This window comes from Choloepus didactylus, chromosome 8 (genome assembly GCF_015220235.1).
Source record: "Choloepus didactylus isolate mChoDid1 chromosome 8, mChoDid1.pri, whole genome shotgun sequence".
Classification (NCBI taxonomy): Eukaryota; Metazoa; Chordata; class Mammalia; order Pilosa; family Megalonychidae; genus Choloepus; species Choloepus didactylus.
Window position 1 is genome coordinate 59,944,899 of NC_051314.1, and position 72,089 is coordinate 60,016,987.

General features: G+C 36.6%; 1 protein-coding gene and 1 pseudogene across 2 annotated transcripts; both read left to right on the top strand.

The window, feature by feature from the left end:
• Window positions 1–3,626: 3,626 nt before the first annotated feature.
• Window positions 3,627–31,313, top strand: TSPAN8 (tetraspanin 8). Of its 2 annotated transcripts, XM_037848212.1 has the most exons (9): window positions 3,627–3,702; window positions 4,216–4,384; window positions 15,742–15,804; window positions 21,402–21,530; window positions 22,273–22,347; window positions 22,449–22,556; window positions 25,461–25,595; window positions 28,297–28,380; window positions 31,018–31,313. In XM_037848212.1, the coding sequence occupies exons 2-9, from the start codon at window positions 4,325–4,327 to the stop codon at window positions 31,069–31,071; spliced, it is 708 nt and encodes a 235-aa protein (XP_037704140.1). In that variant the 5' UTR covers window positions 3,627–3,702; window positions 4,216–4,324; the 3' UTR covers window positions 31,072–31,313. The 2 variants fall into 2 exon arrangements, with proteins under 2 accessions (XP_037704140.1, XP_037704139.1); XM_037848211.1 differs by lacking the exon at window positions 3,627–3,702 and having other exon boundaries at window positions 4,086–4,384.
• A 13,155-nt stretch (window positions 31,314–44,468) lies between these two features.
• On the top strand, window positions 44,469–45,099 carry LOC119541952 (annotated as a pseudogene).
• Window positions 45,100–72,089: the final 26,990 nt, after the last annotated feature.

Sequence of the window (72,089 nt, forward strand, 5' to 3'; positions counted from 1 at the left end):
ACCAGAAATGGGTCGGCTTTTACAATGGGGATTTATTAGCTTACAAATTTACAGTTCTTAGGCTGTGAAAATGTCCAACTTAAGGCATCAACAGGTTGATACGTGGTCTCTGAAAACAGGCTGTCAGCATCTGGGGCTCCTCTGTCACATGGCAAGGCACATGGTGATGTCTGCTGGTCCTTTTCGCCCAGGTTTCATTGCTTTCAGCTTCTGGCTTCAGTGGTTCCCTCTCTCACCTTCTCTGGTGCTTTTCTCTGTGAGTTTCTCTGAATTTCATCTCTTTTAACTTCAATCTCTGCTTCTCTGAGCTGTCTGGGCTTTTCCTGTGTGTCCTTTATCCTCCTATAAGGGACTCTAGAGTAAGCGGATTAAGACCCATCTTGAATGGGGTGGGTCACATCTCAATTAAAATAACCTAATCAAAAGGTCCTACCCACAGTAGGTCTGCACCCACAAGAATGGATTAAAAGGACATGGCCTTTTCTGGGGTACATAACAGCTTCAAACCAGCACAGATACCTATTCTCCATGAATACCATATTGCTGCTTCACAGTGACAATTCTAAGCCGCACTTTTTTTTGAACTGGAATTAATACTTCAAGTAGATATTGTTTCAAAATATCCTGCAAATGAAGGGGAAGGATCATTCTCATACCAGATGCTTCTCGTCCCTGTGTGAATATGCAGAAGGTTTTTATGAGCCTGGCTCTGTAAGCACGCAGGATAGGAAACACTGAGAAGTGTGTTCACATGAAAGCACAAGAAGAATGTTGATCTCAGGAATGCTGAAGTTGGACTGGAGGAAAACGAGGGCCAAAGCTTTCCTCCTGTGAAAGGAGTCATAAAACGCAACAGTGAGCAAGTCTCCAAAAATAAGAAAATAAAACTTTTTAAAAATGAGAAATCCTAAAGAACCCTAGAACTCTTTTCGCTGTATTTTATTACATGACTTCATGCAATTTAACACACCCAACCCTAAGTACAGTAATAAGGAAGAGAAAGTTCTACATCATTTTTCATGCTACTGCTTCCAGCCTTTGAGAAAAATGAATTGAATTTTCACAATGCCTTTAAAAAAGCCAATGCCTTATACTATAGAGAAATAGCAATAATGTGAAGCAGATTAGGCATCGTCTAAAAAGAATATAGTCTCTTCTTTAAAACACATGATTTGCTTTTTCCTATCTACTCCATTGACAAATATATTGGGCTACTAGATTTTGGAAACAAAATTACATAGCAAAGGTTGTCTTCTTACTACTATGTAAACTCCTTGAAGGTGGGAAATTTTATCTCATTTTACTGTTACAGTACCTGAAATACAGTAGACATTCAATAAAATTTGTTGAAAGAATTATTGAGTATATCTTTTAGAGAATTATTGAGTATATCTTATAGAGAAAAATATGATGCCATGATGAAAATATGAACCATGTATCTATGGCTGCCTTCTCATTCCAGTCTCAAATGTAGGCCTGCATTGCTTGATGACCTAGGGGAAAATATCCTGTTTTATATAGGATATGCCATATATATGTATGTATCACCTTCTTGCATAGTAGCATGTTAAGGGCTCTGACCAGTCCTGTAAGAAAGAAGCTAATTTTCTTTATTTGATAATTGCCTTTTGTAGGAGGTAACATGTTGCCGTTTCCTCATACTTTATGAGAGAATCACTAGTTGAAATTTCTCAGGAGCTTGACTGCAGTTGTGCATACTTTTATCTCTAATGCTAGATGCTGAGAGTATATTTTTGTTCAAATTATAATGGACATGAGGACTGAGCGGCAAGTAACTCTGCTCAGAATGGGGACAGTGATGAGGAAGGGAAGGCTCCCTGAGGGATGTTTCTGATGATTCACCAAGCAGGGAAGGAGAGAAAGGAAATTCCAGGCAGAGGGAACAGTATGTGCACAGACACAGTCTTCAAATCCCAAGGCAGGTTCCAGGCTTGTGATATGATTCTGTGGGTGAGGAACCTGGGCGTGGAGGCCGCCTAGGGAGAGAGGAGGAGCAGGAGAAAGTTCTGTGAGGTGGGGGAAGGCCTAAGGTCATGTGCTTTAAGCGCTGTTTTAAGTAGTCTGAAATTTACCCTGTGGGATAGGAAACCATACTCAAAGAAGTTTTCAATCGGGAATTTCATGACCAATAAGATTTTAGAAAGAGAATTCTGGAATGGCAAGGTAAATAGGATGGGGAAGAGGCTGGCAGGGAAGGTAATTACGATTCAATTGAAATGGTTTAAGTAAGAGGTGATAAAAGGCTGAAGAGTGACAGTGACAAAAGGATGAGAAGGAGGGGATGGATTTGAGGGAAATTCAGGTGCTTGACAGACCTAGGGGACTGACTGGGTAGGAAGTGCAAAAGAAAGGAATAGAAAATGACTATACACTATTTAGCTTGGGCAAGTGTTGTGTGATTATAACATGTAATGAGACGGGAATTTACAGGAATGAACTTCTTTCAAATAGGTTTTGAATTAGATTGGAGACTCTGTTACATTAAAAGTCACTTTCTGGTAAAAACGCAACCATTAATTTTTATGTTTCAGAGTTCAAGAATGACTATATACTTTCTAAGGGGATTCAACATCTACCAAAATATATATTCTAAATTGAAATTTGGTAATTACTCAGCACATTCTTGTCAATAAAATTTCAGATCCAAGAGTAATTTCAGAGCACTTAAATCTATTTCGTTTGATTTGATCTCTAAATGATAATCATTTCTGGGATTGTAAACTGATTTTGTTTGCATTCAATCAAAAACTCTTTCTTCTACAACCATGGACTATCTTTTGTATACTGATCTCTGAGTAGAAGTTTATGGAATGATGCCCATTTTTCTAGGAAGAAACAGCCCAGAACACCAACAATTTAGTGACTATTTAAATATTAGGCCATTACTTTTTGAACTCATCCTAAATTTGATGTTTAGTACTAAGTATTATTGCTACTAATGCATTAAAAGTAAATACATTGTGTTTATTGTCAGGGAGTGGGATTGTTTCAAAAACATCTTTGAATGTAAGTGAAAAATTAGAAAAATAGTTTTTTCACTGAAAAAATTTTGGTAGAAGTCCATGCTTGCTTATTGTATAGTACTTGACAAAGATTTTAAAGAATTATTTTCCCAACAATCTTTTGAAGTATAGTATGCTTTTATTTGGGGATGGGGTCACAGAAACTCCCTTGAAGAGGTAGGATGTGAAACTAGCCTGGCCAAGGCCATTTTCACAAAGCAAGCCACGCTTCCCTTTGAGGGAGAATTTTACCGGTACCCGGCCCACCTGTCTTCTATTAGCTGTAGAAACAACTTGTACCAATTATGGTCACTGACCCATGAACTAACTCCCTATCATGAATTTTTGGTGGAAGAGGACCAGGAATCCAGAAAATGGCTGAGTTGATGGTGAGAACCTATTGCTAGACATCATTTTTCAGGGGAAGGGAAGTCCAGTGACTGCCTTAAAAACAAACTGAGCTATCAGAATGACTATATGTTATAAAATGATAACAATAGAGGCAGAGAGTGACTTCTGAGATTTTTTTTTTTTTTAACATTGTAAAGGCATAAAGATAAAAACTGAATGATCTTTTCCAGTCAGGTGTGGCTGGCTCTCCCTTCACCTTCCCCCAACTGTGGTACATTTAAGTCAGCTCCATGGAATGGTTTGGAAATAAACTTAGAACGTTTGGAAGGTGGGTACTTGTAACAGTTATTTCACCATTCTAGGGGTAAGGATAAAATGTTGCTATGTCTAAGCCTTCAGGATTTTCAGATTTCTAAATGCATATTAATGCATTTGGAAGAAATTTTGTATGCTTGAGAAAATGCAGTGCAAAAATGAGTTGGGGCACAATGTCTCTATAACTCAGGGCAAAACAACCTTATTTCCTTATAGTCAAAATAGAAGGCAGGAGAGTCAGGCTGTGCTTTCTGAAACCCAACAACCCAATATCGCTGTGCCAGTCTCTCCCCGGATCCAAAGCCACTCCCTTAACTTGATATCTGTTTACTTTAAAGGAGGCAGTTTTTGAGAAAGGGCCATAAATTTTTTGGCTCTGTGCCCCAAGAGCCATGACAAGCAAAAGAACATACCCTCCCAGAGATAGCCCTTGTGATATTTAAATGTGTGGGTTAATTTTTTATCCACTTTAATAACTGGAATTTTTTTTCTCTCTACCTCTTTGCTTTCTGTTTCTGCTCGGAAGCTGTGGACACAGAAATATCTGCAGGCAAATTACTCCAGAGCATATTGCAGGACAATCTTATAGCAAATAGTTCAATTCACGGCATCTGGATTCCTGATCCTTTTCAGAAATGGCAGGTGTGAGTGGATGTTTAAAATATTCTATGTTTATCTTCAACTTCTTGTTCTGGGTAAGTGTTTTTCTTTTAATTATCAATTTTATGCAAGAAAGGGGATCTTGATATAAATATCATAAATAAGAACAGACTCGGCTCTAGAGAAATAGGAGGAGGAGGAAAATGTATTTTCCATTTACTTGTTTGGGTTTGTTTGTTCTTTCTTTGGTTGTTTCAGTAATTGAAAATGAGCCAATGACTCAAAAAAGTATGCTTCAGGATCTGTGAGGATAAACATTTCATAAATGTGTTGATATTGTTGCAAAACAATCACAGAGGAAAAGTACTCCTTAATTAAAGGACAATTATTCTCAGTTGTGTATTATGCTGGTTTCCCCAAGTTTAAGGACCCTGTGGGAAAAACATGATCTGAGCCCAGTCCTCAGACCAGCTCCTGATTCCCACCCTTTCCATGTGGATTTGAAACAGGTGAATGGTGCGGTGTGGGAATGATAAATACATGACAGGAGGATCATTTTCAGGGCCCCACAGAAGAAAAATGGGTCATAAAAAAGCTTGAGAGGGAGAACAATAAAATTATTTAGTCATAAAATGATTAAAAGCTTGCTAATCTAAGACTGTGGGTGTGCATTGACATTTTAAAGTCATATTTTGATGTGTCATCACTCCACCCTTCAATCAACAGGGTTGCCTTTTAACAAGTTATATTTCTCTTAAAGGCCATTGGCATAAGACATATAAAATTGGTAAGAATCAATTCAGTTTAGGCATATAAAATAAGTTGGTAAGAACCACCTAACATTGGAAAATGGACAAATGAGATGTAAAAAAGGACAAGTTGGGATGTTGGGAAACTGATGTTATCGTTTTTGGTATATACGGTGCAATTAAAGACTGTTCAAAAGTAAACCAATGGAAATAGTCCAAAGCACCTAAATGAAAAAAGCACTTTGTATACAGATTCCAAAATGGCTTATGCAGTATAAGCAGGAAAGAATTCTGATTTTGTTTTCATACCCGTTTTCCTCTTAGTTAACAAGCAGCTGGTCTCTATATGTTGGTAAGTTTTCTGTCCTCTTAAAATAGTAATAGACCTGGTTAAACTTAACTACTTGAATATACTTTCATTGTATAGAATGACTTTCCAGTCAACAGCTAGTAGCTCTAATGAATACAGATGATATATAGGTAAATCAAATAAGGAAGCTAAGTATGTAAATCAATAAAATTAAACAAAGTAGGTTAGTCCTTTGTACTTTCTCTTTACCCTGGAAAAATAGGCTGTTTTTGCATATTTTAAGTGAAGTTCATGCCCGTATGCCAGTTTTTAAAACAGCCCTGATAAATTTCTTTCCTTGAAGTATTTAAAATTGGTTAAGCATTGGGAGTAGAATATAAACAAAGAAATGCCTATGTCTTTTGGTTTTATTTTGTTTTTAGATTTTTATTGTGGCGAACTTTGAACATTCACAAAAGAAGAGAGAATAGGGTAATCAACCCCATCATCTGGCCCCAACAGCCATGAAACCAGGGCCAAACTTCCTTTGTCTATAATCTTATACACTTCCCCTACACCATAGTATTTTGAAGCAAATCCCACATGTATCACTTCATCTGTAAATATTTTAGTACATATCTTCAAAAGAAAATAATTCTTTAAAAATCACCACAATATCACTATGACACTTTAAAATTAATAAGAATTTCTGAATCATATATCAACCAACCATCCAGGGTTCAAATTTCCAGCTGTCTTACAAACATTCCAGTTTGAATCAGGATCCTAATAAGGTCCACATATTGAGATTGCTTGATACATTTTTCTATCTGTTTTAATCTTTAGGTTCCCCCTCTATCTCCATCTCTTCCTTTTTTCCCTTGCAATTTTATTGTACAATTTTATGTTGTGTGTTGTCTTGTCATATTTCTCATGGTCTGGATTTTGCTATTTACATAACCATGGTATGTCTAACATGTTTCTCTGTCTTCTGTATTATCTGTAAGTTAGTAGTTGCATCTGGAGGCTTGATAAGATTCAGGTTAAAAGATTTTTTTGGAGGGGGAGAGACTATTTTATAAGTGGTGTGTTTTTTTTCATCAGGAAGCACATAATGTCTAGTTGAGTTTCTTTTTGTGCTATTAACCATTGATGCTCATATCCATTAATTATCTGAGAGTTACAAATTGTTGATATTCTCTATTCTCATTCTAACAATTTTTCTTCATTTATTAATCAGATTACTTTCTGTAAAGAGAAATTTTTCATCTACCTTTTGATTATATTATCAAAAAGAAAAAAAAAGCAACATAAATGCTTCTTTCTTACTCTTACCAGGTTTCAAAATGACAAGTTAATTTTATAGTATCCTCCAAAGGTGATAAGCTAATATTTCTTTAAAACTAGTTTTAAAGTTTAAAATCCTTAAAAACTCATGGATTTAAATCCCTTTACAGAACTTATTCTCATTGATATGCAATTTATTCCATCTTTGGCCAAATCTTCAAGTTGGCTACTGAGTCATTTTGATAAGATCCTAATAATTTTGACATCTTCACTATCTGTTATGGCAAATTTTTACAGACTTACTTGCCTATTTCCTGGAATTAGCTATTTCTCCAAGAAGTCCTGAGATTTGTGTTTTTAAAGAACTGCAGCCTGTCTTCTTCATTCATAGGTAATTAGCAATATATACATGGTCCATCAAAACAAACCAATATATGGATTTGCTAAGAAATACATGGCTCCTATTTTAAAAAGATTTCCCAAATTATGAAACAGTTAAAATATATCTCTGTTGTGTAATAATCGTATGCAAAACATGGGTATTGTGAATACCTCAGAGTTCCTTGTTTCATGAAGTAGCTAATCAGGAACTTGGAATAGATGTGAATTTTAAACTTAAATGATATAGGTTATAGGTTCAGGATCACATATTTTAAATCAGTGTTCCAGATGAGCTGTAGTGATCTGCACCTTGCTGTAAAAGACAACATAATTGCTCTCACTGGGAGCTCTGATTTATTTTGTTTTGTTATCTCCTTTTTCTCTGATAATGAAGACAAAGTCTTCCTGATATTATAGATCTCAGTGCACTATGTCTAGGGGCCCTCAGGCTAAAAGCCCTTGCTCCTCCCATCAGCATGTGATAGGCCCTACAGTTTCTCTAGGAGATCTTGCAGTAGAGTTCTTGAGTGAGAGCGACATTGGCAAGACCAGTGATAACTTCTCAGCAAACAGGTGACATCCATATTTCAATGCATAATCGAGGCAGCAGGAGGAGTCTCTGAGGTTAGGGACTGTTCCCATTTCTGCTCTCCCTCAAACCCTCAACCTAGAGCTCTCAGTTGGAATTTTATAATCCTTCATAGGTAATTAGCAATTTGTCACATTCCTAATGTTTACTTAAGCAAAAATTTTAATGATCCCACTGATGTGGTTTTCTTCTAGATGTCCATGGCCTGATGTTTTCAAATATATGCTTTCTGGTGCAACTAAACCTTTGCAAAATAGGTCCAGATATTTAAATATCTCTACGACATGCACATGGTCATTTAAACTAAACGTATCAGTGTCTTTTGGGGAAGAACTTTAGATATGCTACATAAACATGTAGTGATTTCCATTTGTTAGAATTTCTAATTGAAGAAAAACATGCAAAAGTGAAAATCATTCCTAATCACTCATGCTAAAGTTTGATTCAAGTCAGAGTGAGTTACATTAAACTCACTTAGAAGTAAAAAACCTATTTCCCCAAGTTTTGTGTCAAAACCAGATGATATGCCCAGGTTTTCTTATGCTCTTTTCATGCAGGTCAGACTTGGGAATATTGGAGAGATGCTAGGGGTATCTTAGGGATCTGGGTAAGCATAGAACATGGGGCCTCGGGTCATAGACGCAGTGGGTAATTATCAGAGACAGTGAGCCATAGGGGGACGCCCATTCTGCATGACGGAAAGCAGTGACATAACCCTAAATGAGGCAAGGTCAGAAGAAGGAGCCAAGTTGTGAAGCCAGGTGTATCAGCAACTGAAGGAAGCCAATGCATGAGGTTTGGAAAGAGAAGAAGGAAGCCAGAAGTTGGAGAGAGTTCAGGAACCAGCATTTTGATGTCCATCATTGTACTTTATTTAGTGTCTTAGCTTCTGAAATGAATGTGCTGAGAACAGTTGAAAACTGGAAACAAAGCAGACATTATGAGATAAGGGTACATTATATTTTAGTCTGTCAGTTGGTGAAATCCCCCAAGATAAAGACTTGACTACAGCTGAAATGTGTGAACTTTTGAAATACACTGGTTGCCTTTCACTATGCAATCAGTGTGGAATTACTCCAATGCCAAAGGCATCAGAACCCAGGGATTGAGAGCTCAGGCTCTGCTTTTGAACCTCAACTCCTTCATCACTAACTTTGTGACCTTTGTGACCTTTATTAACCTCTCTGTGCTTCGGTGTTCCTCATCTGTAAAAATGGGGATAACAGTAGTATCTACCTTATGCAGTTGTTGTGAGGATTAAATGAGCTAATATGTTTAAAGAACTTGGTGTAAATGCTAAACAAATGTTTAAGAAAGAAATTTCAGCCAACATTGTGTAGTCATTTTTGTGAGACAGAAATATAAAAACACTGCATTATGTTGAATACACTTCAATGTCAAATTTTGAAACGGTGGAGGAAATAAGACAGCAAATGTTGTGATAAGGCAGGAATTCTTTTGTCATAAATTAGAGTCAGGGAAAGAAAATGGATTTGTAAATGCAGGAAAGATAACCTGTAGTGTGCTTACTCAGGCCCCTATTTGTGTTGGGAAGAAATGTGGTTGATTTCTTTCCCCCAAATTTAGAATTATTCAAAATGTGAATTTGTGTCCGTTGTACTGGGTGCTTGGTTTACTAATAGATTTAGAAGATGCAGATGAATAGAACTGTAGAGACACACACACTGTGTATTTAACATTCATCAATATAGAAAACATCCTTCGGTTGGGGATAAAGACAGAAAAATCATGATAGACAGTCTGCTAAGAAGAGAAGTTTTAAATTTACTTCGCTGGTGTAGAGTATCAGAAAACTAGGTATAAAGTGCAAGGTAAGAGGCTACCTGAGTAAATCAGAGCTGCATTAGCACATGCCTGTATAGGGAAAGCACAGTGACCTCCAACAGGAGATCTGAGAATGCGGCCATAACCCGTGTCATTAGAGAGTGAGGCAAAGTACTTACCCTAACTCCTGATCGATAATAAATCAGGTCTCATATTGTTCAAAGGTGAATAAAAAGGGAAATTTGGCATAAAGTCTAACAAAAAATGCTGTTGAACAAGTGAGAGAGAATGTTACCCTGAATCCTTAGAGGACTAGCACATATCCCTGAAAGAAACACTCCAGAAAATCCCGAAAAAAGTATCAGGAAATCAGTATCCACAATGGGATGCCAAAAAATAATCCTCATGAAACAGTGGCTGGAAGCCATAAGAGAGGATAGAGTTAATTGAAAAACCATAGGATAAGCTGAAATGGAAAATGCATAAAGAAAGAAGGATTTCAAGTAAACTAGAAACACAATAACGGAATTCAAATCTACTCTGCATATCACATTAAATATAAAGAGTGATACAGAAACTTAAATTGCGAAACTCAACCAGAAGAAAATTAAAAAGAGATGAAAATGAGGTGAAAGAAGATAATAGATTCAGAGAAAAGAGAATATAAATCCAAAAAAATGTGTACTTCTGAAGAAAAGGCCAGAATAAATGGAACTAAAACAATAATCAGATTAACATATGAAAATTTCATGGAGCTGAAAGTATGTATGCAGATGGAAAGTGCCTATTCTGCCCCAAGTGAAAGTCAATTAAAGATGACATCCATGCCTAGATAAATATTAGGAAAATTATGGAGTGAAAAGATAAAGTACAATCTTACCAATGTCTGGATATAAGCACACAACTAAAAAGAAAACAAACAAACAATGTGTGAACAAAAATACAACTTGGCAACAGACTTCTCTTATTGCAACACTAACTGTCAGAAGACAGTGGAACAACATCTGCCAAGGATTCAAAGTGAAAGATGTGACCCAAGAGTTTTACATCCAGATACATTCTTTAACAAGTGAACAAGAGAGGAAAATGTGTGCAAATATTCACATTGTAAAATTTACTTAAACATGCCCTAAATAATTAAAGCATGAACCATGGGAAAATCATGGAAATAAAGGTCTGGAAATAAAAAAGTTACTTATGTCTCAATAATTGTATTTTTCATCATAAACCTGAGTGAAAATCTAAAAGAAAATTGAAAAATATTTGAAAAAAAGAGACATATTAAAAAATAATAATAACATTTACTCTGAACTAAAATCCAAGACTCAATGCACTAAACAGCATTCACTGGCTTAAATGAAGCAAACATTGTTAGAAATGCTGAAGAGTGGAAGCAAACACCACTATCTGAATTTAACACATCTCTCAGTTTTTGACAGTTCAGGAAGGAAAAGAAAAACAAGGATATAGAAGTCCTAAATAATCAAATTTATAAGCCATATTTAATAGATTTCTAATACATTTTTTACCTACTTAAGACTTTAGTGTGTTTTTCAGGATCTCTGAATTTTTACAAATTGATGAAGAAAATATAAAAAAATTCTCACAATAAAGTTAAACACAGAACTATCATATGACCCAGCAATTCCATTCCTTAGTATATACCCCAAAGAATTGAAAACAGATATTCAAACAAAAATGTGTACACAAATGTTCATAGCAACACTATTTATTACAATAGCTGAAAGGTGGAAACAATCCAAAAGTCCATGAACTGGTCCATGATTAAAAAAAAAAAAATGTAGTGCATCCACTGTGCCGGTTTGAATGTATTATGTCCCCCAGAAAAAGCCATATTCTTTGATGCACTCTTGTGGGGCAGACATAATAGTGGCGATTAAGTTGGAATGTTTGGATTAGGTTGTTTGCATGGAGATGCACCCCACCCAACTGTAGAGGATAACTGATGGGATATTTCCATGGAGGCGTGGCCCCACCCATTCAGGGTGGGCCTTGATCAGTGGAGCCATATAAACATGCTAACTCAAAGAGAAGGAATTCAGTGCAGCTGTGAGTGACGTTTTGAAGAGGAGCAAGCTTGCTAGAGAGGAACGTCCTGGGAGAAAGCCATTTTGAAACCAGAACTTTGGAGCAGACACCAGCCACGTGCCTTCCCAGCTAACAGAGGTTTTCCAGACGCCATTGGCCATCCTTCAGTGAAGGTACCCGATTACTGATGTGTTAACTTGGACTCTTTATGGCCTTAAGACTGTAACTGTGTAACAAAATAAACCCCCTTTTTATAAAAGCCAATCCATCTCTGGTGTTTTGCATTCCGCAGCATTAGCAAACTAGAACATCCACCCAGTGGAATGGTGCTCAGTCGTAAAATGGAATGAAGTTCTGGTGTATACTACAGCAAAAATAAACCTTGAAAACATTATGCTAAAAGTAAGAAGCCAGACCCAAAAGGCCACATATTGCATGCTTCCATTTATATGAAGTATCTCAAACAGTAAAATCCACAGAGATAGAGATTAGTGGTTGCAGGGGCTGGAGTAAAAGGAGAACAGGGAGTGAGTGCTTAATGGGTGCCGGGTTTCCTTTGAGGAGGATGAAAATGTTCTGGAACTAGGTAGTGACAATGATTGCACAACATCGTGAACTTACTAAATGCCACTGAATTGTACACTTTAAAACGGTTGAAATGGTAAATTTTAGGTTACATGTACTTTACCATGATAAAAAAATCAAGGCATAAAGAGGAAAATAGTCTCACAGGCAACAACTGTGCAGTCTGCATTCTCCTACCACAGAGCACTTAAACTGGACTTTCAAATAAACATTTAAATAAATGAAGAAACTTGAAAATTAACAACAGCAGCAGCCATACTTTCCTAAACATGTTAGGACTGCCAGAATCCTTGCCCCCTACAGTTGAGGCCCCTGGTGTTTGTGGTTATCACAAAACAAATCTTGTAGATGCTCACTTGGATATTTCTTAATCTCTCAGGAGTAACACAGGAAAAGATCCCTAAAGCTTATCTAAAGAGTGTCCATTTTGGACTAATAATGGTATAGCTCACGAATCACCTCTTCTCTTAGCATAGCATTGTGCGTTTTCTTCCATTTTCAGCACTCTTTGAACATACTTCTATAAATACACAAATCAAAAGACAGAATTGGGTGGTGGGCTAGGCAGGGGTGACTGGAAGAAATATTACCAGAGAAGAAGACAAATCAGCTTGTCCTGCACCAGTTGTTTTTTTTTTTTTGTTTTGTTTTGTTTTTGTCTTGGATGGTACCTTCCCTTTTTCTTCCTGACTGTATCAGTCAGGGTTCTCCAGGGAAACAGACTCAACAAGAGATATCTATAAATATAAGATTTTATACAAGTGTCTCACACAACTGTGGGTATGCATGAGTCCAAATTCCATAGGGCAGGCAGCAAACTGGCAACTCCAATGAAGATGTTCGATGAGCTCCTCAGGCAGCAAACTGGCAACTTCTATGAACTCCTCAAGAAAAACGCTTCACTGGTTAGCCGAAGAAGTGAAGGTCCTCTATCTGTCTTGCTTAAAAGTCTTCAACTGGTTGGATTAAATCCAACGGATTGAATTCTCTCATTGTGGAAGACACACCCTTCGTTGATGTAATCAGTCACAGCTGCAGCCAATTGACTGATGATTGGCCTTCTGGTTTATTAACCAGCCACAAATGTCCTTGCAGTAATGGTTAGACACCATCACCTGGCCAAGTTGACACACGAACCTAACCATCACACTGACATTTTATATTTTTCAGCTTCTGCTCATAAGCAATCACTTCTTAGAAAGCTCAGACTAATTAATTCCACAAGGAGAATGTGAAGTGTTCTGAGATAAAAGGAAGATGTCCTTGGAGGCTGAGTGACCACCAGGATGGTACTCTCCAAAGAGAAACCAGTAGGGCAGGAAGTGGGCCAAGTCAGTTCTCTATATCCACTGATGTCCAGGGTGGCCAATGTATCAATCCAATTTCTTTTACAACCTCATCAACACAAAATAGGATGGAACAAGACTCATATCTGAAGTTATATTCCTAATTGTTTAAACAAGTATAAAAAGATTGAGGGACAAACACTTAAAACAAACTTGCAAAGGGGCTCAAAGAAAGAACCTTAATGGCCAATTTTGGTAGCAATTGGAATGAAATAGTTTAGTATTAATCATGACTGTCGAATGATTTTTCTTGGTAGAAAATAAGTTTACTTTTAAAAGTACTCAACAAATTTATTAGTAATTTCATGATATTAAGACTCGATCTTTACATGTGAATTTCTTCAATAACCTATTATAACGATGAGAATCATATATTTTAAGTTCTTTTTCCTTCTGCTTTTTAAATGAAGATTGAAGAAAAGATAGTGGTAGGATTGGAAATGATAGTTTGGCCAACTTTGAAATCCCTAAGAAAATTTGTCTAATTCTGAAGATTGTAGTTGAGCAAAATATTCTTGGCTTCTAAAATACTTAGATACCTTTTATTTTAAATGTTTGTATTACAGGTAACTTTTAAGTGGTGGAGAAGACTAAAAGTCAACATGTCAGGGGCAAATATGGTTAATTATGTAAGATTTCTGAATATTTTGATGCCTTACTAGATTGAAAAAGTGAGCTAAATATTTGCAAATTAAAGTGTTTAAAAATATCACAATCTGGGTTTCTAAGAGTTCTTAAAGTTTTATCATTCATAGTTTCATAAATATTAGATAGGTATTAGGATATTTAAAATTGTTTTCAGTTAAAGGTAAAAGTCACAGTGACAGGACAATAAATAGAGATCTACTTGTGAAAGGAGAAGAAAAAGATAGAAAATATCAGCAAAAAAAAAAAAAATGAATAACACATAAAAAATCCAATTGATATAAAGTTACAGAAAATCCCAGAGGGAGAATCATTTCACATAATTCTCACTCATAGAGTTACAGCAAAGAATTGCTGAAAAGAGCACTTACCTCTGTTTGCAAACAATATCAGAATTTAGTAGGAAGGGAAGAGGGAGTAAGAAGAATTTTCAAGGCCTAAAACTGTTTTTTCAGTGGTTTGTATTTTATATTGTATATATGTGTGTAAATTATAGAGGTTATTTGGTGATTTGATAGAGAGCTTCGGTATTTAATTGCATTAATCACTTTGTAGGAGTTGAAGCATAAAGAAGGGGCAGGGTTGGATTAGGAGTTGCATTTGACTTTCACAAAGTCAGCATTATTTCCCAAGGTTCCAATTTCTTTATCCAAAGTGAAGAATTTGGACATAGATGAGTTTTGAGTCTCTTAGGGAGCACAGATTCTATGGTTATCAGCAACTCATTGTACCCACTGTTCCTTAAGGAAGCCCTTGACTCTGTTTTACTGGCAAATTTAATGAGAAACCATTAAGAGTGAAACTGCTGTTTTGGGGTTCCAGTCATGTGGCAATGATGCGCCAAGGTCATAAGTTTTGGGAAGACTCAGTATCTCTCTGTCAGAACACCGATCAGAATATTCTAGCAAGTTCTCCAAAGTCTACTCTGTCTGGTATGTTACCAGACCTGCTCTCAACATCTCTGTCTTATAATAGATGTTTGTTTTTTTTTTTTTGAGGTCACAATATATACCTTTAAAGAAAGAAAGAAAGAAAGAAAAAGCCCTGAAAGACAGGGGTTTTCCTTACACTAAAGTAAAATGTGTTTCGCATTTTATGTGTTGGCCTTGCTCCAAATTAAATAATCTGGTAAAGTCATTAAAGGAATTTAAGACTTTGAGTACTGTTTCTTATTGTTCCTCCTCTCTGGGTAAGCTCTACCACTAACGAAGCTTATTTTTAAAAGAATTTATTTGGGTGCAAAAAGTGACGGTGAATTTGTACCTTTGTTGCTTAACTGCACGTTTTGTCGAATGTCCTGCTGTTCCCTATCTATCCCGGCTTCTCCCTGTCTCTTGAATATTGAATGAATGGTGACTAGTCAGTTATTCCCTTCCTTCTTGTTCTGAAAATGCTTGTCAGAGACAAACCCAGGGGCATAATAAGGATATTTTGTCTTTAAACCATCGCAATCTACTGAAAACACAGGGCTGGAATCAAAACATGGAAAATGATCTTTCCCTGACTAGTGGAGGTAACTTCTTGACCACAGACCCACCAATAGACTGGATGGGAAACAATTATTCTTATCATACTTCAGAATTACAATGTAATATTTTAGCAATTATCTACATATGAATATGACTCATTTATGTCTTTCAAGTTGTAATGGTTTAAGCCATTTTAACCAGAATTGGTGGGTTGTGTGTGGAGTTAGAGTTTCATTTTATCTCAATTGCATTCTAACATTTTTTTCTTTTTTTTACAGTTATGTGGTATCTTGATCCTGGCAGTTGCAATATGGATACGAGTAAGCAAAGACGGTCAAGAGGTAAAGAAATAAATAAGCAAAAGCTGCCCTGTTCCCAAAGTATTTTATCCCTTTTATAATAATGAAAGTAGTTGCAATCATCATCATCATCATCATTTGTGCTATGTGATTTTATAACTCAATTCTATTTGTCAAAATTACTTACTCTATGCCTGGCTCTGTACTAGGCATAGAACAGTCTTTCTGGAGAGGGAGAAGACACTTTTCCAAAAACAGGACATTGCATTTAAAGTGGAGGTGGAAAGGGGCAAAGTGGCCATATGCCTTCTTCACTGTTTGCTTAAGGCCAGCCTGATGTACAGTCTGAGGTTGTAGACCACTTCTCCTCCCTCCCAAGAAGGTCCATTTTTATGGGACAACAAGGTGTTGATAATTTGGCTGATCCCAAGATGGTGCAGTGTACAAGGAAAGAAGGAGAGAAGTTTGAATCTGTGTCTTAAAGACAGCAAAGTTTAAGGATAGTTGTTAATTACCTGTGTCAGCTGGTGTGAACACAATCATCATGACACAAGAGGCTGGTCTTGCTAGTAAAACTCAGTGGTCAACTGAGAATATCCAGACCCTTGCTATCTAGAAAGGATGAGCAGGCCCCGTCTCCCTCCATCATACACCCACTACATGCCTTGTGGCAAAGCTGTTACAAAGACTTCTACAGGTTTGAAGCAAGTTTAGTTTGTATGGCTAATTCTGACTCCAGACCTTGGATTCCACGTGTGCTGTTTCTGTGCCATACCAGTGTCACAGTGGTGTATGGGGAGAGAGTATAAGGGGAAAAGGAAGAGAGTGTGGAAGGTTGTTCTGTCAGTTTTACCCAATATAATGCCATCCTGCACCATTTCCTGGCCCCTGCTTCCAGTCTTTCCTCTCCCATCTTCTTCTCAGAAGGGACCCTTCCCTCCAAATTATTATTCTTTGCTCATGTAGAGTGATGTGCTCATTCTTTGGTATCTGGGCTCTTGGCCACTATTCAGGATCACATCTTCTACCGCTAGAGCCTTTTCAAGGTATTTGCCGAAAAGAAGATAGTCCCTGCCCCTTCCCCCCAAAGAACTTTTAATGCCTGTTATTAAGATAATACATTTTCTACTAAAACTCATTCTACCATGATGCAAATAATTGCCTTTGGATAGAGCATAGTTGAAAGACAGATTAAAAGCAAATCCACATCTATTCTGATTCCTTTGCTAAAGGAATTTTCTTCCTCCTCCCTTCTGTCTTCTTTTCCTCCCCTTTTCCTTCTCCTCCCTCACAGCAGCAATTAGTTGCTTCCTCCTTCCGTGCCCCATCATGGAAAGGAAACTGGGTGACAGAAGGGTGGGAATTAGTTGGTACCATCCTTCTCCATCAGGATTTCATTTACTGTTGTATGCTGATAAATGCAACCATGACATCCCGATGGCCTCAGCCTCTGCTGTTTGATCCAAGGTGAGGATGTGGAGGTGTGTGGAATCTCTGTGGTCTAGAACCTGATGTCTGACTTTTTGACTCGCAGTCACACAGAGATTGACAGCCACCTACTAAGAGGCCCTTTGGCATTTTAAAGACTTGTGTGCAGCCTGAATTTTATTTTACTTTACTTTATTTCTGGTTGATATGGAACATTTTCTTTCCCTCAGTGCTTATGGTAAACAAACATGGTGTTTAGTCTGTTAAGAAATCACACATATTGAATGTACTAAAGGAAAACTCTAGTTCTTGAGAGGGTGTTACTCGACATCAAGGGATAAGAAGGAATTAATACAGCTAGACAGCATCTTTAGTTACATTTTGACTTGTGTTCTCTGTCAACCCCCAACCCTGAACCAAAGTCAATGTCTGCCAAGATAACATTAACCAGTGTGACTTAGGTGAAATGGACCTGATTTATATTTATATGAAGTCAGTGACAAAAACTCAAGACTGTGCAAAGAGCTGAATTTTACTAGTCGAAAAACAGAGCAGTGGTTTTAGATGAGGCAACGTGGGCATAAATACAGAAAAGAAGGACACCAGGGAGATGACGTCTCTCCCTGCTAAAGTGTCTTGTAGAGACACTTTGTTCTCCCTCAGGATAAACTCAGCACCATGCAGCAAAGCATACAGGCAGCCATCCTTGTCCCAGGAGATCACTTATAATCCAAAAAGGATCCCTGAACCCCTCTTCCTTCAGACCCAGCTGTTTCTCTTCCTTAGAAATTCTTCCCCTATCCTAAGACACCCATAGACATAGCGTTCATCCAAGATAGCTTTTAAAATGCTCCTTTCCTGGAGCAAACTCGGAACTCAGATTTCCATTTCATTCCTGAGTAAGAAGACCCACTTGTTGGGCTGATCTTAGAACACTGACCCCCAGGCAGTGAACCCACAGCTTTCTGGCCTGTCTCTGGCCGTGGGTCACCCTGCCCAGGTTGATCTCAGAAGTGCCTCACCTCCTGTTGCCCACGTGCTGCTCACACTCTCCAGGCCTCAACTGCAGACATTTGACTATTATTTCCATATCTGGGCCCTCAAACCTCAATTTTGATAATTCAGCCCCTGAAGCCTTGATCTCCACCCCACCCCCCACCCCAACCTCCCAGAAACTTTAGGGTTCACCTGCACTAACCAGCAATACTCTACTGAAGCTGTATTTGGTGGTGAGGCTGTCAAACTATTTTTTTATACTGCTTTTTTGTAAACATCTATGTTGACCCAGGGATCATGCCTATTTATTAACAAAATTGATTTGATTTCCTAGCTCCAATCTTAACAAACAAACAAATAAAAAACAAATAAACAAAAACTCTGGAAGAACACATCAAAATATCTTTAAGACATAGCCAAGCTTTCTAAATAGGTAAAAAAAATTGTAAAATCTGTAAGCATTGAAGTTTAGAGTAAAAGGAGGCCTTAGATACCACAGAGGCTGGTACAATTCTCTTTTATAAATGGGAAAATGGAACTGAGAGGGGTTAGCTGACTTGGCCAGGGTTACAAACTTAGTTAAATGTCCAGACACTGAGTGGGATGTGGATTTTCATTTTAAGGGTTTTAAAACTTCAGCACAAGTCCCAGTGAGGGGCACAATCATGGTAAAAATGTCTTCATCCTTGAGCAAGGGTTTTTCATAGGGTCCTAGGGAGGACTTGTCTAGTATGCCCAAGGCTTAGTGCCTTTATATTCTATACCATAGGCACAGTTTTGTTAGCCTGGGCACAAGGGCTTTCCTATACACTGTGAGAAGTTTAAGAGCATCTCTAGACCCTACCCACTGGATGTGAGTAGCATCTCCAGATATTACCAAATAGCCTCTGGGAAGGAAAATTGTCCTCAATTGATAGTTGCTCTCCTAAAATCTGGACTTTCACATTCCTTATTATGGACCCCCAAGCATCTTGTAATCAGCCACACCTACCCAAAATTCCAAGTCATCCCCACCAGAGCTCAAGTTCCATCACACGGTAGTTACTGAGACATCCAGCAGAAAGCGCTGTTCTTCAATTGGTGTGTTTTGGACTGTTAAAACCAATCACTGTGTAGATAAATGGGTCCTGGTACATTGAGCCCTCTCACCCTATTATTCTTCCATTTTAAAGAAACAACAGAAGTGCCCAGTCAGCAGCCAACATCTAAGTAAGCTTTCTTCTCACGAAGTGCTGCCAAAGCCCTATGGGTCATTTTATTCAGGCTCTTTCCAAACAACCTGAGAACATAGAGAGGAATATTATAGTTCAGCTTTGTCATTTAATTTATCCATTCATCAGGCATTAAGCACTTGTCCCTGTTAAAATGCATTATCCAATACATTTGAGATCCAAAACTGTAGGGAAATGATAAACATGTTGACTTATGCAAGGATAAATGTAAATATAAAAAATTCTCCTAGTTGCAAAAAGGGGAAAAGTACCACCTGCCTTAGAGAATATTTTTGTACAGAACTTAATCCTTCCCCCTTTGAGATGCATGTACATCTATAACTTTTTGCCACATTTATAATCCAGGAGACCAAGAATCTGCGAGATATTTCTGAAATATAAACATCAAGGAAGGTAGTACCCTTCTCTCATTTTCTTGGGAGTTTATCTTAGGGGTCTGGCTCCAAATTTTAATTATCCTATAGCTTTATTGATCCTTTGGATAGAAGCAATTAACAAAGGCCCCCTCCCACCACAGTACTAGATGAATTTATTATGTGACAAGTGGTACTCGGTCCTCTTACATGCATGTAAGGGGCTGTATCTGGTTGACTATATAAATGGATTTGTCAGATTGCCTGTGATTTATCACATCCTGGTTTCATGCTTATTCAGTAATGAAATTGTTTTGCTTCACCTTAAAAAACAAAAAACAAAAACCTTCAGCACATTGTTTCCTACTGATGGCTGAATAAAATTTTCCTCTAGGCTGTGAGTTGGTTTCCAAAGTCTTTAAGAACAAAAAGACCATCAGTAGCAGTGGCGGTCATTTTTGTACTGACTGCTAAGGGAGCTGACCTACACACTGCAGAGCAGATTCTAGGAGGAAGAGTCTCCGAGTTAGTTTAGGGACTAGTGTTCCATCTAGAAATAGCCCACTAGATGACAGAGGTAATATGAGTCAGTTGGATTATATATAGCATTCACATATAACACAGGTACAAGATTTCATTTTTAATTGTGATTTACTTCTGGACATACATGGAGGACAAATGGTAGATTGAGGCAGGGTGCTGTCAGGGTGATGAGGAAGAAGGTAGAGAGGGGGAAGAACTGAATTATGCAGGACGGCCAATCTACCACAGAGGACTCAAGGATATTTTCCCTTCAATCCGTTCCTTAACAGTCCAACCAAATAGAGTTTCTGGAAGCCTCTGTGGACTACTCCTTCTGGGAATAAGGAGATAGAATTGTTATAGAATATCAGAAACAGGACTTATCTTTTCTTAAATATTTTCTGTTTGTTTTGACAAATGTGTAGGTCCCTGTTAGCCCCATCACAATCAAGATATAAAGCATTTTTATCAACCCATAAAATTCCATTATGTCCCTATTTGGTCAGTTCCTGCTTTCTTATCTACCCTGCTCAAAGTCAAGCAGTGCTCTCATTTCTGTCACCAGAGATTTGTTTGCCTATTCTTGAACTTCATCTAAATGGAATCATATAGTATTTACTACTTTGTGTCTTGTTTCTTTAGCTCAGAATAATGTTTTTGAGATTCATTCATGTTGTGCTTAACAGTTTAGGAACTTGGGCTTTTTAATTTAAATAATTAAGTTACCATAAAAACACATGCTTTATAATGTTACTTTTATGTATAAAACAAAAAACCTAAGAACCAAGGATCACATCAAGAAGAGTGAAAGTACTTGTCTGTCTACGCATTTTAAAATAATTGATTTTTTAAAGCCCATTGTTTTTCTTCCAATATATCGTCTTAGAAAAATATAGAGTTGGAAACACTATTCAGACAAGTAAAGCCTTAATAGAATATAAGTGCCACTGAGGACGGGGATTTTTGCTTGTTCAGATCACTGAAATTACCTTAAGGTCCTGGAACGGGGCATGGCACATAGCAGGTACTTAATGAATATTTGTTGAATAAGCAAAATAAGCTTCAAAGAAAGGGATTTCCTGTCCTTAATCTCTTTTTTTCTTTTCAGATTCTCAGCTCTGAGACTAACACCAATGTTGCTGTGAATTTGTTGATTGCTGTGGGTGCTATCATCATGATTTTGGGTTTCCTGGGATGCTGTGGTGCCGTGAAAGAAAGCCGCTGCATGCTTCTTTTGGTGGGTTCTGCAGATGAATCCCAATATCTACCCATCAGATTTCTGAGGCTTATTTCCCATCACCTCTGTCTGACAAGGGGACTTATCAAGTTTGATGAAACACTAAATCTACTGCTGTTTACAGGGTTTGATTGTGGAAGTTATTATGTTTAGTTTAGAATAGAGGATACCCTGAGAGAAGATGGGTTTTAGACATCAGTTCATTCATTCATTTACTCATTCATTCATTTACTACTAGGTACCTGTTATGTGCCAGGTACTGTACTAAATGTATGTAAGACCTTAAGATAATTAGAACCCTCTAGGAAAGAAAGGTTGTTTCTTCTGGAAAGTGCATTTATAACAAGGCCCCAGGTGATTCTGATGGTGGTAGAAATACCATTTTGAAGCCAGTTCTGAGCGTGCATGTGTTTGACGAGGAAAGGAGGGAGAAAGATAATATTCAAATAGTTTCATCTAAGTTTACAAACTTCCCTTCATTCCATATCATACCCATGCCAATAGTCCCATAAATAAATTTTCATTTTAACTGCTTTTCTTTGCAGAAAATGTTTCTGTGTGGTAATGACCCCAAAATTTGCAACTTAAGGCATGGGTGGAAAAAAATGAAGAGTGTGGACAATATTCCAAATGTGAATATGATCTCTGGCTATGGAGAGAAATAACACCATGCTGAAATGCCCCAAGATGTTACTGAAAGTACTGGGGATAATATTATTCCTTTATTCCTTTTATTTTTTAGTTTTTCATAGGATTGCTTCTAATTCTGCTTCTGCAAGTGGTGGCAGGTATCCTAGGAGCAGTTTTCAAGCCTCAGGTGTGTACACATATAATGTTTAATAATATTGGAAAATTCTTGAAATTTTTGAAATATTTCTCTCTGGCATGAATAATTTAAAAATAATTTTTAATTTTCAGTCTGATCGTATTATGAATGAAACACTGTATGAAAATGTAAAGCTTTTGAGCACATCAGGTGATACTGCAAAGGAATTCCAGAAAGCCCTGGTGGAATTTCAAGAAGAGGTAATTGGAATTCATATGTCATTAGGGGAATTTGACATATTTCTTATGTGCTTACTTAATTTTAACTGGCACATTCCTTAAAGATGGAAAGTGGATCCATTTTGCAGATTTGTCTGATTATTCTGTCACCATGGGATAAACACTAACAATATTTGTAATTTTTTCTAGCTTCATATATGATGTTCTGAAGCAGTTTAAAAGGACAGAGACTAAGAAATGCATGTTTATGACAGATTAAGCTTAGATTGGGTCAAATCAATAATTCTTTTAACATTTACCATTTAGAAGGGTAGTATGGTTGGGGAATTTGATGAGTCTCTCTGTCTGTCCATATCACCTTCTCTCATAAAAATCATTACAGCTGACATCTATTGCTTCATGTACCAGGCTTTCTATGCAGTAGCTCATTTAATCCTAAGAACAACCCTATATGATGAATAATAGCATCCCTATTTTACAGTTCAGGGAGCTGTGACCCAGGGAAGTCTGACAGCTAACAAGTGGTGGGGTTGGAGTTTTAACCCAGGTCTGTCTTAGTCTATTTTTTTTAAACAGTACACTAAGGAAGGATCATGCAGGAAGGCTAAGATTTCTTTCTAAAAGCAAATGTAACTTCATGAAGCCATATTTCACTTAAACTGCCCCTCCCCATATCTTTTGTTTTCTCTTTATCTTTAGGGTAAAGTTGAAACTTAGGCAGGCATTGAAGGTATTTTACTATCTAACTCCAAGTTAATCTTTAACTTTACTAAACATTACTCCGTAAAGCAAACATTTCAGTCTAGCCAGGTTTGTCTTTTCAGGGTCCCTAGAACAATGCTATTTTTCTGCCTTTGCCTCTTTTCCCCTCCTTGGAATGTACCTATTACTTTTCTCTTTCTTTCCAAATACTACATGTTCTTTAAGGCTTTTAATTGGGTATTACTTTCTCTGTGAAACAACTCCTAACCATACTTTCTTTATTCAGAATTCCCACTATATTAAATACATATAGCATTAACTTTGCACGTCATAGACATGGATTTTATAGGTCATTAAACCTAATTTCCTATTGATTCTATTTATGGTCATCCATTCTCTAATTTAATATTGAAAAGCTGAAAGTTTATCACTTTTTGCCCATCTCATTCCATTTGTATACAAGTCTGATTATGAGTGTGTTCTTTCTTAATTTGAAACAAAATCTGTCTCCCTAGAACTTACATTATTTAGTCCTAGTTCTTCCTTCCAGAGTTTCAGAGGAAAAAGAAAATCTATTGATGTTTCTACACATGGCAACTTTTCCTTTGAAAATAGCTATTGTGTGACCCCTAAAAGTTTTGCTTTTCAAGTTTAAACATCCTTGGTTTCTTGAGTTATCAGATGACATTTTTTTTTCCCAGAGCATTCACCAGTTTCTATTTGGATAGATGCCAGCTTGTAAAATTTCTGCATAAAGCATCATTTCCAAGGTCTGAAACCTGATAGGGTCATTCCCTGTTTAACTTCCTCTGTGTTGCACTTTTCCTAGCTCCCCCATAGCTGTGTCTCTTGATCCTCCCCTCTCCAGACCAGTCTAGGCTTAAAGCAGGAAGAACTTAAGCAAATTTGGTTCCTCTACTGATTGGGGCTGAGCAGTCTCAACCCTCTCCATTGAATTGACCTAGAGGGTGATGTGCTAGCGGGCACCACTGGGTTCCTGAGTTGAAGCGTGAGTCACACTTGCTGCACATCGTACATGGGTTTCTTGATTTCAGTGCTAATCAAAGATTTCAGAAGGTTATGTTTGTTGTAACACATTCTCCTGAAATGCTCCTGTGAGTATGTGTGTGTCTGAAACTCCTTCCTCTTTTTCTTATAAAGTCACCAGTCATTGGATTTAGAAGCCACCCTAATCCAGTATGACCTTATCTTAATTAATTATATCTGCAGATATCCTATTGCCAAATAAGGTCACATTCTGACGTTCTGGGTGGACCTAAATTTTGAGGGTATGGTATTCAAACCAGTACAGTCATCCAGCCATTAAGGTGAAGTTATTTTAATATCCTGGCATTGAAATGCATTTTAGCCTGGAGAGCTGTCCAGTCTGTGGCTTCTGTTTCCTTTAACAATTTTTTCCTATTTCTGCATGAAGTTTTCTCTCTGATAGAGCTGATAGGAGAAAGATAAGGTATGCCAATTTCTCTCTTTTTAATTTAATAATATCATGGGACATATGCCAGGGTCATTGGGATTATCATTTCCTTGTTATTCTTCCCCCAAAACATGCCTATAGGGCCCCTTTCCCATTTACTTAGTGTTTCCCCATGTTTCTGCTTATTCTGAACCTTACCCTCCCTGACATCATGCTTGAAGCGTCATCCTTCATTTGTACCTCCTCCCGTATTTTATATATGTCCATGTAAAATTCAATTTCAATTTCATAGGAGACTCTTGAGTATCCTCTTTGGCATTTGAGATGGCTCTCACCCCTTTTCCTCCTCTCCTCCAAGAGTGATCAAGGATGGTGACATGGAAATTTCAATTTCAAAACCTTCCAGCTGGTTTGAGCAAGTTCTTTTAAGAGACGCTGACTCTCTCATGAACACTTTGGGATCTTCTTTGTTAAAATACGGGATATATGGATCTGACTCTGCCTCCCTTTTTTGTATTAAAAACTGGAAGGTGATTTCTTCATCTTCTTCCCAAGTTCCTCTGACTTTTGCATCTGCAACCCATTCTACTTTAATTAATGTTAAGACCAAAATAGAAAATTTCTTCATTTTGCTTCTATATTCAGAGAGGTGAGTGAGGTGACTTACATGCTAGTTTTAGTATAAGAAACATCTTAATAATGGTTCCAGAAGAATATAATTGAATATATTGATAATGTTTTTGGTCTTCTTTAGTGACTGATTTTCGTATCTACTTTTCATCAAACAGTTTAAATGCTGTGGTTTGGTAAATGGACCTGCTGATTGGGGAAATAATTTTCAACAATATTACAAGTCATGTGAATGTCCAACTTCAACGGATTCTTCTTGTACATTTTATGAGGAAAAATATGTTTACAAACAGGTGAGAACTAAATCAAATTTGGCATAGCAAGTCGTTCTGTTATTTTTCTCTTCGTATTGAAAGTCGTTACAAAAAATAAAATTGCAGCAATAGCAATGGGAAACATGATATGAAAATCCTAGGAATTTCCCAAATAAGAAAGAAATCCCTGTGTTAAGATATACACCAAGATTTTTAAAAATGAGAGTATTTCATTTCTTCTATGAATCTAGCATCATTTATACTCAACTTTAAAAAGTGAAAGAAGCATTCTACTGCAAGGGGAGGCAAAGTACAAATTAATGGACAAAAGTTTATTTTGTTCTCTCTTTGTTGACCTTAACCACTATTTTCCAATTTTTTTGTTTTAACATAAATTCTAGAAATAAATATTTTCACTTTAATTTTCAAACATCAAGGTTTTTTTTTTTCCTTAATCAAAATTTCTTTTTCTCAGGTAACCGTGTAGGTATAAAGGAAGGACTTGGTACGATTCCAGTTGAGAAGTTGCCTCTGACATGTAAAGTCAATTGAAAAAGCTGGGCTTATCTTTTCTGCATTGTAGGTTTAGAATAAATTTATGATTGTCCTATTTCTTTCATTTATTATTGATTAACTCATCAAATATTTATTGACCACCTCCTGTGTTCCAGGCGTTCTACCAGGACCTGTAGATCCATTCCTGAAAATGTCACTATGTTGGTCCTAATGGAGCTGATACTCAACTAGAGGGAGAGATAATTAGACAAATTCAATAAAATGGGCTACTGGAATTTCTCAGATAGGAGTAGACACAAGATTTTATGGGAGCCCAATTCAATTAGTTCTGAGGTTTCAGTGATGCCTTCCTGTAGGACAAAACATCTGTCCTTTACTGTGAAGTTTGAAGTTTTACATAAACTGTTCCCTATCTTGGAAGGAATGCATATATAAATGACAACTAATATTAATGACATTTATTCACTGTCATTCTTTAGTGCATGATATGTGTCAGACAGAACCCTTGCTAGAATAAGACATGATTTGGGATCCTTTAGATTATAGTTTAGTTGGATAGCAATATGTAAAAAGCTATTATAATTCATCCTTAATTAGTTTCTGTAATACCTGAAGATTATTTTAGATCTGGCTTTTTTTCTTTTGGTTTAGTGTAAGATGCTGAAGCTAACATGTAAAAGGAAATAGCAAGTATCTCAGGGAAAACTTCCTTCTCCTGACTATTCATATCCCTTTGACTGATCTTATCAACATTAAAGAGGATCTGTTTTGAAAGAAGAGTTGCAGTCACTAATATTTAAAGTAACTCATGGAGGGAGAAGTTATTTACCAGACTACAGTGTTAGCGTGTCTTTTCAAAATGATTTCACCAAAACTGTTTTTATTCTTACACTTGAGGTTCCTCCTTGCTCCCCTTCTCCCTATCCAATGTCTACAAAGATGAAGGGAAAAAAATATGGGCCAGTGAATATAATTTCCAGCTAGAAGAAACCATTATTCAATGGCTATAATAAACTATAATTCAATGGCTGGTTGCTGTGTGTCTCCTGCTAAAGATTCAACACATGGATGTTTTTCTTTAAGATAAATTTTGAAAATCCCCTAGCATTATCCTAAAAAATAACAAATATTCTCTCTAAGTTTACACATAATTCAGCCACATACAGGCTGATGACCACACCAGTTTCTCAAAATGAAGATCATAAATTCATAAACTATTCCCATCTGCCTTGTGTCATTTGCAAGAAATCTAGAAAAATAAGAACTCTGGCATGGCCATAATTGGCATTTTGCCAAGATAGCCTGGTTATCTGGGGGGAGAAAAACCCTCAAATATAATGACTGCAAATCAGTAGATACGATCATTAATCTTATAGGGATACTAAATGGCATAATAATTTCCTCTCTCTAATGTTTACTGCTTTGGATCATATGTGAATGGAGAAGCCCGTTACATTCAGGAATGAAAGGAAAAGAATATCTAACTCAACCTTTTGGAGAACTTTTTAATTTAACAAAGTTAAATTGAACAGAGAATACCACTATTAAAATTGTATTCCATTTTTATGAATCCTTATAATTTACAATCATTGGAAGTTTTGGTTCTGGTCTAAAATATCTTAAAGCTTGGAGATGTGTGCCAGTTTGAATAAATTTCAAAAAATGTGGCAGAGAGGCAACTCTCTAAGTTTCGTTTTTTGTCTAAGGTAAGGGCATAGTGGTGGATATAATGAATTTTTTTTGTCTTTAAGGAAAACACAATCCTGATAAATATTATTAAGGGAGTTTTGAAAAACCTTGATTTATAAATGAAATTTGTAAGCTAATTAGCTAAAATCTCTACTGCAGATTATAAACCTAAGAGATAAAGTGATGAGTTGATATCAGCTCTAAAATTAGGATAGAATTATTATTTATAATTAGAGATCCCTGGATTCAGCATTTGGGTAGCTGAAGCAGCAAAATACAGCTTTTTTTAAAAAAATTTTTAATTGACTTCTAAGAGAAAAATGTGTCACTACTTTTTAATGTATGAATGAAACACAAAAATTTTTTTTAAAAATTCGGAGGAGGGCAGGGGGAAGGAGAAAAATAATTCAACTCCCCTTTGTTGTGTTGCATTCCTCGGTAACACTTTAAAGAGCCAAACAAATGAATAAAAATCTTAATTAAAATAAGGTCAAAATTTTATTAAAGGTAACTTTTTATGTTTTTTGTTTAACAGCCATGTATTTCTTTGATAAAAGACTTAGTTGCAAAGCATATCATCATAATTATTGGAATAGCATTTGGACTTATGGTCATTGAGGTAAAGTATAATCTTGCTTTATTGAATTTCTTCATTCATTCACTTGTTTGTCCATTCATTCTTCTAACAAATAGCTATGGTAAGCCTCATAAAAACCAGGTATTTTAGAAAAGCACGGGGATACCAAGGCCCAAGGCCCACTGTCTCTGTCAATCAGCTTTGAGTCTGGGGGTGATTTACAGTTCTGTGAATTGAACAGGTCCTAAATGTATTATTTCTGAATGACCTCTCCACTGAGAAAAAAAAAAAAAAAGAATTAATCTTAATTTCCACACAGTTCTTAGTCCCAGGAATCCTTTCCTCATTGAAAATCAGCACAAGAGTTAAAGTTTCCTGAAGTTAGAAGCAAAAGCACCAAACAAAAACAAATCTCAACTCTGATTTTGAAACAGAAAATCAAAGCTGAACTCAGGAGTGTGGGGAGCTGCTTTCTTGCTATTTCATGCTTGTGAAATCTAACAAATTTTAAAAATCAGACAGTTGCCTCTGATTTTCTCAGTTTAAGAACTATGGGCTCATTTGGAGAAGTTTTCAAGTAGGTTCTGCTTGGGTTTAATGTATTACTCTCATCAATTTGATTATTGTTGTTGAAAAATAATCCATTGTAGGATATTTATTTTGATGGACTGTTTTTGGCCTGATTATTTTTGAAACTGAAGGATGCTCTTCACACAAACTACAAATCTGTATTAAGATGATATGAAACGGTTTCAGAGAAGCATTTTGGAATCATCCCAGATCTTGGGTAATTCTGATATCAAATGGGTTAAATTCACAGATAATCCCATTTCAGAACATTAGCAAGAATGCTAACGATGCAAAAGTCTCCCTGCCCTGAAGGCTAGTTAGATCAGCTGAGTAACTTCTGCTTCACAATCAGCATCTTCCTTGGGCTTTCTGGTTCCCAATCACTGCCAGAGAGGAATTTTACCTGGGATTGAAGCAATTACTGCTCTAAATGGTCATTTAAGTTACTGGTGGAATTTCCCAGCTAACCATTATAAAAAGAATAGGGACTTTTTGCTGCAAATTTGGCTGTAGAGTCTTATTTCCTTGTAGCTCAAATGAATAGATCTAGAGAAGAAGCATTTTCTGTTGATATGGCTGTTGTTCTGTATATCTGATATATGATTAGATTCAAATGGTGCTCTGTATTAAATCTATTTCTCTTGATTCTGCCTTTTGTAAATGTCCTTTGCTTCTCTGTTTTGTATTCTGGGTTTATAAAAATTTAGAAATATGATCTAATGGACACAGAGGTAAATGGGGAATCATGCACATAGATGCATACTCATACATTTATAAATATAACAAATAGATGCATATGTTGGTAGAGTAGGCTTTAAACGAAAGTTTGAGTGAGCAGGCTTAAAACGAAATATTCAATATAAGGGTCAATATGTGTCAAATTCCATGTTAGACTCAAATTCAGACAATGACTATGACCTGCCACGACCCACAGTCCGTCTGAACAACAATAAATCTTTTCAGAGGTAGTAAAATGTAAGTATGAAATTAACTGTCTAGTGTTGATGAATGCTGGGCTTCTACTTCAAGGATGTGGAAGTGAGACACAATGATTACGTTATTCCATTATTTTGCCCATTTTCTTTATTCTTTCCTGATAATTGACCTAGCCTTAAAGCTTCAGATCAAGGCAAAAAGATAAATCTTCAGTCCTCACTTTTAAAATATTTGGAATGAAAATAATTACTTTTGCAGAGAATTGGTGTCTTAAGAAGGAAGAAATAGTGAGCAGCAGTTCTCATTTAAAACACATTTCCGGGAAAATATTAGTAAGCACAGACTCCCAGTACAGCAGGAGCATTTGAGATGACTCAGCATAGATGACACATTGTCCTCCTCATGCCTCTGCTGGGAAGGGGACTGATGGGAGAGAACTTTCCATCTGTCCTGCACTCAGTCCTTACTGTCATTGCCACATCAAAGCCACAGCAAGCAAATCACCAATGGCAAAGCCAATTAGGGCAAGTTTTGGGGTTCCTCATTCTTGGGAGAACTACTCAATGAGATAGAAATTATGCCCCAGATTTTCAGCTGTGCTTTTTCACTTCAAATGAAATCCATGAATTAAGCAATTTCCCATAGATATAGAAAAAAAAATTGCCTTTTTTATTCCTCTTGGCAATGCTTAAAATTATGGCAAGAGAAATTCTAGACTCCTTAATTTTTATGCAGATGATCTAAGCCAGGTGTTCATAACATTTTTATGGCAGATAGGTATAATATTTAAGCCCCGGAGGTCTGAAGTCCCCAGAGCTCCAGAAGCGATGCTGTACAGAAGGGTGGCTGTGTCAGAGAGGGATGGGGCAAGGGGGAAGATGATGGGGTTGCAGCTACGACTGTACAATCAATTAAGGCTGGTTAGAGGCTGAATGGCCAGTTGAAAACCTGATTAAAAACACACATGTAAAAAAAAAAATTCAGACAGCTTTCTCAGTGTTCTTTTGTCCCTTTAGAGTCTCTAATTTCCCAAGAAAAGAGATGACTTAGATAAATGAGACACTAACTGTTAGTAGTCAAAATCGTTTCACGTATAATGTTCTTTCTGTCTTCTATAAGACCCCCAGCATTTCCTCTTAATTTCAATGGTAATCCTGTTATTTTGTTTTCTAGATACTTGGTTTGGTATTTTCTATGGTCTTGTACTGCCAGATCGGGAGCAAATGAGTCTGTGGATGTGTCAAGCTATCACCAGTCAAACTTCTTTAAAATTTTGCTTTGGCTTTGTAACCTTAAATACATGAGTGCTGTATATGGCAGTAGCAGCTGTCCTATTAAATTATCTCATTTAGCCAGACTGCAGATATCTTCCGGACAAACTGAACATATTTAAGATATGAGTGACACAAGAGAAAGGATCTAAGTGTGCATTTTTACTCAAAATAAAAATAACACTGTTTACATTGGCACTTTTTCATGTGTCTGATCATTGTGTTCAGGTAGTACTGTGCTTAAAACGTTCATCTGGAGCCACCCAGTGGAATAATCTTCATCTTCAAATGACAGGGTCATAGTTGGTTAAGGCAGTGAATCTAGGCTTTTCAGAAGCAGCACTCTCTTTTGTGTGATATAATAAACATACGATTGATAAGACTGAATTAAGTGTGAAGCTGAAATAATTTAGTAATGTGTCTCAAAGAGCCACCATCGCTCCTCTAATTGTACACCAGTGACCACTAATGATGTCTCTTCTGCTCCTTATCTCCATATCTCTCTTCATCTCCATATCTCTATCTCCATATCTCCATCTCCATATCTGCCTCCCAGCCATTGATTCTCTGGTGCCTCTCTGCATCCTCCTCCAAGGCACAGTTATAAGTGCTTTTATCATTCTAGTTCTCACAGGCATTTAAATGTTTTACTTTTGATTGACATATAATAGTATAATATACATACACTAAAGTGAGCAAATCTAAAGTGTATGGCTCTATGAATATGTATACACCCATGTAAGCACTATCTGGATTGAAATAACAGAACATTTCTAGCACACCAGAGAGCCCCTTCACATCCTCTCCCAATTCTGGAATTGGCTTGCGCTAGCTTGCCAGAGCAGATTGTATGCATCTTGTCCCAAACCCATATTCAGTGATATTATGCTAGTAGCTTGAAATCCACATAGGTGCAAGCATTCATTCATGAAAATTTGGCAAATGCTATAAAGTCAGGGCTTTTTTTTTTTTTTGAGAGCTGATCGTTAAACATTTACCAGTACACCACAGCCCTCTCCAAAGGGGATCACTCTTCTGAATTCTATCACCACTGATTCATTTTGCCTATTCTTGAACTTTCTATAAATGGAACAATAAAGAATGCACTCTTATGTGCCTGGTTTCTTTTGCTCAATGTTTTGACTGTAAGATTCATCTATATTGTTGCATGTACCTGTAGTTTATTCTCATTACTGTGTAGTATTTCACTGTATATGAATACATCACAATGTATTTGTCTGTTCTCCTATTGATGGGCATTTGGATTGTTTACAATTTGGAGCTGTTTTGAATAAAGCTTCTGTGGACATCGTCTACATGACTTTTGGTGCATATATGCACTCATTTCTGGGTATACGTGCAGGAATGGAATTCTTTCATTTTATATGTTTAACTTTGAAAGATTCTGTCAAACAATTTTCTAAAGCAGTTGCACTAATTTGTACTCAGACTAGAAAAGTATGAAAGGCTCATGGACTCTTAATCCCATTCTGAAGAGGAGGAAAAGGTGGCTGTTATTATCAAAGTAGATCAGAGTGACCACCTCGGAGTAGGAAACTTGGGGCAGCCCTGGCTCGGATTAGGCATCCCTAATCTGTGCTCCTGTACTAGTGTAAAGATAGCTATCTTTCTTTGAGCATATGTCATCTTCTGGGATCTGTACCAGAAATGTACATTTATGATCTTGTTTCTTCTCACTACAAGCTTATGAGGTAGGTACTATTAATATCCCCATTTTACAGGTGAGAAAATAATTGAGGCTAGGTAATTTTGCCAGAATCAGTTAGTGTTTGGCAGACCTGGGATTCTAACCTTGGCAATTGCCTTCCAATCCTTGGTTGTTGATTATCTCTACTTGGCTTTCCTGTAATGTATCTATCCATCAGGTTGCCATATTTTATTTATATTTACCTGTTCATGTGTTTGCTTCTGTTAGTATTCTGCGATTCTTTGAAGGTACTGATTGTTTCTTCATTTTCTGTATATTCCCAGTACTGATCAGAGTGTTTAGCACATATAAGATACTCAAGAAATTATAGCTAAAAGTGATAGTTATATTTATTGAGAGCTTACTACATGGCTAGAAATATTCTAAGCACTTTACATGGAATCATATTTAATCCAGAGCAACCCTCTTAGTTTAGTAGTAGTATTATATCCATTTTAGAGATGAGGAATCCAAGGCCTAGAGAACAACTAGTTTTACTAAGGGCATGCAGCTGGTAAGTGGAGGAGTTGTGAATCAGTCGAAGTGACTCTAAACCTATGCTCTTTATGTCATATCATGTTGTTCTACTTCACAGTGTTGCTAAGGGAATTAGGTAAGAAAACAAATATGGAAATGCCTTTTGCATAGTCCCTGGCACATATTATGGGATCAGTATTATATACCATCACTGGCATAAAGACCTTGTGTTAGTCAGAGTTGGCAGGAAAACAGAAACCCTCTAGCTGTTTCAAACAAGGTAAATTTAAGATGAGGAACTGGTTACACAGGAGATGGAAGAAATAAGAGCCAAGCATGGGATGACAAGGTAAAGCAGAGGTTAGTAAAAATAGGAAATTGTTACCACCCTTAAGACTGGAAGGATAAAGATAATGTTACCAGAGCTCAGGTTCTAGGACCAACTGGTAGAAGATGGAAACATGTCAGGTACCATAGAAGAAAGACTATCTAGCAAGAGAAGGATCTCTGGAGGGAACTCAGTGGCTGCTACCAGATGCAGAGAGAGAGGGAGAAGTGTCCTGGTTTCTTCCTTCGTGTCTATTCCAATCTTTTACCAGTGCTCCCGTTGGCTGAATCCATCCAGAAGCCAGAAAACAAGGGATCCTGGGACATGTAGTTCCCTCTATACAGAAGAGAGTAGAAGGGTGAAATATGGTCTGAGAGCAAACAGGCAAAAGACTGTAGTAGCAATTGGAGGGTTAGCGAGCAGGTACATCGGTGATGCACTTTTTGATAAAAGGTGTGAAAATTGTGGAAAGTAAAACAGATACAGAATTTTCATGAGAAACTGTGCACAGTTTTCTGGATTCTTTCTGTTTGGCTAAAGGTCAGTTTAGACGTAGAGAGGACTTTAGAGCAGTGGTTCTTAACTGGGGCATTTTCTCCCCCAGGGGACATTTGACAATGTGTTGAGACACTTTAGTTGTCACTATTTCGGGAATGGACATTTGACAATGTGTTGAGACACTTTGGTTGTCACTATTTCGGGAATGGGGGGTGGGGTGGGGGAAGGTGAGTGTTACTGTCATCTAATGTATCTTCTAATTCACGGAAATCTCTCTGCAACAAAGAATTATCTGGTCTAAAATGTCAATAATGCTGAGGTTGAGCAATCCTTCTTTAGTGAAAAAGAAAATCAAAATATCCCTTCTTTCCCAGGAGACAGTAGAACATCATGTTACAAGGGAAATGAATTGGAGTCAGAAGTAGTTCCAAACAAAGCTCTTACAATTTACTAGCTTTGTGACCTTTGCAAATCATTTAACTTGCATTTCCTCATCCACAAATGACAATTTTCATCAAGAAGACATTTAAGTTCTTTATGATCATTCAAATGTATGTGTGTACTGACTTCTTAAATGTATTTAGTTCCCTGCTATCAGTACAGTATTTTTAAATAACAAAATTTATTGGCTTATAATAGTTTACCTAGATTTAAATTTTGGTCTTTGCTACTGTTCTAGTTTCCTTGGCTGCTCAAGCAAATACCATACAATGGGTCAGTTTAAACAATGGGAATTTATTAGCTCACAGTTTTGAGGCCAGGAAAAAGTCCAAAGCAAGGCTCATCAAGGCAATGCTTTCTCCCTGAAGACTAGGGCATTCTGTGCTGGCTGCTGGTGATCCTTGGTCCTGGGCTTCTCTACCACTTGGCAAAGCAAATGGCAGCCTCTCCTGGCTTCTCCCTTCTTTTCTGGGTTCTGTTGACCTTCAGATTCTTGCTTCCAGTGGCTTTCTCCTATATCTTAGTTTCATTCTACTTTTACGGGACTCCAGTAATAGGATCAAGACCCATTCTAATTGATATGGGCCACACCTTAGCTGAAGTAACCTCATCAAAAGCTCCTACTTACAGGAATGGATTAAGTTTAAGACTCACAGGAATTAAGTTCACACTCACAGAAATGGATTAAGTTTAAGAACATGTTTTTCTGGGGTACATGGCTCCAAACCACCACACCTACTGAAGATGATTATGAGAGAAGCTTTTTTTCTCTTGAAAAATATTTTCATTAGATTTACGAATAAGCTTATTCTTTATCTTCACACTTCTAAGAACAAGCCATAACAGTCAAACACACATTAAATTGATTAAATTGCTAAAGAATAGCAAGAACAAAATAAAGGGAAACTCACCAAATTCATAATTAATTTATATGGAAATGTTTCTTCCAATTAAGAGAAATGTAGGAATTATCTTCATTATGCTTAAAGACCTCACAATTGTGCAAGTTTAGATATATAAAGGTAATATTAAAGTTTGGTAAATGTCTCTCAAATACATCCATTTCTCTATCATTCTAATTCTATTTATCTTATCTCTCACAACTAATCCTGAGGCAGAAAGTGCTAGCAGTCTATTATTATCCATTCTTTCTTTGGCTCTGTGTCTAAGAGATCCCTGATTTTGTTTGAGTCTAATGAACCCAACTGAAATATTTTATTTTCTATTACCTACTATAGTGAAACTCCTCTGCAACATGCCTAGCAATAGTACAAACTAGGAATATTTGCAATTAGGATTGGATCTTGCCCACCGTAACAGACTGATGCCATCATTTCATTAACCTTGCAATAATGTACAGCATCTTTTAAGGGACTGAATTTATTGAACCCCAAAGAGACACTCTCTACCTGCTGTTTGTCATCTAAATTGACCAACAATCGCATAATTTGAGCTTTGCACTTTGGTAAAAGGAAACTCCTACTGTACCCTAGACTGGGAAGGTTGCTGTTAGGTGGCTGTCTTGGCTGATGCTCCAGTCCTTTCCCAAGCACCTTCCTGAAAAGTTAGTTCTTCAGAAGGCAAACAGAATGGGCCTGCTGGCAAAGGTGGAATTAGAGACCCATTGTTTTAAATTGCCTCACGATCTGTTTCTCAACTCTGGCTTGCTCTATTAGTCTATCCTTAGGCCCAAACTATACTGTTTAATGTTTTAAGAAGTCCTGATCTAAGACAGAATAAGTTCTCTCACCTTGTCATTCAAGTGGATTAGTTATTCTTTTCCTTTGCTTTTCTTTAGAAATTTTAGAAGCAGCTTGCCAAATTACACACACACACATGCACACACAAACACACAAACGCCCACTCACACAAATCTTCTAGAATTTTCATTGTGATTGCTTTGAGTCTATAGATCACTCTGGGGAGAATTGATAGTTTTATAATATGGAGTCTTTCAATCCATGGTACAGCTATACCATGGATTGAAAGATGTTTAGGTTGTCTTTCTCTTAATAATGTTTTATGAATTTTCTGTTAGAAGTCTTGCAATTATTCATGAGATATATTCCTAGGTATTCAACAGTTCATTCTGTATTTATAAATAATATCTTTTAAGACATTTTCAGTTGTATATAGTTTGTGGTTGGTATATAGAAATATAATTTTTTGTGTGTCGATCTTGAGTCCAGCAACCTAGCTAAATTTATTTATTCATTTTAACAATTTATCTATAGATTGTCTTGCATTTCTATGTATACAACTCTGTACTGGCTATTAACACAACTTTATTTATTCCCTTCATACGCACACACACACACACACACACACATATATTCCTTTTCCTTGTCTTATTGCATTGACTAAGATATACAGAGCAATGTTGAATAGATGTGGTGATAAGGGTAGCTTTTATCTCATTCTTGACTTCAGAGGAAAAGCTTTCAAATTTCAGTGTAAAATCTGATGTTTGCTGTAGGTTTTTGATAGGTACTTTTATCAGATTACAGCAGCCTTCTAGTCTGTTAATAGTTTTTATTGTGAATAAATATTGAATTTTATCAAATGAATTTTTTTTTACATTTATTGAGACAATCACATCTTATTAGGCTAAATTATTTTACACATTCCCCCCTTGCTTTTCATTGTAACTCTGGAGGCCACAATAGTGGCTGACACATCAGTACTCAATGTTTATTTGTAGATGAATAAGGACCTATAGAGTTATTTTAACCATTGGATGGTCAGTTTTACTTTCCGTAGTTAAAAAATAAATATTGTACATATTGAATTAGCTTCAATTGAGTACATGACTATATACAAGATTGTAATAGATACTAGAGATAGAAACTAAATAAGATATGATCGCTATCTTCCATGGGCATACACTACAAATAAATAGACCTTTAAAAAATGTTGGAGTTAGGATATATTCCTGCTAGCTTCGACAATAACCTCAAAGGATGTAAAATTCAGCAGAGAACTAGCGGAGTATGCAAAAGAAAAAAAATAGGTCACATCCTTGATTAGATATTTCATAAGTCTGGAAGAACAAGAAGATTTGAAGGAAGAACTTGGATGGAGGGAAACAGGAACTGATTCAGGAAAAATGTTAATAGAGTTAAGACTGACAGTGGACTAGAAACAGGGATTGGATCTCCAAATGTACACCTTCCTAAGGAAAATGATAGTGGGCGTTGGGCTGGAGAGAAGCAGATGGCTTCTAAACACATTTATATTTTATATTCGCAACATCCTCATTCTTCATAATTTTCGCATTCAGCCCCTTGGAAAGCAAGGGGCAAGAGAAGAGTGGAGAATATGTGTGTGAGTGTTAAGGTATGAGCATGTGAGTATGTATATGTGAGGCATTTGTGTGTGGGTTGTGTGTGTACATGTGATTATGGGAGGCATATGTTGAGTGTGTTGGGCGTGTGTGAGCATGTGTGTGTGTGGATGAAAATATTTGGGGTGTGTGAGTATGAATGCGAGTGTGGGGAGTGAGTGTGAATGTATGGAGTGTGTGTGTGAATATGGGAGTGTGGGAGCTATGAACTGAGAGTGTAAAAATGTGTGTGTGTGCATATGAGATGTGTGTATGTGCCATGCATATGTGGTGTGAATGTGTGGGATGTGTGAATCTGTGTATGTTTATGTGAGGAGTGATTATGAGTGTGGGTGTGTGTATGAGTATGTGTGATGTGTGAAGGTGTGTGGTGGGTGTGTATGTGTTAGAGTGTGGTATGAGCACCTAAGGAAGCAGCAAGTCCCCAGAGCAGGACTGGTAGCATAGTATGCCTAGGGAAGGAAGAGAAACCTTCCAAACACCTTCTCACATCCCAACTGTGGCACCAAAGCAGTAGAAAGAATCTTGCACTCTACCCCAAGGATTGAGTTGTTTCTGATAGAACCCGAAGAATCGAAATGAGATCTTTCTCATACTCCTCTGTGTGCAACGGTGGGGCTTAATGAACAGCAATCAGAGTCTTCTCCAATTCTCCATGTCATTTTAGAACAAAGGCTTCCAGATATTTGCTCAGATTAAATGTCTACCCTTTCCCCTATTCTCCATACACCTTCACAGAATGGGGGCTTAAAATAGAATTGAATTAAATTTTTTCTACCTGTCTTTGAATTGAGAGTTCCAGCTGCTTCTATTTTCTTGACCGTGCCATATCCTTGTTACCATGTCTTTCTAGAAATCTTGTCCCTTTGGTTTCTACAACTCTGCTGCCTGTCTCTGCCTCTCCTCTTCCATTTGCTTCCAAGACTGCATCCTTTTAACCACCATGATGATGCACTCGCTGCTCTGACTGCTCTTCCTATGTCTGTTCTATATTCTATTGTTTGTTTTCTTTCTTCTGGGCACACCTTTAATTTTGACGTTTCTCAAGCTTCTAGTCTTACCCTTCTTTTCATTATGCTTCCTCTTCTTTGTTGATCTTAAGTATTCCCAAATCTGCAGTGAACTCTCAAGACTTCAAAATCCACATTCCTAGCCTGGATTCTCTTCTGATTGAATTTTTGACTGTTAACTAGAGATGGCTTAGACAAACCTGTTTCTCCTTCTGCCTTTTTGATACTGCTTATCAGCATTGACAAACACGTAGTCTCCCCTTTAGTTGCCACATCTAGTTGGTCACCCTGGCCTGTTAATACTTCTATTGTATCTTCTCTCTGCCTATCCCTCTCCCTGAGTCCCAGCCCCAGTTCAGACCACCATCATTTCTCCGGAATCTCTGCCAATCTCTTAACGGTTCTTCCTTCCTTTCTTTCTTTCCTCTTCAAATCCGTCCTTCTGTCTGCTACAGGAGTGAGACGTCTAACATACAGATGTCAGTAAGTTACATTACTGTCTTCCAAGTCTAGAGCATCTATAATAGTCCACTATTGCCTACAAGGCTCTTCATAATAAGAACTAAGTCCTCCTTTACCTGCTCATTTCCAGACATTCTTTCATATGCATACTATGCACCTTCAACTTTCCATTCCGTTACCTCTTCATAGCTTGCCATGCTGCTCCCTATGCTGGAATGACCATGGTACTCATTTGGTTGGATTCCTTCAAGGTCTGGTTCAAACAGCTGCTTTATGAAGCTTTTCTCGAACCACTTAGGCTGAATTAATTTTTTCACACGTCTGCATTTTCCCATAACCCATTATATTTAAATATCACTTATTCTAACATATTTTTTTGTCACATGCATGTTATTATATGCTCCTCAAAGTTTTCCTGAGTTCTTCAATTGAATTTGTAACCTGTACCTTGGCAAGGTATGCAGAATATATTACAGGTTCAGAAAATATGTTATTGTTAATATTATGTGGTATCCATTCTTACCTTACAAATGTCTTTCATTGTATATCAATATATTTATTTATAATTGTAGTAACAATAGTTATTATGTATGGTGCTTAGAACATGTCAGGCACTGTTCTAAGGATTTCACATATTAATGCATGCAATTTTCATAACAACCCTTTTGTTAAAATTATTATCCTCATTTTACAGATAAGGGAATTGAGCCACACAGAGGTTAAATGAGTTGCCCGAAGTTAGTGGAGTAGCATTCAGACCCAGTTACCCTAGCTCCATGCCTTACATTCTTAAATCACAATACTGCATTGCATCCCTTATGGAAAAAAATGGAATTGGTTAAAACACTGAGTTTTTTATTTTTATTTTTTATTTTTTAGATTTTTAATTCAGTTTTATTGAGATATAGTCACATACCATACAATCATCTGCAGTGTAAAATCAGTTGTTCACAGTATCATCATATAGTTGTGCATTTATCACTACAATCAATTTTTGAACATTTTCGTGACTTCAATAAAAATAAAAATAAGAATAAAAATTAAAGTAAAAAAGAACATCCCAAACATCCCATCCCTCTCATCACCCCCTATTTATTCATTTAATTTTTGTCCCTATTTTTCTACTCATCCATCCATACTTTGGATAAAGGGAGTGTGAGCCACAAGGTTTTCACAATCACACAGTCACACTGAAGACACAGAGTTTTTAATTCTTTTCAGAGTAACTATATTGCTGAGGACCATAGTTGAACATCAGAATATGTTGACGTATTACCATAAATCTGAGTGGAGTAGTCACATTTCCCTGTCCCTATACTTTTTTTATACCTGCATTATAACATTTACCACATTGTACTTCATTGAATTGTTCCTATGTCTGATTCTTTTCTGATTGGGAGAAATTTCATGCAAGGAATGCGGCATTTTTTTACTTTGTGTCATATCTGTACCTTGCATGGGGCCTTGCAGATGCTTATTCAACCAACGTCTATTGAACAAAAGAGTAAGAAATTGTTTCTCAAGACATTAAAACTGCCACATCCACAAATGAAAGTTGTTAAGGCTGATGATTTACAATCATTTAAGTTGACCTCAAGAGACACCTGGAGATTGGAATATTCTGTCCTTTTACCTGTGAAGAGTTTGTTTAGTTACCTCTGACTTCCCCTTTCTATCAGCAACTTGTGGTGATTAAAAGCTACGGAGTCTGGAGTCAGACTTGCCTGGGTTCATATCACGCCTTCACTAACTAGTAGTTGAGTGATGTTGGGCCTGTTTCTTAATTTTCCTGTGCCTTATCTGAAAACCAAGGATTACAAAGTGTATAGAACTATTGTGAGGATTAAAATGAGATAGTGTATGTAAAATGTTTGAAGCAAATAGTACAATAAGTACTCATTAAGTCTTAGTAGCTTTGCTATCATCAATATTTTAAGAACAAGTATAATTAGCCTTAGTATTTACAGAGTCATTTATCAAGTTTTGTTTTTGACTATGATGCTTCTTTATACTTTAAAGAAACTTTAGGCCATCTATGACTTCATCTTCACAGCCCCAAAGTTTTGAAATAGATTTTGACTTGAACTTCTGCACAAAATGATAAATCTTCTGTGCAGAATCTTTTTCCAAGGCTGCTATCCAGCTATCATGTTAAGCAGCAGAATGGAAAGGACAGAGCAGGGATAGTGGGCCAGGAACTGAGACACATGGTAAATGAAAGGAGTAGTAAATCGGGCATCATTGTGATGTTAAACAGCATGCATCAAGCTGAGTGGAGAAACAGTTCCATCAGCTTTGCCAGCAAGGTGAGGCCCAAATAAGTCACATCTACTTAGTACAGTCTGAGTATCAGTGTGGCAGAGCTGTTGGAGCAATAACTAACTGAGATGAACATGACATTGTACCTGGCTCACAATATCTCCAACAGTAATTTGTTACACTATTTCAGGTGGTTCCAATAGAACATGTTGTTCTCTGCAGAAACTGTGATTCTGGAAAACACGTTAGGGTTCACGACAAAATTTGAGATGAAAATTATCGGGAATGTTATAAACAAGCAAGAAAGCATTAATAAGTTCATAACTGGAAGCCATAATAACAGGCAATTGTAGGTCTTTCTTTTTAATAACCAAAAAATTGCTTAATATGGAGAAAGGCAAATCAAGTAAACTAAGCCCAGTAAGTACTCAGAAATGAATAAGCATCAAATGTGTATAACGAGCATTAAGATGTGGCAAGTTCTTCTTGAATCCGGGAAAGGAGAATCTCCTGGGTCTGGAAGCTGGAGACTTGGATTACAAGCCGGGCTTTGGGCCCTCTATGTGATGCTGGCTAAACCACCAACATATTTTTTTTATCCTTGTTAATTATACCTCAGTGGTTTGCAATACTGGACTTCTAAAAACACTTTCCAAAGATATAAAGATCCTTAGATAGTAAAGGCAAGTTTTTGATGGAAAAACCAACCTTTTTTCCCGGAAAGCATTCAGCCATAAAAAAATCTAAAATTATCTTGGAACCGGCATATATTTGAGAAATATGAGGCAGAAATTCAGTTTTCCCCATGACCCAATTTACTCTCATATGTAATTATTGTATATCTTTATGGTCAAATGGTAGTAATGCTTGTCCAGGTTAAAGAATTGGGAAATATATGTTTCATTCAGGGGAGAGGAAAAGGAAGAAACGGTGGTTGGGACTATTAAACTACTAAATCTCCAAAGAAAAATGACTGTTTAAGACTTTTCTGAGACAGATAGAGTAAATTATAATGTTAGGTTTCTTCTTATGAAAAAATAATTTGTAAGATGATAAAAATTCCTTGTATTACTTATCCAATCACCACAGGAACACGAAAGACCACACCATGTAGGAGAGGAAAGAAGGGCAGGCACCAAGATTTGTTTTGTAGTTAAAAGCTGTATGTCAGGCTCAATGCTAGGCATTTTATATACCTTATCCCAAGTAAATATTTCAATATTAATGTCTAGATCTCACCCCCACAGATTTTGAATTAATTTGTGATTATAAAGTGCATCTGAGGATGAGAACAAATGCCCTTGGGTCCTGCTCCCAAATACCTTTTTTTCATGTGCTGTTGAATTCCATACATTTTCTCAAGCTGTTTCCTCAAGGCACAAGCAATTCCTTCCTGCTACCTATGATAACAGGTTCACCTTGAAATACACTCAGGAATTCCTGAGTATTTTTCACCCTTGAGTTTGTGAACAAACCTCATAAATTCAAGGTCAGTCACTCCATGACATCCTACTTGGCCCTAAATTCAGCATGGTATTTGAGGCAGCTGATTGAGGGCTGCCTTTCCAGAGCCTGCTCCAACAGTTTAGAGCTATAATCTCTCCATTGTTGGGTAGCACAAGCTGGACTCTGTAGTCCTGCATTTAAGAGAGCCAGCGTTGCACTGTCTTCCATTGTCTAATATGGAATGATTGTCTTTTCCAGAGACTTGAATCTTTGCCTCAGGTGTGCCTGTGGAGTAAGCTGCAGCAGCCCACATTATAAAGACTCCATCATTTGGCTTAGTGTGGTCTTGTGCACACACCATTCCTGAGGTTTGAGTGGCACTCCCTCACCCCAACGCTGGTCCTCCTACCCTCTTGTCTTTTCTGAAGCCTGCATTGTCCAAAGACTATTCTCTTAAAGCAGCCTACAAGTGCAGTCCTTCCTCCATGAAACAGGCAATCACCTGTGGACAAAACGACCGTAAGCTGCAGTTACCTGCAAAGGTCAAAGTATCATGTGACTGCAGCAGTTAAAAGCAATCACACAACTGCAAAACCCTCTTGGCATAATATAAGGTTTTATGAACCACCAAGGGGAACATACCCTTGCAACACACTCAAATCCATGACTGATGAATCCAAGCCCCATGAGATGCCTCTTCATATGTTATTTTGGTCTACAAATTTTACTCTGACTTTTGTTTCTCAGTGTTCAAAGCGCATGTACCAAGTGTTTGGTCTTGAAATAATCTTCCAACTACAGGATTCTGCCATGGAAGCAAGCAATTCAATATGCACGCTTTTGTGGGCAGAATCGCTTCCACAGGGGAAAAAAGGAGGAGCTAAGCCAAGCATGTTCTGTTTACTGATCCCTAATTTTCCATCAGATGAATCACTCCACCTTCCCTTGATGGGAGTAGGGTAGAAGGGTGGTGGTGTGGGGGGAGGAGGTATGCTGAGAGGCTTAAAGAGTTAACAAGTTGAACTCCCTGAAAATGGAAGGAAACATCAGAAATGAGGAAAGAGCACATCACCCTAATGATGCTCATTTGAAAGAATATTTTAAAATTTGATTGTTTTGATTTCTCAGTATATTATATGTTCAGAAAAATGAGCATATCATAAGTGTGTGTGGTGGTTTTAGACTGTGTCTACAATCTCTTTGATACTTCTTCCTCCAAAAGGTAAAGCCCAATTCTGGTCCCTTTGAGTGTGGGCCAGAATTTAGTGACTCACTTAAAATGAATAGAAAGTGATGAAAATGACTGTGTGTGGCTTCTGAAACTGGATTATAAAAGGCATTGTGGCAGTGTCGTGAAAATGTCACTAAATCTTAAGCCAAAATGGGAAAGGGAAAAACTCCTATCAACATTGTCACTGGGCATGTAGATTAAGGCAAATACATCACTACTGGCCACTTGATCTACAAATTTGGCAGGTAGACAAAAAGACTATTAAGAAATTGGTAAAGGAGGCTGTTGAGACAGAAAGGGACTCCTCCAAGTATGCCTGGATCTTGGGTAAACTGAAGGCTGATCATGAGCTGTGGTGTCACCATTGAATCTCTCTGAGGAAATTTGAGACCAGTATGTATTATGTGATCATCACTGATGCCCCAGGATACAGGGACTTTATTAATTAAGAACATGATCACAGGCACATCTCAAGCTGACTGTGCTGTCTTGATTGTTGAAGCTGGTGTTGGTATCATATGAAGCTGTTGTCTCCAAGGATGGGCAGACCCATGAGCATTCCCTTCTGGCCCACACACAGTGTGTGAAACAACTAATTATTGGTGTTAAGATGGATTTCACTGAGCCGACCTACAGCCAGGAGAGATATGAGGAAATTGTTAAGGAAGTCAGCATCTACATTAAGAAGATTGGCCATATGCCCAACACAGTAGCAGATGCAGGAGCTAAGTGCTAACATGCCTTGAATCAAGTGATGGAAAATCACCCATAAGGTGGCAGTGCCAGCAGAACCAAGCTGATCAAAGCTCTGGATTGCATACCGGCATCTACTCATCCAACTGGCAAACCTTGTGTCTGCCCCTCCAGGATGTCTACAAAATTGGCCATATTGGTACTGGCCCTGTGGGCTGAGAGGAGACTGGTGTTCTCAAACCAGGCATGGTGGTCACCTTTGTTCCAGTGGACATTACAGCTAAAGTAAGGTCTTTTGAAATAAACCATTAAGCTTTCAGTGAAGCTCTTTCTGGGAATAATGTCGGCTTCAATGTCAAAAACATGTCTGTAAAAGATGTTCGCTGTGGCAACATGGCTAGTGACAACAAAAAAGTGAGATTGGCTTCACTGCTGTGGTGATTATCCTGAACTATCCAGGCCAAATCAGTGCTGGCCATGTGCCTGGGCTGGATTGTCACACAGCTCACTTTGCTTGCAAGCTTTCTGAGCTGAAAGAGGAGTGTGCCTGTTCTGGTAAGAAGCTGGAAGATGGCTCCAAATCCTTGAAATCTAATTATCCTGCCATCCTTGATATTATTCCCGGCAAGCCCATGAGTGTTGAGAGCTTCTCTGGCCTTCTCCTTTGGGTTGTTGTGCTGTTCATAATAAGGAACAGACGGCTGTGTGGGTATCATCAAGGCAGTGGACAAGAAAGCTGTGGGGGCTGGCAATGTCACCAAGTCTGTCCAGAAAGTTCAGAAGGCTAAATGAATATTATCCATAATACCTGCTGCCCCAGTCTTAATCAGTGATGGAAGAATGTTCTCAAAAGTACTTGTTTCAATTGGCCATTTAAGTTTAATAGTAAAAGACCGATTAATGATAGCAATGATTTGTAAAACCGTTAGAAGGAAAGGAACATTTTGTGGACCACTTGTATTTTCTTTTTAAGTTATCAGTTTTTCAAATCAATACTGTTTAAATGGAAACAGCTTGACCAAACATCTGTTACAGAATTTTGAGACAGATCAAAACAGAATTTAATGAGGAAAAAAAGGCATTGTGGCCTCCTCTTTGCCCTCTCTCGAGCCGGTCACTCCAGGGAAAGCCAGCTACCATGTTGTGAGGGCACTCAAGTAGACCTATGAAGTGATCTAGGTTGTGGGGAACTGAGGCCTCCTGCCAATAGCCATGTGAGTGCACCATCTTGGAAACAGATCCTCCAGCCCCAGTCAAGCCTTCAGATGACTGCAGCCCTACCCAACAGCTTAATTTTAAACTTATGAGTGATCTTGAACCAGACCCACCCAACTAAACCTCTTCCAAATCCAACACACAGAAACTGTGTGAGACAATAAATATTCACTATTGCTTTATGCCTCTGAGTTTTGAGTAATTTGTTTACTCAACAATCAATAACTAACCTAATAAGTCTACGGATCAAAGAAATTTCAGAAACTGGACACTTCAGTACCCAGATCAAGCTATAGAACATTACCCCACTTCAAAAATCCCCTTTATGTTTCCTTTCAGTCAGTACTCTCTTTCCTGAAGAGTAACTATAATCTTGACTAATAGCATAGACTAGTTTTGCCTGTTTCTACACTTTTCTATATATAGATATGTGTGTGTATGTGTGAGTGTGTGTGTATGGTTTGACAATATATACTACTTCTTTTTCTCAACCCTATGTTTATGAGATTTATCCATATTGTTCAGTGTAGTTGTAGATGTTTAATTCTTATTGCTGTATAATTTTCTGTCTAATGTATATAAAAAAATTATTGAATTGTAAAAAATTTCCACACCATTGCAAAGTGTTACTAATAGGGTAGTATATGAGAACACTGTATTTTATGCGTGATTTTTCTTTAAGCCCACACTTTTCTAAAAAAAATTTATCAAAAAGCTCATATTGTTTATTCATTGTATTGAATGATTTTTTACAGTTACATTTTAAAATGAAGTTTTAGTATGTGGCAATGTAGCTGCCTATAGCCACCACTTTCTTTTCCATCTGGAGAGGTACATGTTTGCTGTTGGCTTTAGATTCAGATAGAGACATGACTTTGATTTGTTGTTTGGTCAGTTATTTTTGTGTGTGTTTGTGGTCGAGTTAGTTAATGTCTCTTAGTCACATATTTCTTTAATCTACAAAGGTAATAATGAGAAAAATCATGCAATTATCTTCATAGACACTGAAAATGCCCAAGTCCATGTGGCAATTTAGTTTATGGTAAAGGTGACATCTCAAATCACTATGAGGAAAAATGAGATTTTAATAAATAATGTTGGAGTAACTGGATAGCATTTGAAAAAAGTATAAAATCTTATCCACTTTTCATATTGTAAACCAAATAAACTCCAAGTAGATCAGAGAAAAATCATACAAATGGCAAAATAGGACATTGATGAATTCTTTTATAATCTGGCAGTGAGGAAACTATGTCATAATAAAATATAGAAGCAATAAAAAAGATAAAATTTGACTCCATAAAAATAAATAACTTTACATGGTAAAAAACTAATAAAAGCAAGTGAAAAAAACATAAAGGACAAACTAGAAAACATATTTGCCACTCAGAGAGCTAATTTATCTCATATATGAAGGGCTATTTAACATTGAGAAGAAAAAAGACCAAAAACCTGGTAGAGAAATGGGCAAAAATCATACAGACATTTTGTACAAAAAGAAAGGCAAAAAAACCTTCTGAACAAGAGAACTAAATTAAAACTGCACTGAGGAACCATTGCCCACCTTTCAGATTGGCAAACATCCAAATGCTTGACAAACGTGCTCTGTGGACCAGGCTGTGGGAAACGGGCCATTCATATGATGCTGCTGGTAGAAACGCAGGATGGCACAGCCTCCACAGGGAAGGATTTGGCAACATCTGACAAAACTGCATATGCAATTGCTCTCTGACCCCACAATCTCATGGCCAGAAATCTACCTTGCAGCTGGCCCTCCACAAATGTGAAACAACATACACAAAAGTTATTCTTCTAACAAATAACAGCCTTACTTTCAATAACAAAAGATCTGAAATGACCCAAGTGTCCACAACTAAGGAAATAGTTAGATAAACTATGGTCCACTGATTAGAGTATTATGCAGCTATAAAAAAGGAGGAAAGTCTCTATGAGCTGATATGACTGATTTTCAGGCTATCTTGTTAAGGGAAATAATATCTACAGTATGCTACCTTTGTGTGTAAGAAACAAGGAGAAATAAAAGCATGTATAAATTTAAGCTTACCTTTTTTAAAATTTTATTTTATTGAGATTGTTCACATACCGTACTATTATCCAAAGATCCAAAGTGCACAATCAATTGCCCATGGTACCATCATACAGCTTATCACCACAATTAATTTTTTTTTCAATTTCTAGAACATTTTCATTACTCCAGAAAAGAAATAAAGACAAACAAAGGAACTCAAATCCTCCTATACCACTAACCAACCCCCCTCCATTATTTACTCACAGTATTGGTATAGTACATTTGTTACTATTGATGAAAGAATGTTAAAATATTATTAACTGTAGTACATAGTTTGCAATAGGCATATTTTTCCCTATATACCCCTCTATTACTAACTTCTAGCTATAGTGTCATACATTGGTTCTAGTTCATGAGAGAGATTTCTAATATTTGTACAGTTAATAACAGAGTGTCCAACACAATATTCAGTGTTTTATATATTACCATCTTTTAACCTGCAACTTTCCTTCTGGTGACATATGTGACTCTAAGCTTCCCCTTTCCATCACATTCACATACCATTCAGCATTGTTATTTATTCTCACAATAATGTGCTACTGTTACCTCTGTCCATTTCCAAACACTTAAGTTCAACCTAGTTGAACATTCTGCTCATAATAAGAAGCCAGTCCCCATTCTTTAACCTTGTTCTGTATCCTGGTGACTTATATTGCAAGTCTAAGAGTTTACATATTATAATTAGTTCATATCTATGAGACCATGCAATATTTGTCCTTATGTGTCTAACTTATTTCACTCAGTGTAGTCCCTCAAGTTTTCTTCATCAATCTGTTTTTTTTTTTTTTGAAGATGATTTGCTCACCCAACATACTTTCCATCCTAAGTAAACATTCAGTGGTTCCCTGTATAGATGTATATTTATGTATTTACCATCATCACCACTATCTATATAAGGACATCTCCATTTCTTTCACAAAGAAGGAGAAAGAGTCAAAGAAGTTAGGGAGACAAAAGACTAAGAAAAAGAAAGAAAAAAATGACAGCTAAAAAGCAACAAAAGGAAAGATAGAGTTAACCTAAAGTAGAATAAAAGAGTCAGACAACATCACCAATGCCAAAAGTCCCATACTGCTCCCTTATACCCCCCTCTTGAAGGCATTTAGGTTTGGTATATTGCCTTTGTTACATTAAAGGAAGCATAATACAATGTTCCTGTTAACTATGGTCTCTAGTTTGTTTTGATTGTATTTTTTCCCCAATACCACTGTATTTTTAACACCTTGCAAGGTTGACATTCATTTGTTCTCCCTCATGAAAAAACATATTTGTACATTTTATCACAATCGCTGAGCACCCTAGGTTTCACAGAGTTATAAAGTCCCAGTCTTTATCTTTCATCTGTCTTTCTGGTGTCCCACATGCTCCTAACCTTTCTCTTTCAACCATACTCACAGTCATCTTTTCTCAGTGTACTTACATTGCTGTGCTACCATCACCCAAAATTGTGTCCCAAACCTCTCACTCCTGTCTTTTCCTATCTGTCTGTAGTGTTCCCTGTAGTATTTCCTGTAGTGCAGGTATCTTGTTCACAAACTCTCTCATTGTCTTTTGTCAGAGAATATTTTGAACTCTCCCTCATATTTGAAGGACAGTTTTGCTGGATATAGGATTCTTGGGTGGCATTTTTTCTCTTTCAGTATCTTTAATATATGACACCACTTCCTTCTTGCCTCCATGGTTTCTACTGAGAAGTCCACACATAGTCTTATCGAGCTTCCTTTGTATGTGATGGATCACTTTTCTCTTGCTGCTTTAAGGATTCTCTCTTTGTCTTTGACATTTGATAATCTAATTATTAAATGTCTTGGCATAGGCCTGTTCAGATCTATTCTGTTTGGGGTACTCTGCGCTTCTTGGATCTGTAATTTTATGTCCTTCATAAGAGATGGGAAATTTTCATTATTTCCTCTATTATTGCTTCTGCCCCTTTTCCTTTCTCTTCTCCTTCTGGGGCAGCCATGACATGTACATTCATGCATTTCATGTTGTCATTCAATTCCCTGAGACACTGCTCATATTTTAACATTCTTTTCCCTATCTGTTTTTTTGTGTGTAGGATTTCAGGTGTCTTGTTCTCCAGTTCCTGGGTGTTTTCTTCTGCCTCTTGGGATCTGCTGTTGTACATATCCATTGTGTTTTTCATCTCTTGTGTTGTGCCTTTCATTTCCATAGATTCTGCCAGTTTTTTCAAACTTTCAATTTCTACCTTATGTTCACCCAGTGTTCTCTTTATAGCCTTTGTCTCTTTTGTTATATCTTCCCTGAACTCATTGATTTGGTTTTTGATTTGATTTAGCATATTTCTTTGAAAATCTTTAATAGACTGTTACATTAAAGTGAAACAATATCTCAACTGTATCTTGACTGAGGCGTAAGTTTGTTCCTTTGACTGGGCCATATCTTCATTTTTCCTAGTACAGATTGTAGTTTTCTGTTGTCTAGGCATCTGGTTTCCTTGGTTACCCCAGTCAGATTTTCCCAGACCAGAATGGGTTCAGGTCTCAGAATAGGGTTATATTTAGGGTGTATCTTAGAGGAATGACAGACTTTCTTGTCTGTCATTCACTGTGCTTTTCTTAACCTGTTCAGCAGGTGGCACCTGTCAGCCTGTTGCTCCTGACATATGTAAGGAGGTGTGATCCCTTCAGTTTCTGTTTTGGCTGTTTCCCCCCATGTTCTGGGATCTGGTTCTGAAGGGAAATCTGGGCCCCACCTCCTTACTCTTAGGGAAGATACACCTCCTAGGGAGTTATCATCTGCATTTGAATAGTCTCTCTGACTCTGTTATCTCCACCTATCTGGGTCAGATTGCTGGGAACTGAAAATGGCTGGGGCACTCTCCTCTGAGCCCCCCAGGTTGAGAGAGATAAAAAGGGACAGAAAGCCCCTTTTGGAGCCAGTACATGGCCCCCAAGTTTTACTTGTTGGCCAGAGGTAACAGCTAATCTTCTGGGCTCCCCCTCCTGGGCCAGATGAGCCCTCTTGTTCTTTAAGGTCAGTTGCCACTAAAAGCCTCTGTCTGCTTGTTGAGGGTTTGTAGCTTGTATTCAGCAGTCCACATTTGTTAATTAAAACCCCAGTTGGATCTCAGCTGAGCTATATTTGCTTGCTTGGAGAGTGCCATGCTGCTCTCTACCACAGTGAGGTTTGGCAGCTCAGCCTGCTACAGGGGAGGGGCTTTCAGCATGGTTCCACAGTTTTTACTTATATATTCTATGCTGCGATCTCAGGCATTCCTCCCAATCCAGGCTGGTTTACAATGTGTGGACAGTCACGGTTGTCCCCCAGCAGTTACTCCGAATTATTTTCTAGTTGTTCCTGGTTGTTCATTAGTTGTTCCAGGGGACTAACTAACTTCCACTCTTCTCTAAGCAGCCATCTTGCCCCTCCCTCCCATATTAGCTTACTTTTGCAAAGGGAAACTGAATAAGAATAAACTAGAAACTAATTAAAATGGGTGCCTCTATGGGGAGTGTGGAAATGAGGTGGAAGACGGGAATAAGGATCAAAGTTCTATGAGTATGTCTCTTTATACACTTGAATTTTTTGAATGGTTTAGAACTATGTAAGTACTTTACATACTCAAAAAGCAAAATGAAATAAAAAAGGAAAGAAATGTAAAACTTAAAATATAACACAAATAGAAACAAAGAACCTAAATGTAAATGAAATTGATAACATAACCAAAGATTTATTTCAGGTTACTTTTGAGATAGTACTGTGGCTGTACATAGTGAAGAATGAAAAAAAAGAAACAAAAAAAAAAACACTGACTTACCACTGCCAACAACAACAACAAAAAACCCAAAAGAATACATCACTAAATAAGTTTACATCTAGCAGTCAAATTGGTATTGACATTTTAAAACTATATTATGTATACTGTAAGATAAAGCAAATAAGTATATTGGTGTTACTGGGAGCCAAGATTTTTGTTACAGAAGAAGAAAAGATACAAACATGGAACAAAAGAAGTTAAAAATTTGTTATTTCTCTTTGGGGTAATAGAAAAGTTTTGGTAGTGGATGATGGTGCCTGTAGCACAGTATTGTGAATATAATTAACACCACTGAATTGTGTATTTGAATGTGGTTAAAATGAAAATTTTAGGTTGTATATATGTTACTAAAAATTAAAAAAAAAATGACATAGGACTGTACAACATAAACAATAAACCCTAATGTAAACTATGGGCCACAGTTAATAGTAAAAAAATGATAATATTATTTCATCAATTGTAACAAAGTTATCACACTAATGCAAAGTGTTAATAATGGGGGTGTGTGTGGCTAATCTGGTTTTTTCTGCATAACTTTTCTGTAAATGTACAACTTCTCTAATAATAAAACAATTACAAAATTGAATTGGCAATACCAATACAAAATTATAGTGTAAGAAAACATCTATCTCCTAGCTCTGTTCGCTGAGAGGGCTTAAGAGTAATAGGAAAAATGAAACCTCAGTAGCAATGAGGACATCAACCTCAAGATCTGTGTCTAAATGTCCATATAATAACCAGGCTAAGACTGGGACTAATCAATATTATGTGTCTCCTGATGTGGTGTAAAATAAAATAAACAAGGTCATCCATGAAGTATACTTGCCCAAAATCCTTAATCTGAATCTCATCATATCTCCAGATGTAACTTCCAGCTTGTGGGGTATTCAAGGGATGGAGGTATAACTTAAATGACCCCATGGAGGGATCAGGCAAAACAGAATGTATTATGACAATAACCATTCTACTCTACCAGTAGTAACAGTCTTGCATTTTAATTGACAAACTCATCATTCTCAATAGGCTTCATCCAGCACCAAATTTACCTAGCTTTAAGAAGATTCAAGACAAAAAGACACACAACAACAATAACAGAGTGAAGGTCTTATTACTCCCAGAGTGGCAGTTCTACATTTGGGTGATCAACCCACAATGGGGCTCAGTTGGTGCAGATGAGTGTTGGCTCCAAGAAGCCATCAGCTCTAGCTTTCATGCATAGCTGGTGATCCCCTATCAGTAATGATTAGCTTCTGTTCTCCAGTGTTGCCACTTTCCTTCAGTACAAGTTCTCATTGGTTGATAAACAATCTAGAAAATGAGGTAGAGGTGCTTAACCCTGTCCAAAGTCCTTTCTTGTATTCTCACATTTCTGGATTTGGTATAAATAAACTTCTAACAATTCCTTGAAATAACATTGAAAGGAGGATCTGCCAAGAGTCAAATTCTCAGAAGTCCTCGTGATTAAAGGAAAAGACATAAAATCAAGGAAATCAACCTTTCCTTACATGTACATTCTACAATATTACTGGCCTTGCCATTTTAGAAGGCCAAGAAAGAAAAAAAAACAAGTTGGGAAGGTTGTTTATAATTTTAAAAGAAAACATAACAACCAAATGTAATGCATGGACTCTAATTGGATCCTGAGTTTCAAATAAAATAATTGTAAAAACTTTTGGGGATAATTAGGAAAATTTGACTGTTAGATGTGTCAGTTTGAATGTATTATGTCCCCCAAAACAACATTATCTTTGATGTAATCTTGTGTGGGTAGACATATTACTGTTGATTAGAGTGTAATTCGATTGAGTGTTTCCATGGGGATACGACCCACCTAAATGTAAGTGATAACTCTGATTGGATAATTTCCATGGAGCTGTGGCCCTGCCCTTGATTGGTTTACTGGAGCACTATGTAAGCTCAGACAGAAGGAGCAAGCTTGCTACAGCCAAGAGGAACACTTTGAAGAATGCACAGGAGCTGAGAGAGGACCTGCAGCTAAGAAGACAGCCACTGGAAGCTGCCACTGACATTTTGACATCTTGGAGAATGCCATTTTGAAATGCAACCTGGGAGCAAGTGGACACCAGCCACATGCCTTCCGAGCTAACAGAGGTTTTCCAGACACCAATGGCCATTCTCCAGGAAGGTATCCAATTGTTGATGTCTTACCTTGGACGCTTTATGGCCTTTAGACTGTAACTTTGTAACCAAATAAACCCCTTTATAAAAGCCAATCCTTCTAAAGAATTGGGGTAGCTGGTGGTGGATACCTGAAACTATCAAACTACAACCCAGAACCCATGAATCTCGAAGACAGTTGTATAAAAATGTAGCTTATGAGGGGTGACAAGGGGATTGGGAAAGCCATAAGGACCACACTCCACTTCGTCTAGTTTATGGATGGATGAGTAGAAAAATAGGGGAAGGAAACAAACAGACAAAGGTACCCAGTGTTCTTTTTTACTTCAATTGCTCTTTTTCACTCTAATTATTATTCTTGTTATTCTTGTGTGTGTGCTAATGAAGGTGTCAGGGATTGATTTGGGTGATGAATGTACAACTATGTAATGGTACTGTGAACAATCGAAAGTACGATTTGTTTTGTATGACTGCGTGGTATATGAATATATCTCAATAAAATGAAGATTAAAAAAAAAAAAAAAAAAAAAAGACATAATGCTGAGCAAAATAAGCCAGGCACAAAAAGAGAGATATTGTATGTTACCACTAATGTGAATTCTGTCAAAAATGTACAATGTTTTATACTGTAGAATGTAGGGGACCTAGAGATACCAATTAGTGGAGGGGGAATGATAATCTAATAAGAACAGATAAACTATGGAGGGTAATCTCAATGTTATGGGAATGTTCAGGAATGATTATGGTTTGTAAACTTTCTTGGATATAGTAAGATCATGTTGGAAGCAATAGAGTTATTTTAGTTTTTTTTTTTCTCTTATTCCTTTGTTTTCTTAGGGGTTGTTAATTTTCTTGGGGTATGGTAGGAACATGTTGGAAGCAATGTAGTTATTTTAGATTATTTGTTTTTCTTACTCCTCTGTTTGGACATGGTTTATTAATTTTCTTGGGGTATGGTAGGAACATATTGGAAGCAAAGTAGTTATTTTAGGTTATTTGTTTTCCTTAATCCATTGCTTTGTTTGAAATGTTGTGAGGTTTTTTTTGGTTGTTGTTTGCCTGTTTGTTTTTAATTTTTTGATAAACAAAGTTAAAAAATTGAAAAAAAATCAGTAGAAAAATGGGAGTAAAAACTAAATGACAAATAGGGTGGGATGGGGGGATGGTTTGGGTATTCTCTTTTCACTTTTATTTTTTATTCTTATTCTGATTCTTTCTGATGTAAGGAAAATGTTCAGAAATAGATTGCGGTGATGAACGCATAACTATATGATCATACTGTGAACAGTTGATTGTATACCATGGATGACTGTATGGTTTGTGAATATATTTCAATAAAACTGAATTAAAAAAAAAAAAAAAAGGACATTGATGGGACAATAGGAAAAAAGGGAATATGGACTGTGTGCTTTATATCAATGTTCAGTGTCTTGAACTTGATAGCTGTTCTTAAGATGGCTGTATAAGTGAATCTTAGGAAATGTATATGGAAGTGTTAAGTGTAAAAAGGAGCATCATGTATGTGCAAGCACTCTCAGAAGACAGATAGATAGATAGATAGATAGATAGATAGATAGATAGATAGATAGAGATATAACAAATGGATGATAGACTATGTAAGGAATGCGGTGAAGTGCTAAAAATTGGCAAATCTGGGTATCTGGGTGGGCTATGTTAGAGTCCTATGTATTGTTTTTGTGTTATTTTTGCAACTTTCCTGTAAGTTTGAAGCAATTCCAAAATAAAAAGTTTTTTTTTTTTGTAAAAAAAAAAAAAAAAAAAAAAAAGCTAATGTATTTTTTAGACATATCCTTTAGAGACATTTAGACATGCCCTCTCATGTAATTTCCTTCTAATCAGGGAGAGAAGTATTAACATCCAGTGTCTCTATGTTGGTTTGAATTTTCTTTAAATTGTATTTGTTTAAGTAACTCTCTTAAAATAAACATGAAGTTGCATAGAAAGCAATCTGTAAGAATATACAACAAAAAGTTAATGATGGCTATCTGGATGATGGAATTGGGAGGAATTTATGACATGCTTTACAGACTCTGTGCGTGTTATTTTTATAATCAGAATATATTTGTTTATATGCATGCTTATGTGTGTATGTATGCATGTAAAATAAAATAAGAGGTTGTATACAAAAAAAAAAAAAAAAAAAAGCCAATCCATTTCCGATGTTTTGCATTCTGGCAGCATTCGCAAACTAGAACAAATATCTTAGTACTAAGTGATATTAGATGCATTAGTATCAGGTGCTATTTTGAAACCATTGTTAATTTCAATCCAAGCGGAGGATATAAACATGTTTATTGTGCTATTTCAACTTTCCTGTGTGTTTTTATTTTTTTTATTTTTTTTCTGTGTGTTTTTAAACATTTTCATAATGCAAACCTGAGAAAAACATTTTAAAAGAAGCTAATAATACTGGCTAATAGATTGTTACAAAGCTTGAATGAAATATGCTTGTGAATGACATAATTACTGGATAGCAGATTACAGGCTTTCTGCTTCAAATCACACCTAATTAGGATTCTTGATTGTGACTTTATTTTTTGAAAGGGATTATTTGGCATTATTCATAAACATACTAATAAGTAAAATTAAGCATGGCAATAAATTTGGGTATCTTTTGTCAAATGAGTTTGGTTTTGAATCTCCATACTTTTTGTTTTGTTTCAAATTTTATAATTTAACACATTTCAAACATATGGATAAGCCTGGAAAGAATAAAACAGCCTTCTATGATTAAAACACATTTTTTGATCCATAATTTCCTCATACAAAGAAGAAAAGATGTAAATATTATAGACATAGCTAAGTTCTTATTTTTCCTTTCCTTGTACAACCTTTCTCCTCCTAATCTCCCCAGAAGAAAACACCATCCACAGGCTAATGTTTGCAATTATCTTTATGTTTTGGTATTTTAATTATGTATGTACTTAATCATGTAGTTTGAGTTTTAAAAATTCAGATGAATGACATCAATATGCTGATACCCTTTTGCAATTTACTTTTTTAAAAAACAAATTTAACATTGTGATTGTGCAATTTATTCAAGGATTGTTAATTCATTCTATAAGATTTTGCATTGAATGAGCACAGTTTATTCCCCTACTAAAAGACAACTCATTTGTATCTAACACTTTAGAATTACTAATGGTCTTGATGAACATCTGTGTAAACAATCATCTCTCCCTGTACACACGTATAAGAACTTCTCTACGAAATACACCCAGAAATGGAAATGTCTGGCCACAGGGTATGTACACCTCCAAACTGATTAATGACTTTCCAAAATAATTGTGCTATTAAATGTCAGCCAGAGATATTGATTGTGCATTTTGACTCTTGGATGATTATTTTCCTGGACATTTTAGAAAATTTTACTTGTTTGTGGTCTTTGAGGCTTGAAATGCTGTTGAATTTCTCCAAAATGATTTGGTTTTGCTTTTACTTGTTGTCTGGAGATACCACCAACATGGAATCACTTGAAATAAAATTCTTTGTTTCAGTCTTTTCAGGCCATACAGGAAGCATGAATTCAGATCATAAACCAGTGTGAGCAATGACCTCTGGTTACAAATCCTCAGGGGAGATTTTTGTTTTTACTTTCACTCAGTGGAAGTTTCACATAGGCATAAACCTATTGCAGAGCAGGTTTGTGACTTTTACTTTTACAAAAAGGGTAGACACTTTTAGGAGATCTGCTTTATATGGGGGTTTTCTTTAGATTCACCACTCTAGCTCGATCTAAGGTCTTTCCCCTGTATTTCCAGCCCCATGCAGTCAGCAAAATGGAGGCCCAAGGTCTCCAGGATTTAGCCAAATTCCTCAGGATAAAAATTGGCTTTGATGCACATTGCCTCACAAGATTCCAGCATTCCATCATTTTTGGCCTTTGTGGATTCCATATGTATATATTTTTTGCTAGCTTAGCAAAGCACTCAAAGGGATTTTTAACACTTACATATTTTGTTAGAACTTTAATTCTATGTGTATAGTGTGTTATTCTGCCAAACCCAGAAATCAGAGTTAGTCTTTTTTTTTTAATCAGGAAGTGGATTTACAGAAAAATCATGCAGAAAATACAGGGTCCCTATATACCACCATATTATTAACTACTTGCATTGGTGTGGTACAGTTGCTACAATGAATGAAAACACATTTTTATCATTGTACTATTAACTATAGTGGGTATGGTATAACTTAGGGTTCATGGTTTGGGTTGTACAATTTCATGGATTTACTTTTAAACTTTTATTCTAGTAACATATATACAACCTAAAATTTCCCCTTCATACCACATTAAAATATATAATTCAGTGCTGTTGATTATGTTCACAATGTTGTATTACAATTACCACCATCCATTACTAAAACTTTTCCATCATCCCAAGTAGAAACTCTGCAAATTTTAAAACTTAACTCCCTATTTCCTGGTAATGATTCTGACTCTAAGAGTTTGCTTATTCTGATTATTTCATATCAGGGACATCATACAACATTTGTCCTTTTGTTTCTGGCTTATTTTACTCAACGTGATATCGTCAAAGTTCACCCATGTTGTTGCATGTGTCAGAACATCATTCTTTTTTATGGCTGAATAATATTCCATTCTGTGTTTATACTACATTTTTTTTATTTTCATTTTTTTTAATCTTCATTTTATTGAGATATATTCACATACCACGCAGTCATACAAAACAAATTGTACTTTCGATTGTTTACAGTACCATTACATAGTGGTACATTCATCACCCAAATCAATCCCTGGCACCTTCATTAGCACACACACAAAAATAACAAGAATAATAATTAGAGTGAAAAAGAGCAATTGAAGTAAAAAAGAACACTGGGTACCTTTGTCTGTTTGTTTCCTTCCCCTATTTTTCTACTCATCCATCCATAAACTAGACAAAGTGGAGTGTGGTCCTTATATACTACATTTTGTTTATCCATTCATCAGTTGATGGGTATTTGGGTTGCATCTTTTGTTTGGCAATTGTGAACAATACCACTATGAACATCAGAGTGCAAATATCTGTTTGAGACCTGCTTTCCAATCTTTTGGGCATATACTTAGAAGTGGGATTTCCAAGTCATATAGTAACACTATACTTAACTTTCTGAAGAACTGTCAAACTGTCTTCCCAAGGGCTGCACCATTTTACATTCCCACCAACTAAGAATGGGTGCTCCTATTTCTCCACATCCTCTCCAACACTAGTAATTTTCCATTTTTTAAATAGTGGCCATTCTAATGGGTGTGAAATGGTATCTCATTGTGATTTTGATTTGCATTTCTCTAATGGCTAATGATGTTGAACATCTTTTGATGTGGTTTTTGGCCATTTGAATGTCTTCTTTGGAGAAATATCTGTTCAAGTCTTTTGATCATTTTTTAACTCAATTGCTATTTTTTTTTTCTTGTGGAGTTGAATATTCTGGATATTAAACACTTATTGGATATGTGGTTTCCAAATATTTTCTCTCATTGTGTAAACTGTTGTTTTACTTTCATGGTAAGTAGACATATGTATATTTTAAAGTCTTTGTTCTGTATATGCACAGTCTGGTCTTCTTTGTTGATGTTTTCTGGGATTTTTATCCTCTTCCTTTGGATGAGCTATCATTTCCTGATGTCTTTGTCTTACAGTCTTTAAAATATTAACTCTAGGATTATTCCCTGAGATGTCTGCTTCATGAATTTGTATTTAGATAGTGAATGCATTCACTCTTGATAGTGACAGTATTCAGATATGACAGAGATTTTTTTTTTAGTGTCAGGGGCTAACAAAAAAAAAGCAAACCTAATCAGAAACAACTTTCACCATCTTTGCAAATTGGCTGTGCTCTGACTGGTGCTCTCCTTCAGGAAAGTCAGCCCAATGCAAATGCAAAGTGTAGGTTCCTTCCTGGGTCTAGGTCTTGTCTTTGGTTCTAGCTTGTGCTTGCTAGTGGCTTTATGAGCTCCCCTGTTTAGAGGTTTGTATGTCCTCTCTACTTTCCAGTTATTCTCCCTCTCCTGGGTGTTCCACTAGTTTCCTCTTCTCAGTGGCAAATTCCAGAAGGGGGACATTCCAGAGAGGAGTTTCCCAAGTCAGTCTTTCCCAGACAAAATAAGGCCAGAGATCCACAAAAGGAGTTCCAGCCTGCTCCAATTGCTATGGCTCCCCAAGGCTGCTATTTCTCCACTCAGTACATGCCCAGCAAATGCAGCCCTTCAACTCTCCTCCATGGTTCTGAGGGACATACAGGTTTTAAGTCTCCCCAACCACCTTTTCCCAGGGCAAGTTGGAACAATGGCTGTCCTCAGAGCCAGGTCCCCAGCTATCCGAAGTAGGTAATCAAAAGCAGTGATCAGTGATTGGACTGTGCTCTTCGCAAAGTACTCCAGGGGCTGGACCCCACTGCTGCCTGCAGCGAGAGTTGGGGGATGGGTGATGGTAACTACCCTGCAGAGACAGCCATTCACCAGTATTTACTGCAATTTACCAGCCTCTTCCTCGCTCTCTTCCCTGGATGTTGCACTGTGTTCTACTGTACTCTAGAATTTCAGAATAGTTTATTCAGGAAGTTCCTGCCTGTTTAGCAGTTATTCTTGTTGAGGGGCTGATTCTGGGATCTTCCTACTCCACCATTTTCCCACAGTTCTTCACAGTTTGGTCTTCAATCCACTTGAAGTTGATTTTTTTTGTGTGAGTATAAGATAAGGGTATAACTCTTTTTCTCAAATGAATAGCCAATTGTACCAGTGTCATTTATTGATTAATCCTTTCTTTCCCCACTTAATTACATGAATTATAATGCTACCTCTGTCACATGCCAGGCTCCTAATATATATATATATATATATCTTATAATATATATATCTTATAATATATATATAATCTCCTTATATTTATATATATATATATACAGCCACACAAAACTCCCTTTGAAGTGGAATTTATGTCCCCTCTCCTTGAAACTGAGCATGCTCTGTGACTGCTTTGACCAAAAGAGTAAACCAGAAGCAATGTTATGAGACTTCTGGGTTAAAACATTAAAATTCCAAGGAGCTTCTGCCTTGCTATCCAGAAACACTCACTCTTAAAGCCTTTACTGCCATGTAAGTAATTCGACTACCCTGAGGTTGCATAATGGGGAAAATCACACTAAAAATTATACAAAGAGGAGTGGCTAATAAAAGAAATAGGTGAAATAAAATGGAGCAATAAAAATACTTCATTAATCTAAAAGAAGGCAGGAAAGATGGGATGAAGAACATGAAGGACAGACAGAAACAAATGGTAAGATGAAGGACTGAAACACAATCTTACCAGTAATTAGTTTTAATGTAAATGAACCAAACATTTCCATTAAAAGATCCAATTATATGATATTTATAAGAAATGAAATTTAAATAAAAGGACAGGGATAGATAAAAAGTAAAATGTATACTCTGCAAATATTAACCATGAGAATATTGTTGTGGTTATATTAACACCAAAATGATCATCAAGGTAAGAAGAATTCCAGAGATAAAGAAGATCAATTCATACCAATTTCACAATGACAAAAAGGTCAATTCATCAACAAGACATAACAATGTGCTTGCACCTAGTACATAAAAACCATAGCAGAACCAAAAAGAGAAGGAGAAAATGCCAAAATCATATTTACATATTTTAACAAAGCTTTCTCATTTAATTGACAGAGGAAACAAAAAAATCAGTAATGTTTTAGACAACTTGACAAACATTGCTACTCATCTTGATTTAATTGACATTTATAGACCACCACACCCAACAATAGCAGAATGCACATTCCTTTCAAGTGCACATGGAACATTTGCCAAAATAGATCATATACTGGACCACACAGTAAATATTAATGAATTTTAAAAGACTTAAATCATTCTGATTAAGTTTTCTGACTTCAGTAAAATTACTAAATGTTTGAAAATTAGGCAAGATACTCTGTATAATAATAATTAAATAAAATAAAAATTAGAAAATGTTTTTAACTGGATGAAAATAAAAATATTATATACCAAGATTGGTGTAATGCAGCTAAAGCAATGTTTTGAGGGAATTTCCATCTTCATAAAACTAAACAAACAGAGCAAATTCAATGCTGAAAGGGTTTAATGATAAAAGGAAAAATTAACAAAATAAAAATCATGTGCCACAGAGAAAACCAATAAAATCTGAAGGAGATTTTTTTGAAAAATTAATAAAATTGGTAAACCCCAAGCAATACTGATCAAAATAAATGAGGAAGAAATTTTCTGATATAAAGAATGAAAAAGAAGACATCATTACTGATCCTTCAGACATTAATAGGACAATTAGAGGATATTATGAACAACTTTATGCTAATAAAGTTTAAAATGTGGTTGAAAATAAAACCAAATTTCTTGGAAATCACAACTTATCAAAATTACAAAAAAAGTAATAGACCCTACAAACTATTAGAATCAATAAGTGAATTTAACAAGGTTGCTGGTTGCAAATCAATATAAAATATTTTTCTATATACTGGCATCAAATAAGTAGAAAACAAAATTAAAAACTATAAATTAAAAACTATACCTTTAAGAGTAACTTCATAAAACATCAAACATCTAGAATAAATCCAATGACAGATGTGTAAAATACTATGATGAAAGCTACAAAACATTTCTGAGAGGAATTTAAGGGGTACTAAATAAACATCAGGATATATCATGTTCATGAATTGAAAAATATCAACATTGTAAAATGTCACTTTTGTCCAAACTGATCTATAAATTCAAAGCAATCCCAATCAAAACCTTAGCAGTTTTTTAATTAATTTTTTTATTAGAGAAGTTGTGTGTTTACAGAACAATCATGTATAAAATACAGGATTCCCATACACCTGTCCACCACCAATACTTCCATTGGTGAGGAAAATTTGTTACAATTTGATGATAGCACTTTCTTTGTAATTCTTCTATTTTTTAACAGTACTTACATTTGTTACAATTGATGAAAGATTATTAAAGTACTACTATTTACTATTGTCCATAGTCTACAAAGGGTTTTTTCCCCCATGTTCCCAACCTATTATTATTTTTCATGCATACCTGTATTTATTACTCATCTACTCATACACTGAATAAAGGCAGGGGGGTCAGTAACAAGGTTTTTACAATCACACAGTGTTCTGGTTTGCTAAAGCTGCCATTATACAAAACACCAGAAAAGGATTGGCTTTTATAAAGGGGATTTATCAGGTTACAAATCTACAGTTCAAAGGCCACAAAAGCGTCCAAGCCTAGGCAACAACAGGAGGATACCTTCACTGAAAAAAGGCCAATGGCATCTGGAACACCTCTGTCAGCTGGGAAGGCACATGGCTGGTGTTCGCTGGTCCTTTGTTCCTGGGTTCTGGTTTCAAAATGACTTTCTCCAAAGTGTCTCTGGGCTTCTGTCTCTCTTTGCTTCTCTCAGCTCTCTGCTTGGTACTCCTGGGTATTTCTCTCTAAGCATCTGGGAGTCCTCTAATAGTTTTCCAGGGCAAATTCTGGGCTTCATTTCTTAGCTTAGCATCTTCAAATGTCCTTCTGTCTGCATCACTCAGCCTCTCCAAGTGTCTGGTTCTGTGTCAGCTCTTGGCTTCTCCTGCAAACTCTAGATTACATATCTTAGCTTCTCTCCAAAATGTCTCTCTCAGCTTCTCTGAGCTCCTTCTCTCTGTAAGCTCTCTTAAAGGACTCCAGTGAATTAATCACTGGATGGGTGTGGTCACACCTCCATGGAAATGAACTAATCGAAAGGTCTCTCACTCACGGTTGGGTCGGTCACATCTCCATGGAAGCATTCAATCAAAAGATTCCACCCAACAAGATTAGATTAAAAGATCATGGCTCTTCTGGGGTCCATAACAGTTTCAAACTGGCACACACAGTGATAAGATGAAAGCTACATAGTTATACAATCATTATCCAACACCAAGGCTGCTGGATTACAGTTCAACCATTTCAGGTATTTCCTTCTGGCTATTCTAATACACTAGAAACTAAAAAGAAATATCTATATAATGAGTCAGTAGTGATAATCATTTCTTAAATTCTAATTTTTCTCAATCTTCAGGGATATCTGGGCAATGACCATTCTAATTTCTGTGTGCTGAAAAGGGATGTCAGCATTATGAGGTAGAGGAAAGAAACTGGTTTATATGCTTGGAAAGACTAGTACCTCTGGGTTTCAGGGCTTATCTGGCATAAGAACCATCTGGAGGCATTAAGTTTCTTAAAAAAAAAATTAACTTAATGGGTAAAACTTTTATAGAGCCTTAGATAAAACCCTGGATATTCTTTAGGGCCTTTAGGAATACTATTGGTTGGGGCTTGGCATACTGTGGCAATTTGCAATATCTAGCTGAGGCATGCAAAAGAGTAACCTACAGAATGACTTCTTGACTCTACTTGAAATCTCTTAGCCACTGAAACTTTATATTGTTTCATTTCTCTTCCCCCTTTATGTCAAGAATGCATTCTTAATCCCACAATGCCAGGGCCAGGCTCATCTCTGGGAGTCATGTCCCATGTTGTCAGGGAGACTTATACCCCTCAGAGTCATGCCCCACATAGGAAAGAGAGCAGTGAGTTTATTTGCAGAGTTTGTCTTACAGAGGCCACATCTGAGCAACAAAAGTGGTTCTCTGGGGGTGACTCTTAGGCTTAGTAGGCTTAGCTGCACAATTACAGAAATAAGTTTCATAATGGCAAGCCTCAAGATTGAGTGGTTGACTTATTAAATTGCGAGTCCTTAATGCTGGTGAGAATATCAGGAATTCCCCTAGTGGGGAAGTTTAATAGTTCCACATTTTCCCTCCAGTCCCTCAAGGGACTTTGCAAATACTTTTTTTTTAATTTTCTACCCAAAATACTCTGGAATGTATCAGGGTATTACAATAACCTGTACAGAATAACAAGATCTCGTTCCCTATTTTAGGTTCCATGCAATTATGTTGTTTAAATATACTGACTGGACAGGTTAAATTAGATAGTGTGCCCACTTTCTATCTCCTGATAAACTTAGCTCTCAAATTTAATTCTCAAAGTTTGCTCATTATAGTTAGCTTATTTTGTTTCTGTCTTATTTCGCTCAACATAATGTCCTCAAGTTTCATTCACCTTGTTGCACGACTCATGACTTCCTTCCTTTCTGCAGCCACACAGTATTCCCTCGTATGTATACATTATAGTTCTCCCTTAAGCTCACCAGTCAATGTATCCTTGAGCCACCTCCATCCATTGGCAATCATGAATAATGTTGCCATAAACACCAGTGTGCAAATGTCTATTCGTGTCCCTGCTTTCAGTTCTTACAAGTATATACCTAGTAACTGGATTGCAGGATCATATGGCAGCCCTATACTCTCACGAGTTCTAATGGAAATTTGAAAGTTGATTCTAAAATTTTAGTAGAAATACAGAATCCAGATGAGCCAAGATAATTTTTCAAGAAAAACAAAGCGGAATGATTTACAATACTACATATTGAAATGTATTATTATGATACAGTAATTAAGATGGTGTGAAACTGGCAAAGAATAGACACATAGACCCATGACACTGAATACAGGCCAGAAATATACCACTTACAGAAAGTCACCTGATTTACAATAACACCCTCCGCAATTCAGTGGGTGAACAGATGGTGTGGCAGTCGTGGTTCGGTAAGGGGACAGAAACCACATGAGTATTTTGAACAAAGAAAACTTAATATAAAGAGTTGTTCACAAAGTAAAAAACGCTGTTAACTACTAAAAGGGTACAAGGAGAACTTTCTAGAGTGTAACAATTGCCAAAAGTAACTACCACCCCTCTGGCTGAAGGAGCAAAGAGAACAAGAGAAAACCTTAGAAGCTTAGAGAAAGAGCCCCAGAGGGCTAATTCTCAGCTCTGAGGAGGGGTGCTCTCAGCTGGTGCTGATGTTTATGGGCTTGGAGGACCGGGCCTGTGGGACTGGATCCCAGGCCTCTGAGGAGAGTGTTGCTGCTGCAGAAGGATGATACATTCTTCAGCTACTGCAGGGACAATACACTGCTGGATTGCCACAAACAGAAGCTCTCAGGAAAAATCATACAAGTGATGGAACAAAAACAGGATAACCACGATAAACAACTCAATTATAAAAAGAGCAGAATCAGAGACATAAAGTAGTCACTAGTCCACAGAAATTTAGAAATTTCACCAGGCAGATATTGTCAGGGCCCCCAGCCCTGGGAGTAGCAAAAGTCTTTGCTTAGACCACTACTTAAAGGTCTATATATTTGGTATATGTAAAGAAGTGTCTCAAATCATTAAGAAAAAAATCTAATGTAAAAATTGGCAAAAGACTTGAAGAGGCAATCCACAAGACAGACTATCAAAATGGCCTGAAAACATGTGCAAAGATGCTCAAGATCATTAATTATCAGAGAAATTCAAATTAAAATCACAAGATACCACTATCTACCCACTAGAATTACTAAAATTAAAAACAAAACAAAACAAAACCTGACATCAATAAGCATTGGTTAGGATGTGGAGCAACTGGAATTCTCTTATACTGATAGGGAGTGCATATTGGTACAACTATTTTGGAAAACTGATAGTTTTAAAAAAGCTAAACAGAATCCCATATGATACAGAGATTCCGCTCTTGACTATATACCTAACAGAAATGAATGTTTATGTGCATCAAAATAAATATTCAATAATGTTTATAGTAACTATTTGTAGTTGTCAAAACTGGAAACAACACAAATGTCCATCAAGAGTAGCATGGTAAAATTTTCTTTCTATACCATGATTACCATTGTAATCTTCTTGGTACATAGCATAGAAATAAATCATTGCTATCACTATCCCTGGACCAAGAAACATAGAGTTTGCCTACATAATGCCTGAAAATTAGAACATCTGCTTTTGTGATCTCTTAATGGCCATGGCTGAACAGATTCCGATGAGGCACAACAGATATCACAAAGTGACGCTGTAGTTCAGAAGAATCATTTTATCTAGGGGGTAGATGCAAATATTCTTCTACAGCATTCTATTATCAGAGGACATGGTGTTACATTTAAAGGTCACCTGCTCCAAAAAAAGTATTTTAACTTTAAAGGGCCCAATATTAATATTGGGACATCAAATCCATTGAGGCTCTCATTTCCATTGGGAGATGAAAAGTAGTAGCTCATTATAGATATTGAACTATTGTTAGAATCTTTGGTGTAACTGATTTTAGGATCATATTTGAATTGGATATTTTCTCTGTTGATGGCATCCCTGTCTCTTCTAACTGATGTGAAATATCTCACACATTATACTTAAAAAAAAAGTTGAGTGGTGGAAAAACTCCGTTATATTCATACAGTGGAATACTATATGGCAATATAACACAATAGTGTTGGAAATCCTAGAAGATAAGATTTTGCAATGAGTAGAATTTCAGTGGGGCAAAATGTGTCTATGCCATCCAATGGCATTCATATGAATTAATAGCATTGCTACATTTCTTCAATAAATAATTACACAGCGATAAAAAATGGACTACTGATGCATGTAATAAATGGTTGAATCTCATGGGCATAATGTTGAATGAATGAAGTCAGACACAAAGAGAATATGCCATATTTTTTCATTAATATGTAATTCAATTTCATTAGTTAATTCCAGGAATCTAGAACAGTGCCCAAGATGTAGTAGACAATGAATATTTGTTGAATTAACAAATGTTGGTACAAAACAAAACAATATTTCACCAGAGCAAGAGTTCTGATGGTTTATGATTTTTAACTAAAGGAGCGAGAATTGCCCAATCTTGTCCTCCTGATTACCTCTCATATTCGAAAATGGGAGTAGAAGTACTCAGTATTGGAGAAACTGTGCTAGGGCCCAAATGAGGCTTCATATACCTTCCTCTAAATGTGTATACACACAAACTTTAGTACTTTACCTCTTGTGCTTATAGTGCATGGTAAATGAGCTTGAAGCAAGGACCAGCACACATGGAAAAAGAGCAGCACCATCACTGCATAAACAGAAGGAAGATGGAAGTAAAGAAAGAATGCATGCTTGGCCCAATCAATGTTCCAAAACTTACCAAAACATTTATCATATCTCCCTTCTGGAAAAGACTAACAAAGGTGATGGGTGTAGGGTTAGAGGGAGATGTTTTTCTACCCCATCCCTTCCTGTGTGTATCAATCCTGTAGATTTATTAAGCTTAGTCATATCACATATATTTGCTGAATTGACTCTAATATCTCAAAAGAATATATCATGCCCCTACCTCGCCTTTTAATATTCTTCACAGTTCTAATGCAGTTTTTGTAAGATGAGCTCCATAGATAGCTTTTTGGATGAAGCTGTCCATTCAGTGTCCAGTTCATCAGGTTTTAGTAACACTGAAGGATGACAGGGAAGGATGAAAGAATCTATTGACTGCTTGTTTTCCTGAATGTGACCATACTTCCTTGTTTCTTTGCAGTCTTCATAGACTTTTATAATAAAATGTTATTGGAACACAACCATGCTCATTTGTCTATGTATTGTTTATGGTTGCTTATGAGTTACAACAGCAGAGTTAAGTAGTTATGGTAAAGACATACCATAACTGAAAAGTTGAAAATATTTGCTCTCTGGCACCTTACAGAAAAAGTTTGTGGACACTGAGATTTGTGGAAGCAAAACCTAACCTATCGTGAATGATTCAGTTATTAATACTAGGAGCAGGGTGATGCCATGGTACAAACAAAAGCAAAAACACCACCAAATGAAGGTATTGGTTTGGAGAAACAGTGGTGAGTGACAAGAAAACTTTTATTGCAAGTTTTTACATAAGGTGATCTATTTTATGCAGTGGCAAAATATTTGGTAACACTGTTGTGCTCATTTGGATGTATTATGTCCCCAAAACACCATGTTCTTTGATGCAGTCTTGTCAGGGCAGATGTATTAGTGTTGACTAGGTTGGAACCTATGGATTGAGTGTTTCCATGGAGATGCAACCCAATCAACTGTGGGAAAGATCTTTGATCGGATAATTTCCATGGAAGTGTTACCCCACCCATTCAGGGTGGGTCTTAATTAAATCACTGGAGCCATATAAAGGAGTTGACAAACTGAAGTAATTCAGTGCAGCTGCAGCCAAGAGAGACACTTTGAAGAATGCACAAGATCTAAGAGTGGAGCTGGGATCAGCAGACACCAGCCATGCCATATACTTTCCCAGCTAACAGAGGTTTTCCAGACACCATTGGCCTTCCTTCAGTGAAGGTATACTTGTGTTGATGCCTTCATTTGGACATTTTCATGGCCTTCAGACTTTAACTTTGTAACCAAACAAACCGCCTTTATAAAAACCAATCCATTTCTGGTATTTTACATAACAGCAGCATTAGCAAACCAGAACAACTATTTCCTGCACTAATTTGCAATACAGGTGATGTACCTAATAAACATGTAGCTCTAGGAGAAAAGTATTAATAGTATGTGCTGGTTGCTTTTGTCTGCATTTGACATGATATTGCAACAAAAAGATGATATCAGGAAAGAATTGCTTTGTTTTCAAGCAAGAATAAATCAGAATAAAGGATCCAGAAGTTCGAGACTGGTAAGGTTGTAAAAAGCAAATTCTTCACAGCCCTAAACAGCAATAGTGAAAAATAAGATTGTGAAAGTCTTTAAAGGACAAAAGCCAATTAAAACAGCCTTGCTGGCAAAGATCAAACTAAGAGTACTTTGTGACTTTTATACTCATTACTAAAATCTCTGAGTCAGTTAATATTTTTCAGAGTGAAGTTCCAATTATGAGTGAGGCACTCATAATAGCTCACACAAAAAATATTTCAGGGAAAAGACATTAAAGGTATGGTTTTCCCATTGAAGTTTGATGGACACAAAGTACATGCAATTGCAATAAAAGCAAGAGAAAAAGGTATAAGGAGGTGAGAAAGCAAAGGAATACTACAATCTGGGAACTGTCTCTTGCAAGAAATAAAACTGTGAGTGTCAGTCAGTTCCAGTCCACCAAACAGTCCACTAATGTTTGAGACTGGCAATACTGGGTCTAAAAGAGATTTTGTGCAAGGTTTAAAACAATCCTTGAGTCTCAGTTGTCTATGAGTAAGATGTGGGCTGACTAACTTGTTCATTCACAAAGAAGATCATTTCCCCAATGCCCGTTTAAAAAATGGCTGAGAAGGAAAATGTAAAAGGGTAGACCTCTGAGGGGGTAATGGTCAGGGATTATGGAGAACAGTGGACTGGGATCCCCACCTGGAGATTATATACTTGAGCTTGATTCTGTGAGTGGATGAGACTTTTGAGTAGTATCTCTTAAGGCAGGGTCAAATGTTTTCTGCGTGTGGGAAGGAGAGGGTACTGAATATTTAGTAACCAGACTGATGGATGCTAGTAGAGGTTTATGTCGCTGACCAATAATTTTGGTTCTCCTTTTTTCAAGTAAAGAATGGCATGAACCAAAACAAGGTTTCTCCTCAGTCTGGACTCAGAATGAAAAGGCACTGTGAGCAGAGTTGAACAGTCTCAGCAGGCATAGCTGACCTGCAGCCATCATCACATAATGTGAGTGAGTAAATAAATGCTGGTTGTTGTAAGCAACTGGGAATTGGAATTTTTTGTGACCCTGTCAAAGTTGGTGAATATAGTATGTATAACTTTTTTTTTTTCAGTAAGTCCTTACCATAGCAATTAATTTAAAAAATAAAAGAGAATGTTTAATGGAAAATTAGGTACTGAGTTTCTGTTTCACAAGGAGGTAGATGCAAATAGAATACGTACCATTTTTAATATTTGTCATTTATCAGAGAGGCCATAATGATATATGCCACTGACCACATGAAAACCAAAAGGCACACACATGCCAAAAAAACAGTAGGTATGTTTACATATCACTCTGTGGAGACTTTTTAAAATTTAGATAAAATGACTATTCTTTTAAATTATTTTTCTCATTACTGATTCTAAATTTTCTAGTATATGACATAAAGTTACCATGGTCAATATATTGGCTTCATGGCAAAAATCTGCAACCTGTTAAAATAAGTCTGTTATATATCAGTTTCAATGATACTTCAAATAGAGAATAGAAAATAAGTTACTTGTAATAGTGAAATCTTTCTACCAGTTCATGGAAACTAAGTAAAGTCTTGGGAATTCATTCCATTGAAGGTGAAACAGCTGACATTATTGTGAATGTTATGAAAAGTTCAACATAGAAGATGAAATTACTTGTTTTTTGTAGCGATGATGCAAATATAAGTGAATATTGCTGAGCCATAATGCTGTGATAAAACAATGTTCTTACTAATTTAAAAATCTTATGGAGCAAAAATGTACTTAAAATTCGTCATGACACACTGATAATTCATGGTGGTATGAAACATCTGTGATATTCTATTGTTGGAAGTAAAGCTGAAGTTGTCAAAATTTACAAGCAACTGAACTATAAAATTTTTGTGACAAAGTTAGTGTTGAATAGGAAGATACTTTCATTCTTTATTTTCCATCTCAGTTGGATTTTTCAACCTTAGAACTAATTATTAAATCAACCTCAGTTTCCTGAAATGTTTTGAAATTTTCATCAAGTCCTCTAAGTTTTGGTTATGTTTTGTTTAAATTCAATTGGTAATCTTTAATCAAAGTATTCAATTGATGGAGTGCAATAAAGAAAAAAAATCTTCAGTTTTTGAAGCCATTAGCAAATTCTAGCTATTGTGAACAAACCCTACAACTGAAGGTTATTGAAATTTATCCCCATAAAACCAAGGGATCAAATGAAAAGAATTAAATCTTAAGAGTTCAAATGGAATGTAATATACAAAT

Excerpts from the sequence above, each read along its gene's own strand:
- TSPAN8 (XM_037848212.1), top strand. The coding sequence starts at position 4,325 with ATGGCAGGTGTGAGTGGATGTTTAAAATATTCTATGTTTATCTTCAAC. Across the intron at positions 15,805-21,401 it reads TAAGCAAAGACGGTCAAGAG|ATTCTCAGCTCTGAGACTAA; the intron begins GTAAAGAAATAA and ends TTTTCTTTTCAG. Across the intron at positions 22,348-22,448 it reads GAGCAGTTTTCAAGCCTCAG|TCTGATCGTATTATGAATGA; the intron begins GTGTGTACACAT and ends TTTAATTTTCAG.